The sequence below is a fragment of the Cornus florida genome, unplaced genomic scaffold, assembly GCF_030987335.1.
Source record: "Cornus florida cultivar Cherokee Brave unplaced genomic scaffold, ASM3098733v1 CherokeeBrave_3.0.0_Hap2_Chr04, whole genome shotgun sequence".
NCBI lineage: Eukaryota > Viridiplantae > Streptophyta > Magnoliopsida > Cornales > Cornaceae > Cornus > Cornus florida.
This window is the reverse complement of record NW_026775574.1, coordinates 15,180,295-15,252,383: the sequence shown is the minus strand read 5'-3', so window position 1 is coordinate 15,252,383 and position 72,089 is coordinate 15,180,295. Positions and strand designations below refer to the sequence as shown.

Sequence of the window (72,089 nt, the reverse complement as noted above, 5' to 3'; positions counted from 1 at the left end):
GCAACCGAACACACCGTTGGAAAGACAACGAAAAATTAGTTAAGTTAAAAAAAAAAAAAAAAAAAATTCACTTGAATCGGAGTCCGGACGAAGGAGAAAAGCCCAAAAGAAGAATTGACGTCGCGGCGGCCCGACAAGGGGCCATGACAGCCCCATGCGCACGCCCATGCACGCCGCGCGCGCGCTAAGTGCACCATGGCTGGCAGCAGCCCATAAAGCTGCTGTGTGGGTTTTTTTTTCAGAAAAATCCAGAACAGAGGCTGAATTTGGAGGCCTAGATGAATTTTTTTGCAAAAACACAAAGAAGAAACCCCCTTCAAAATCGAGTTTTCTACGTGACTCACCAGAAAAATCGAAAAAAGCTCACTGTGAAATGCCCAAAATGCCCTCCCAAGAAAACTGGTCCAGAGGGTCTAAAAAGCTGCTAAATTGAAAACTGAAAGCTGAACTTCGTAAGCGATTTCCGATACCAAGACGACATTTTCTGGAAAAACACAAAAAAGAAACCCCCCCTAAAATCATGTTTTCTATTCAACCATATTGAAAGAAGGAATTAAAACCACCGTAAAAAGTCTATAATGCCCCTAGATAAGAATATGCAAAAAAATACGAAATGAATTCACAAGAGGCTCAAAACACAAACGATAAGGTTTTGCCCGGAAATGACCATGCACGCAAACGTAACTTACCTATTTGGACGTGCTACAATGGTCCACGACTTAAAAATACCACCGATACAAAACCTGACCCCCCAACGGGAAAAAAGGCAAAAATGGAACTTGGAATGAAAACTCGGAATCCAAAAATACAAAACGGGATCAAATGACCGTTTGGCCCTTGGCCACACTTCAAACATGATTTATAAGACCCTATGAAAGAATGAAAACGGAATTCCCACACCCGATGCAACCATGGTGAAGCAATGACTTGCGATTTTTCAAGGTTTTTCATAATATTTCATGAAGTTAAAAAGTACATAGAATACAAGATAATGGTCATTGGCCTCCGGCCTCATCTCATACATATCAAATATATTGAAAGGAGTGTACTTAAGTACACATTACATACATGGAATCAAATATACATATTTTGACATATAAGTCTACAAAATGACATTTCATGCTAACATTTGCATGAAATGGAAACTTGAAAGCTACACGACATCCAAGGAATGCTAGGCGTCACGAACCAAGTCTTCGTACCTGAAATATGCCCCAGTATCATAGGGGTGAGTAACATAAAGCTACTCGTAGGAGATAAGCATGCATCGACCTAGCATTTTACAAATTTATCACCTTAAGGTGAAACATGTTAAAGGGGTTCATGCCACCTAACGTCTCTATCGAAATGAGACTCAGGGAGCATCCTAAGCTACCTTAGAGTGTTTCTAGCATAAATCACATCATCTATGCCATTTAAACAATATAGAAGCACGTTACACAAAGCAACAAGATATAGGTTCTTAAAGGTATTAACTTGCAATCTCGAATACAGAAACAACTAAAGTGATCATGTCACCTAACATCTATATTCTAAATAAGTCTAAGGAATCATCCTAGGCCATGCTGAACAATCAAAACGCAATTTACAATTTCAATGCAATCTAACCACATAAAAGCATATTATACAAGGCAACAAAATACAATTTCTTAAAGCTAGCAGCTTGAAATCTAAAGCACGAAAACAACAGAAGTGGGTCATGCCACCTAACGTCTAAGTTATAAATGAATCAATAGGATCAATCCTAAGCTTTGTTAGAACGTCAAAACACAATTTTCAATATCGATGCAATTTAACCAACATTATAACTTCCAATACAACGCATAAAGCACAATTTCGCAAAGTTAACATCATGTAACTTAAAATGGAACGACAAATAAGGAAGAACAAGTTACAACATCATCTAGTTATCGACTTGAAAATGAAATGCGAAGTCAAACAAAGTGGATACTCGGACGTCACGCCGGATCAGACCGACAACATAGTTACTTTAGGGTTACTGGCCCATGGGTAACCTCCCTATGTGCGCACTAGACTATATATAGAGGGACTATCCCCCATACCAGAACCACGTCCTCGCCATAGTCAAACAACGACATCCCCAAGTTTCCAAAATCAACAAGTTGTGCAACAACGCATATATCAACAGGAATATGCAAGATAATCAACTATCTACTAAGCACAACCAAATTTGGAAACCTATACAATACATGCTCTAAATCCACAACTAATATGATATGATGAATGTCGAATCTTCAGTGTGCGATTCGTTACACGCTATGTATGAAAGATGTTAAACACGAAGTGTGCAAATCATTACATAAGGCAACAATATATTCAATAAGGAAAACATATTCTCATGAATACAAACATAGCAACTATGTTATCCAATGTTGAAAACATAACCAAATGAATATACAACAAGTCTAAGTCCATGATTTGAATATAGAAACCACTTCTAAAACACAACTAGATCATGGGGCAAATTGATAGAATTTAAATAGATAAACACAATTAAATTCTCTAGATTTCCGATTCAATTTCAATTAACCTCAATTTAATACATGTTAAAGGGCATGGCAAGGTCATCACCTATATCCATTCTAAAACTCAATTAGGTTGTTAGAATAACAAGGTAGAACTTTAATTAAATCATGCTAATTTAAATCCCAAGGCTCTAAAACAACTTCAAATAATCCCAAATTAATATATACTAGTAAACAAGTCATGGCCAATACAAACATCAAGTTAAAACCTTAATTAAGCTAATGGGACCACAAAATAGATTTTAATTAATTCTTTTAATTAAAATCTGTAGATTTTCAAACTTAACCAAATGCTCTCAAATTAACCTATGTTGGAAAACATGCCAAGGACTAATGTAATATCACATTACAAGTTTATTTCATTCAATTTACGACCATGCGAATTAAACTTTCACTAAAGTTAAATATAAAACAAAAGTTGCAATTCTCATGCAATAAATCCCAATTTAATACATGTGAACAACCATACCAAAACTTAATTTTCTAGCATGCCACAATACAATTCCAAGTTGTATATCACCATGAGGATAAAATCTTAAACATGGAATTTAATTAAATGAAGGGTTTGAAAACCTAACCGAATATTCTAAATCAAATATATGTGAAGCTATATGGCATGTAAGTCAAGAATATCAAGTCGGAATTTAAATAGAGTGAATACTGCACTCGGGGAAAATTAATTAATCAAATTAATTAATAATTACTAATTTTCAAAACACCTCTAATCACTTTCAAATTCAACTATGTTGGAGAGCATGCTAAGGTCTAATTTAATATGCTAACATATATTGATTTCAAGCTAGTTAAGGCCATGTGAATTAATCTTTCACCTAAGATAAATATTAAATAAAATCTTTAATACTTATTTAAATGTTCCAATTTTAATTCACGACAATGAGCATATCGAGGGGCAATATAAAATCATGCTACATGTTTAAACCAAGTCATGAGCAACCGGGAAAATTAAATCCTGTACAAGAAAAATAAATAATAAAATCTCTAGATTTTATATTTAATCATGCAAACAAGTAGTATAAGCATCACAAGTATGCTATATAACAAGAATTTAAACCTAGAATATCCCCTACCTCAATTTGAGATGAAAATCTCAAATGCCATCAAAATGGAACGGCTTCGAATCCGACGAAACTACTAGGTTTTGTCGGGGACAACGCCGTGAACATAAACCCCCATGAAAGCCCCATCAAAATCATAACTTGATCTCAAAACCAAACTCAAGAAATGGTCAAAAATGAATTCTAATAAGGGGGAAAGGTAGAGCACGGCGAGGGGAATAACAAACGTTAAGGCCGAAGACTTTCCATCAAGGAAAAGTGAACCAAAAGAGGAGAGAGAAGATGGCAGCACCCCTTGGGCTGCCATGGGAGCTCCAGGTCGTGCATGAAGAGGGGAGAAGATGAAAAATGAAATATCTCACCCCCCTTTTATAGAAATCTCAAAAAGTGCCCCGAACGAGCCCGTCGGGTCCGAAAAAGTAAAATTTGAGTAGACGCGCTCAAATGGCAAAACTTTGTGAACAAAAAAGATTTAAAAAAATAAAATATGAATAACAGAAGAAACGGCATCAAAAACCGAGTCCCGAGCAGAAAGTTATGCCCAAAACAAGTTTGGCACAAACCAGAGCCAAAAACCCTGAAACTGGAAAACATTGACCAGGAGGAAATTCCAAGAGTACACAACTCGATGACATGTGAAAATGAATCCCGTACGAGGATCCAGGCTCAAAACAAGACATTTTGCAATAACTTTCATTAATTGCACAATGGCCCCTCTAAAAAGTGAAAACTGCACTTATAGCCCAGAATAAAAATATCTTCCAAAAATATTTTTAAAAAAACCCCTGAAATAAAATATCTTCAAAATATATTTATGAAAAACACCCCAAGAAATGAAAAAGATTCTAAAGAATTGTGCATCTATGCCCCTGTGAGCACCGGGAGCAACCAAAGTACTTTCTTGCAAAAGTAAAGATACGTATTTCGAGGAAACCACTCAAGATGAAGGCACATGAAGTCAAAAACCAACTCTGAGCATGAGAAGTGAGGTTGTGCCAAAAACTGACAAACGGAGATAAGACAGAATAGGGAAAAGGACGAAATAGTGCATAGTGTCGAAAAACGAAAAATGTGAAAATGACTCAGTCCTCAAAGGAAGTTGTCAATCCACGGAAAAGAGTCTCAGGAACCAATTCCGAGCACTCAAGATGACACTAAGCGACACGAAACAGAGCTCAGAAAAGAAAATTAAACGAAAAAAATTCATTCGTAAAATTTCAGGAAAAAGGAAAGGAAGGCAAATGACTGGGTCATTACATTTATATTAATAAAGACCTTTTTTCTCATAATTATTAATAAAGACCTTTTAAATACAAAAATTATAACATACCCATTTGAACAATATTTATTTAATCTACGATTGAAAATTTATACTACCCGTTGGTTAGTGGCGAGTAATATATGTTCATGTCCTACAATTGAATACCAAAATTGACTGCATTGACTCTAATATAGAATTGCATTTGGTTGAATGGGCCAAATAAACTAAAATACATTTCTTTTTTTTCTTTATTCTTTTTCTTTAGACAAATACATAAACCCACTTAGCAGGGGGAAAAAAATTTACTCTCACTTTCAACTATTTACTTAAAAAGATAAAATATATATATATATATATATATATATATGAGTAATATTATAACAACCTGTGGTAAATAAGAACACTTACTCGTGAAATATTTTTAAAATTTGTGTTTGTATGGGACTATATTTGTCTTTTTACTCCTTAATTTATTTTAGTTGACATGTAACTTCAAGTTCACTTTTGATCAATCATAACAACATGGGTGAATTTGGCATTGGGAATCAAAGATTGCAAATACACACTATCAAAGTTTGACAATATTAGTTGTTTGGCTCAAAGCATGCCCGGTAATTTCAAGTTCACTTCCGATCCATCATAATAATAATTATTTGGCTCACAATACTTGCAAAAAGTAAAATTCTCGTCAATTACTTAAATAAAAATCAATTACAACCCCTTGAATGTTAAACAGCCTTGGTCCTTGTTACATTATAGCATCATTAGCCCCAAAAGCATGCTCCATGAATACAACTTACAAAATCTACACTTAATGAACGCAAAAAAAGCCAACATTAAACTTAATGAGTTCTACTTATAGTAACAGCTGAGCTAGGTCGGCCATTGAATCAATCTTTTGGTGGATGGTTGAGATTCATCTCTATTTGCAAGTTGGCATTTGGTCGTGTGAGATGGGAAACTGCTGACCCTTGACGGGACCTTAAAACTGCTTAATAGAGAGAGAAGGGGCACAATTTTTAATAAAATCGAATAATATATTAGGTAAGTCGGATATACCTTGTCATTAGTATGCTCAACTAATTAGAATAAATCATTCAAATTAGTTGAAAAAAGTTTTTCTATTTTGGTGGACCCATTTCATGGAATTGTGTATTGAGTGAGCATGCCAATGACAGGGCTGTTGGGGATAATTAACTCCCTCCAACCCACTTAACGGTCGGCTGTTGTTGAGAGTTAAATCCCTCCTTCATCACACACAGCGGAAGTATCATCACATTACATTAACACAAGCATATATAGAGATAACAATCATACACATTCACGCACAACACAATATTTTACATGGTTCACCTAACTCTAGGGTTACGTCCATGGGAGAGAGAGATTTCACTATTATGAATCAAGGAAGAGAATATACAACCACATGTCAAAACCCCACTCACTCACTCATCATCTCTTTTGAGGCTACATGTATACACTCGGGAATTACATATATTCCCCCCTCTCCTCACAACACTTACCCTTAAACCCTTACATATTTTCTCTCTTCTCTCTCTCCCTAAACCCCTCATACCCATCTCTATTTATAGAGTCTTCCAAACTCAATTTCTTGTTGGACAAGTATTCCTCAAATCCAATTCCTTGTTGGACAAGGATCAACTTACCTACAAGGAGTTACCATATCCATCTTCAACTCTAAAATAGCATGTATAACTTCTTTCCCAAATCTTTAGCCTTTTTCCCCAAGTCTTCTGGATTCCAAAACCAATCAGGAAACTGTTTCTTGCAGCTTCCAAAATGAAAAAAGAAACTAATTTTATGCACACAAATTTTGAGCCACAAACCCAACAATCTCCACCTTGGCAACGATCTCTTCATAGCTCCACCTCAACTGAAGATTTCTTCACCTCAAATAAAGCACTATGATGAACTTGAGAAACACTCTAACAATCTCCACCTTTTCTCAAATTCATCATTCTTAATTTTTTCTATCCTATCTATCCATCCCGTTGGTGTTCAATTGCTCACGCATGGCAACCCACCAATCTTCAACTCATATTCATCAATTATTTTTCTGACTTAAAGCAACAAACCTCTCCTCTTCATATTCCCCTTTGCTCTTTATCAGGCTTAGAACCAACCCCTTCATTCATCACATCCCTTGCCCCATCTTGAGAACTAGCACTCACTTTGACTTGTCCTCAAAACTTGTTCCTCTTGGGCTTCACCTCTATCACCTTTGCCCCATCTTGAAAATGAGCATCCTCTAGCTTGTCACAAGACTTGTTCCTCATGGGCTTCACGCCATCACCTTCTTCATACCTTGTGTCATCATCAACTTTGATTGAATCTCCATAGCACCTCACTATCATCCTCTGCTCTGACAAACTTCGCAGCAATTTTCAGCAATTGATCTTCAGAACCAATCACGGGCTCTAACCAACCATCGGCTCTAATACCAATTGTTGGGGATAATTAACTCCCTCCAACCCACTCAACGATCGGCTGTTGTTAAGAGTTAAATCCCTCCTTCATCATATACAGCGGAAGCATCATTACATCACATTAATACAAGCATATATAGAGATAACAATCATACACATCCACGCACAACATAATATTTTACATGATTCACCCAACTCTAGGGTTACGTCCATGGGAGAGAGAGATTTCACTATTATGAATCAAGGAAGAGAATATACAACCACATGTCAAAACCCCACTCACTCACTCATCATCTCTTTTGAGGCTACATGTATACACTCGGGAATTACATATATTCCCCTATCCCCTCACAACACTCACCCTTAAACCCCTTACATCTTTTCTCTCTTCTCTCTCTCTCTCTAAACCCCTCATACCCATCTCTATTTATAGAGTCTTCCAAACTCAATTTCTTGTTGGACAAGTATTCCTCAAATCCAATTCTTTGTTGGACAAGGATCAACTTACCTACAAGGAGTTACCATATCCATCTTCAACTCTAAAATAGCAGGTATAACTTCTTTCCCAAATCTTTAGCCTTTTTCCCTAAGTCTTCTGGATTCCAAAACCAATCAGGAAACTGTTTCTTGCAGCTTCCAAAATGAAAAAGGAAACTAATTTTCTGCACACAAATTTTGAGCCACAAACCCAACAAGGGCATGTTTGGCTCACCAATACTAATGGGACAATTTGGGAGTCCTTTCCATGTGTAGGCATGTGAACAAGCATGATGGATCTACGAAAGGCTCATTGGAAACAGTCGCCCTATTGAAATCTTTCATTGTTCACTTGTAGACTCATGCATGACCAAGCAATTAAATTACTGATTTGGGTGCAAATAATCGCTATAGGCAAGATTGAATAATATTTAATCTATGTTTGAAAAGTATATAGCTAGTGGCAAGTAATTTATGTTCATGGCCAACTAATTAAAAAAGACTAACCAAATTAAATTGACTATATGGACTCTAATATAAAGCATTTGATTGAATGGGCTAAATTAAAAAACCTTTTTCTTTTGTTTTGTTTTGTGTTTTTTCTTTAGACAAATACACAAACCCACTTCACGAAAAAAAAAAAAAAAAGCCAGAGATCTGCACTATGTAATATACAAATTCTCAAACGTTGTCACACCAACCTCCTTGTGCCAACAATATGACAGACAAAATTTTGAGAAGTGAAGTAAATGTTTCTCATTGTCCACGAAAACCTAGGATATATGCCTCAAGCATATCCTCCATGATCTAACTAAATATCTCGATCAATTCCTCCGTCTAGGGATATGAAACAAAGCTGCTGCTCCAAAATCTTCAGAAAATTCCTTCGAAATAGCATTTTTCATCCACTATAATAGACATCCACATGCTATAACACCACTATTAATGCAATGTGGAATTAATATGAAGCTCTAAAATGAACATTACTCTAATTAATGTCCACTAGCGAACTTGTTCAATCCATCACTCTTTACGCATATGGAATTAAAATTCCAATTCAATGTCAATAATTCCTATCAACCATCCAATCCTGATTAGTCTTACTCCCATTTTGATCTAGGAAATGGCAAAAATCTCCAATAATATTCGATTATCAATTTTCCACCTTTCTAACAAGTGTTACTCTTAGAGACAGTTATCTACATGCTTCTACCCATACCTCTTCACTAAAACTGACATTTGATGTCTTGACGTAGCTTATAACTATTTGAATGCTCCGTAAAAAATTTATTAATTTGACATCTCAGTCACTCCGACATCATTCATAGAACCTGTAATGACCCGGTCATTTCCTTCCTTTCTTTTTTCCTCAGAATTTTACAGATGAATTTTTTTCGTTAAAATTTCTTTTCTTAATTCAGTTTCTCGTCATTTAGTGTCATCTCGAGTGCTCGAAAATGGTTTCTGAGACTCTTTCCTTTGGATTGATAAATTCCTTTAAGGACCGAGTCATTTCCACATTTTTTGTTTTTCGACACTATTCATTTTTCGTCCTTTTCCCTATTTTGTCTTTTCCCCTTTTGTCACTTTGTTGGCATAACCTCACTTTTTGTGTTCATAATTGGTTTTTGACTTCATGTATCTTCATTTTAAGTGGTTTCCACAAAATACGTATATTTACTTTTGTCAAAAAGCTCTCTGGTTGCTCCACGTGTCCATAGGGGTATGGATGCATAGTTCTTCAGAAATATTTTTGCTTATTGGGGTGTTTTTCATAAATATCTCTTTGAAGATATTTTATTTTAGGGGTTTTTAAGAAAATATTTTTGAAAGATATTTTCATTTTGGGTCTTTAGTGCAGTTAACCCTTTTTGGATGGACCACTGTGCAATTAACGAAAGTTATTACAAAAATGTCTCGTTTTGAGCCTGGATCCTCGTACGGGATTCATTTTCACTTTTCTTTGAGTCGTGTACTCTTAGAATTTTCTTTTGGTCATTTTTTCCCAGTTTTAGGGTTTCTGACCTTAGTTGCCGCCGAACTTGTTTAGGGCAAAACTTTTTGTTCGAGACTCAGTTTTTGACGTCGTTTCTTCCATTATTCATATTTTCTCATTTTGATTCTTTTTTATTCACCGAGTTTTGTCATTTGAGCGCGTCTGCTCAAATTCCACTTTTCCGGACCCGGGTGGGCCCTTTCGGGGCACTTTAGGGTTTTCCTATAAAAGGGGGGTGAGACATTTCATTTTTGACCTTCTCCTCTCTTCATGCATGACCAACAGCTGCCATGGCAGCCCAAGGGGGGCTGCCACCCTTCTTCTCTCAATTGAAACTTCCTCCCCTTGTTAAAAAGTCGTAGTGGCTTTACGTTTTGTGTTTATCGTGACTACGCGTATCTTTCTCCCTTATTAGAACCCGTTTTTGGCCATTTTTTGAGTTCGAGTTTGAGGTCAAGTTAGGATTTTGGTAGGTCCTCCTTGGAGTTTTATGTTCACGGCGTTGTCCCCGACAAAACCCCGAAGTATTGTAAGATTCGGAACCGTTTCATTTTGGTGGCTTTTGAGATTTTCATCTCAAATTGAGGTAGGGGATGTATTAGGTTTATAATAATATTGTATTGATTGTTATATAAGTATATACAACTTGTAGGCATGCCGTTGTTCAAGTTTTAAAATTTAATTTAATTATTTTCTATGTTTAAGATTTAATTCTCATGAAGGTGTGTACTTTAGAATTAAATTGTGGCATGCTAGTAAATTAAGCCTTGGTATGTATATCAACATATATTAAATTAGGAGCATTTGAATAAGAAACGCAAATTTAATTTAATATTTATCTTTTGTGAAAGATTAATTTATATAGTTGTAACAAGCATGAAATCAACTTGTAATGTGATATTAAAATAGGCATTGGTATGTTCTTCAACCTATGTAAAATTGAGGACATTTGGAGTTATTTGGAAATCTAGAGAAAATTAATTAATGAGTTTAATTAATTTTATTTTAAATGTTTTAATCCCTTGATTCGATATTTGATGTGATATATGTGAAAACTATGATATGTCCCTTAACATAAATTAATTTGAGATTATTTGGGATTGATTTGAAATCTAGAGAATTTAATTATTTTAGTTAATTAAATTCTATCTACTTGTTCCATGGATTTAACTATGTCTTTAAAATTGTTTCTATGTTTAAATCAAGGAATTGGACTTTGCATGATATTGGATATCATTGTCTTGCATGACTTGTTTAAATATATCTTGTGTAGGTATATAGCTTGTTAGAATATTATAATTGTTTACCTTGAAAACTAGTTACTAAATTGTAGCTTATTTAGTACTTGTGGCTTAGGATGGTAATTTGGTTCAATTGTTGTAAAATATTCTTACTTTGGGTATAAATTGCATATTGAGGACATGACATGTCATATGCTATATAGACTTGAATTCTATGACATGGTTTGTATGGATTCAACCTTACTTGTGCATAGAATATGGTAACTTGCATTTGATTTTGTATAAGTGTTACCCAAGTATTGACTCTAGAGAGGGGGGTGAATAGAGTCTATGGTAAAAAATGGCCAATTTTCAGTTTCGCAAATTCTACTTAACACCTTCTAACAATTAAGCAATAATCAAGATATGGACATAAGTAATTAATAGCATCAATGTAAAGGAGATAAGGAAAGAGAGATTGCAAACATTCACACGGTGATTTTAGCGAGGTTCGGAAACTCCTACTCCTCGGCTTAGGATCCCTCTTGAGACTTCCCAATCCACTATGGCTTCTCCTTACGGGTGGAGAGCAAACATTTACATGAATCAACTCCTTACTTCATCTTGCTAAGAGACAACCTCTCTTGGTCTTCCTTTGGGTCACACCAACCCTTACAAATATGAAGCTAGCTTGCTTCTTCTTTCTTGGGCCACACCAGCCCTTACAAATTCAAGATTAGATTTGTTGCATACAAGTATATCTCTCAAACATTGATATGCAAATCAAGGCTCATAACTTTTAGCTCACTCTAGAGTATATATATGAATAGATTGAAGCTTAATAATCTATGAATGATATGGGATGAGAGAATATGATATGAATGAAGAACAAAGGCTCTTTGGATGCTAGAAGATGTTTCTATATGGTAGCAACACTTAATCCCGAAGTCCCCAACTCTATTTATAGAGTTTTGATGAGCTAATTCAAAAATATAGCTGTTGTGCACGCGGTTCAAGGCAAAATAGCCGTTCAGATTCGAATTTGGGCAAGTTCAGTCGTCCGAAATAGAATTCTCTTGAGGTTCGGTCGACCGATTTGGTTCGAGGTTGATTACTAGCCATGTTTCGGTAGACCGATGAAAACTTCCATTTGTTTCAGTCGACCGATGAAAACTTCCATCTATTTCGGTCGATCGAAACTCCTTCCTCAAAAGCTTTAAAACATTCTGTGAAAATCGACTCTGCTGATTCATTTACTTCTTTAGTTTCAATCGTCTGAAACTCAAGTGTGTTCTTTAATTTGCTAGGTTCAGTACATTTAAGTAAATGTCTCTACTTTAATTTATATATCCATTTACTTTAAGTTTACAATGTAAATAAGGAAGTACCCCCCATTTGGATTCAATAAAAAATACTAGAAAATTAAAATCCAACTAAATCAAAATGTAGAAATTCAGTTTTAGTATAAATTTGGATTTCTGACAGTTTTGGTAAAAATGAATCCGCATGTAGACCAATGTAGACTTGGTCAAAAATTTTGATAAAATCAGTTTAGGCTAGTTGAAATATAAAGAGTTATTACCAGGAAAAATTATTTTGAAATAATCGTTATTTCAAAAATCCATTTTTCACACTTAGCCAAAAACACAGTTTTTCATGATGCGCATTCTAGGGTTCTAATATCCGATACCAACTCTTGGTAATGAAGGTTTCTCATGCCTTCATTGTTGACCAATATGAATTATATGATTGATGTGCATGGTCTTAGCATTTCTAGCACAAATGATGAGTTCTTTCAAAGCTTATGCAAGCTTGAACTAACTCACTCTTTAGCAATGACTTCATGTGCAATTATATATGAATGAAGTGCATAGTCTATTACTAATTGATATAGGAGCATATAAACGATGATATGATATGCATGGTCCTATAGAGATGAGCTTTAAATGGATTCATAAATACTTTGACATTGAATCCTAAACACTCACCATCCTATCTACCATTTTCTTCATGCTTTGTCCATAATCGTGTAGGCTTTTAGGTAGATTTGCTTTATTCCTTTCTTTGAGTTGCTTTCTTGCTCGTTGTAGTCCAAGCTATCTTTGGATGGACTTTGCATTTGCTTCTTTGCATCTTCATGTCTTCTTTGTATCCATTGTTTTCCAAAATGTGATCTTGAATAATGAAATACTTGGAATGATCTTTCATGCTTCATTGAGGTCATCATTTGAATGTGAATAATCTCTAACACTCAATGTAAACATTAGTCCTTAAACACCATTAATGGTTTGTTATCATCAAAACATCTAGATTGTCCTTGGATGAAGTCATTAAGGTCAACAATCTCCCCCTTTTTGATAATGACAAAACATTGATGTGTTCATAAGCAAGTAGAGTAGCATTTGAAAAATGCTCCCCCTATCAAAGTGCATTCAATGAACATAATGTTATAAAATAGCATGCTTGTACATCATTCATGACTTTTAGACCTAAACTTGCATTTAAGATCATTTTACTCTTCAAGAGGTTTCTACAAATCTCCCCCTGTCAACATGTTTCCATTAAAAGATATATATTATTCATTTGACATGTAAGCACAATGAGATAATGATATATATATATAATATCAAGCATTTGAATCACATCACACATATTTCTCCCCCTTTGTCATCTCAAAAAAGTGGGAGGCCTAGACAACTTCATTAAGCATTTATCATTAAGCATAGTAAAGTGATGGCATCAAGAATTTGCAATTTAGTGGTAATGACTAAAATATGCTTTGGAGTGCAACATATAAGCAATTATATCATAAGATACCAATTTCATTGATAGCATGAGTTCAAAGATCATTAAGGTTCATGATATATACAAAAGTATACATAAGACATAAACCAAAGAATGAAGCATAAACTCGAATAGGCAAAAGTATACATAGTAAAGCATAACAAAAATAAAAATGAAGCATGAATTAGAATGAGCCAAAAGGCAAAAACCTTTGTAGAGGCAAATCTAAGAAGTTAAGTGTGCTTCAATCCTAATATATTTTTCCCATTTGATATATTCAAGAATGAGGGAAAATTTCATCCAAATTATGAAAGCTTATGAGTGTGAGTATTATGACCAACAAGTCATTTTGTAGCATGCTTGCCAATTTCCAAAATAAGTCAATTAAGTATAACAAGTCATGCAATATTCCTTCATAAGAAATTATCAATAATCTCCCCCTATGAGTGTGCTTTCATTTGCATCATATATCATTTAATGCATACACCTCATTAAAAGCAATGATATATAAATGAAGTCTTTTATACCAAAAGATCCTCTTTTACAAGCATATGGTTGAATGATAAAAATCATATGTGGCATGTAAAGCATAAGGCATATGCAAGTAGTGTCACTACTCAAGTTATGTGTAATATATTTCCAATTATACAAAAGCATATTTTCTTGGACATGTATGATTAGAAAAATTGATACATGATTGTATATGTGAATGAACTCAATATTTCTCTTTACACATATTTTGTGACGACCCTGGTTTTTAGGCCAGCGTGTCCTGTGATGAACTGAAGGTTGACCCGATAATGGATCCGATAAGCGAAAGCGAACACAGAAAACAAGACTCTAAGAAGTCCAAGTGATCTTCCATGAAGTCGTGGAACTCAACAAGAACTGATGCGGAAGCAAAAGGTCAAAAATATGACAAATAAGCCCCCAGGGGCAAAATAGTCATTTTTTAAAAATGTGGATTCGGGTACCACCGAGCACACCGCTGGAAAGACAGCGAAAAATTAACAAATCTAGTCTCAAGAATCACTTGATTCAGAGTCCGGATGAAGAAGATATGAAACTCCAAAGTTTCATAAAAACTAACTTTCGGGTTTCAAAACAATGCGGCAAGGGTAATTGATAAGGGGTAAAATGATCTTTTTAGACAAAACTGGATTCAACTGAGCATACCAATAGATAGACTAGGAAAAATTAATGAATCTAGACTCAAGAATCACTTGATTCGGAGTCCGGATGAAGAAGATATGAAACGTCAAAGTTTCAAAAAAACCAACCTTTGAGTTTAAAATCAGTGCAGCAAGGATACTTTACAAAGGGTAAAATAGTCTTTACAGATAGAATTAGATGCAACCGTGAATACCGTTGGATAGACAAGTAAAAACTAATAAACTTAGACTCAAAAATCACTTGATTTGGAGTCGGGACGAAGAAGATATGAAACCTCAAAGTTTTAAAAAATTAGACTTATTTTCTGGGTAAGAAATCTGGGTAGGAATAGTGTTTTAACAGCAAGCACCAATTAAATTTTTTTCCAGAACCGAGGCTAAAAACGGACCCTTAAACGAGTTTTTCTAGAAAAACACAAAGAAGAAACCTCCCTTAAAATTACGTTTTCTACCCGACTATAGAAGAAACCAAAAAAAAATACTATGTAAAGTCCCTAAAATGCCCCTTGAACAGCCTAGGTCAAGATGGACCCAAAAAGCTGCTACAAGCATTTTTTTTCCAGAAACAGCCAGAACAGAGAGTAAAAACGGGCTATTAGATGAATTTTTCTGGAAAAACACAAAGAATAAACCCCCCTCAAAATTGAGTTTTCTACGTGACTTGTGAAAGAATTCAAAAAAAAAATGTAATGTAGAATGCCCAAAATGCCCCTCCATGAAATCTGGTCATGGAGGTCCAAAAAGCTGCTAAAAAAAAACAGAAAGCTGAACTTTGCGATCAATTTTCGGCACCAAAACGACATTTTCTGGAAAAACACAAAAAAGAAACCCCCCCTAAAATCACGTTTTCTATTTAACCATATTGAAAGAAGAAAATAAAACTGAATTAAATTCTAGAATGCCCCTAGATTAGAATATGCAACAAAAACGCAAAATGAATTCGTAGGAGGCTCAAAACACAAACGATAAGATTTTGCCCGGAAACGACTATGCACGCAAACATAACTTATCTATTTAGACGCGCTACAAAGATCCATGGCTTAAAAATATAGCCGATGCAAAATCCGACCCCCCAACGGGCAAAAAGGCAAAAATGGACTTGGAATGGAAAACATGGAATCCAAAAATGTAAAATGGAGTCAAATGACCGTTTGGCCCTTGGCCACACTTCATACAAAATTAATAAGACCCTATGAAAGAATGAAAATGGAATTCCCACACCTGATGCAACCATGGTGAAGCAATAACTTGCGATTTTTCAAGGTTTTCATAATATTTCATGAAGTGAAAAAGTTGTATAGAATACAATACACATGTCATTGGCCTCCGGCCTCATCTCATACAAGTCAAATACATTGAAAAGAGTGCACTTATGTACACATTACATACATGGAATCAAATATACATATTTTGACATATAAGTCTACAAAATGACATTTCATGCTAACATTTGCATGAAATGAAAACTTGAAAGCTACACGACATCCAAGGAATGCTAGGCTTCACGAACCAAGTGTTCGTACCTAAAATATGCCCCAGTATCATAGGGGTGAGTAACATAAAGCTACTCATAGGAGATGAGCATGCATCGACCTAGCATTTTACAACTTTATCACCTTAAGGTGAAGCATGTTAAAGGGGTTCATGCCACCTAACGTCTATGTCCAAGTGAGACTCGGGGAGCATCCTAAACTACCTTAGAGTCTAAGCAACAAGAATCATAATATACATACGTGTATGAAACGAATCATGGATGGGATAATCTAAAGAACACGACAAGAAGAATGTTTGAGCATAGATTAACATGAATTGCATTTTCAATACAATTGAACTAGGTCTAGAGTAATCCATATAACATGACAAAAGCATATTTGAATACAAGTTAACAAGAATCACATTATTCATGCAATTCAACAACAAAAGAGCATGTTATACAATGCAACAAGGTATAAGTTCTCAAAGCCATCAACTTAGAATCTAAAGCACAAAATAACAATGGTGGTTCATGCCACCTAACGTCTAAGTTCTAAATGAATCAATAGGATCAATCCTAAACTTTGTTAGAACGTCAAAACACAATTTTCAATATCAATGCAATTTAACCAACATTGGAACTTCCAATACAACGCATAAAGCACAATTTCGCAAAGTTAACATCATGTAACTTAAAATGGAATGACAAATAAGGAACAACAAGTTACAACATCATCTAGTTATCAACTTGAAAATGAAATGCGAAGTCAAACAAAGTGGATACTCGGATGTCACGCCGGATCAGACCGACAATATAGTTACTTTAGGGTTACTAGCCCATGGATAACCTCCCTATGTGCGCACTAGACTATATAGATGGACTATCCCCCGTACTAGAACCACGTCCTAGCCATAGTCAAACAACGACATCCCCAAGTTTCCAAAATCAATAAGTTGTGCAACAACGCATATATCAACAGGAATATGCAAGATAATCAACTATCTACCAAGCACAACCAAATTTGGAAACCTATACAATACATGCTCTAAGTCCATAACTAATATGATATGATGAATGTCGAATCTTCAGTGTGCAATTCGTTACACGCTATGCATGAATGATGTTAAATACGAAATGTGCAAATCATTACACATGGCAACAATATATTCAATAAGGAAAACATATTCCCATGAGTATAAACATAGCAACTATGTTATCCAATGCTCAAAACATAACCAAATGAATATACAACAAGTTCATGTCCAGGATTTTGATATAGAAACAACTTTCAAACACAATTAAATCCATGGCTCAATTCGATAGAATTTAATTAAATAAAAATAATTAAATTCCCTAGATTCTAATTCAATTCCAAATAACCTCAAATTAATACATATTAAAGAACATGGCATGGTTATCACCTATATCCTTTCTAAAACTCAATTAGGTTATTGGAACAACAAAGTAGAACTCTAATTAAATCATGCTAATTTAATTACCAAGGTTCTAAAGCAACTTCAAATGGTTCACAATTAATATATACTAGTAAACAAGTCATGGCCAATACAAATATCAAGTTAAAATCTTAATTAAGCTAATGGGACCATAAAATATATTTTAATTAATTCTTTTAATTAAAATCTCTAGATTTTCAAACTTAACCAAATGCTCTCAATTTAACATATCTTAGAGAACATGTCAAGGATTAATGTAATATCACATTACAAGCTTATTTCATGCAAGTTACACTTATGTAAATTAAACTTTCACTAAAGTTAAATATAAAATAAAGGTTTCAATTCTCATGCAATTAATCCCAATTTAATATATGTGAACAACCACACCAAAACTTAATTTTCTAGCATGCCACAATTCAATTCCAAGTTGTATATCACCATGAGGATTAAATCTTAAATAAGAAAATTAATTAAATGAAAGGTTTCAAAACCTCACCGAATATTCTAAATCAAATATATGTGAAGCTATATGGCATGTAGATCAAGAATATCAAGTCGGAATTCAAATAGAATGAATAGTGCACTCGAGGCAAATTAATTAATCAAATTAATTAATAATTACTAATTTTCAAAACACCTCCAATTACTTTCAAATTCAACTATGTTGGAGAGCATGCTAAGGCCTAATTTAATATGCTAACACATATTGATTTTAAGCTAGTTAAGGCCATATGATTTAATATTTTATTCAAGATAAATATTAAATAAAATCTTTAATACTTGTTCAAATTCTCTCAATTTAATATATGTCAATGACCATATTATAGAGCATTATATTACCATGCTACATGTTTAAAACAAGTTATAAGCAACCGAGAAAATCAAATCCAATACAAGAAAATTAAATAATAAAATCTCTAGATTTCATATTTAAGCATGCAATCAAGTTGTATAAGCATCAATAGCATATTATATGACAAGAATTAAATCTATAACACCTCCTACCTCAATTTGGGATGAAAATTCCAAATCCCCACCGAATTGAAACGGCTCCGAATCCGACGAAACTCCTAGGTTTTGTCGGGGACAACACGATCTATATGAATCTCCAAGAAGCCCCATGAAAATCCAAACTTGGCCTCAAACCCAAACTCAAAACTTGGCCAAAAATGGTTTCTAATAAGGGGTAATGGTAGAGCACGACGAAGCGAACAACAAATGCTAAGGCCGAAGGATTTCTACCAAGGAAATCAAGTGGAGGAGAAGAAAGAGTGAAGGCAGCCCCTTGGGCTCCCATGGCTTCTTGCCAAGAGGAGGAAGAAGGTCTGAAAATCTGATTTTAAAAATTAGGGCAACCTATTTATAGAAATCTCAAAAAGTGCCCCGAAAGGGCCCCGCCGAGTCCGGAAAAGTGGATTTTGAGAAAACGCACTCAAACGGCAAAACTCCGTGAACAAAAAAGATTTAAAATAAGAAAATATGAATAACGGAAGAAACGGCGTCAAAAACTGAGTCCCGAGAAGAAAGTTATGCCCCGAACAAGTTCGGCGGCAACCGGGTCCAGAAACTCTGAAACTGGAGAAAAACGACCAGAAGGAAATTCTATGAAATTATGAGTCAACGAAAAGTGAAAATGAATCCCGTATGAGGATCCAAGCTCCAGACGAGACATTTTGCAATAACTTTCGTTAATTGCACAATGGCCCCTTAACTGCAAAACCGCCACAGAATGAAAATATCTTCCAAAAGATATTTTCTCAGATACCCCTGAAATAAAATATCTTCAAAAGATATTTACAAAAAACACCCCAAGAAATGAAAAAGATTCTAAAGAATTGTGCATCCATGCCCCTGTGGACACCGGGAGCAACCAGAGTACTTTCTTGCAAAAGTAAATATACGTATTTCGAGGAAACCACTCAAGATGAAGGCACGTGAAGTTAAAAACCAACTCCGAGCATGAGAAGTGAGGTTGTGCCAAAAACTGACAAACGGAGATAAGACGAAATAGGGAAAATGACAGAATAGGGAAAAGACGAAATAACACATAGTGTCCGAAAAACGAAAAATGCGAAAATGACTCGGTTCTCAAATAAAGTTGTCAATTCACATGAAAGAGTCTCAAAAACCAATTCTGAGCACTCGAGATGACACTAAGCGACACGAAACAGAGCTCGGAAAAGAAAATTAAACGAAAAAAATTCATTCGTAAAATTTCAGGAAAAAGGAAAGGAAAGCAAATGACCGGGTCGTTACATATTTCTTTAAGGAATGAAGTCAAGTGATCTCATGAAGTGTATAGAATGAGGCCTTGATACCAAAATGTATTCTTTAAGAGATGTGGTGAGATTGACTATATGACTTTCCATGTATGTGAGCTTAATATCTTTTTTAGACTCATTCTTTAAGAAGTGATGAAGACATATCACATGAATTTCTAGAGTGCTCAAGATGGATACATCAAATAAATTAGCATTTGTGATATCATATTAGTCATCAAGTTAGAACAAAGTGTTCTTTAAGAATTATAATCCCAATATTAAAGTGTCAAATAAATATGTGAATTATGATTTTCATAACACTAATGAAGTTTTAAACCTTTGAAGAATTCAAGTTTACGCATCATGCTAATTTTAATTTATTTTGCATGCTAGAAGTAAACTTATTTGCACAAATCATAAATGTTGATTCAATGATAGCATATAAGTGCAATCAACATATTTTCATTAATGGTTTTGAAAACACATATATATAAATTTTGTCAAAAACCATCAATCTTGAGAAAATCACTAAACCTTTCAAGGAGAGCTCTAGGAGCTTGTTTATAAAGTGCATAAGGCAATTGATAATTTTAAACATCTAGTTCAAAATTTATACTTTTCAAGTCCAGGTGATTTTTCCTCAATAGACCTTTTAGATATGAAGTCAATAAGTCATGCATTTGATAAAAGTCATTTCATGCAAAAGCATGTAGCATTCTTATTACTTTAATTCAAAGTCACATGTGCTCAAAAACATTTATTGAAGGCATTTTCCTTGATTGAACTCTTGGGAACATATTCTAGCTTAATTACCAATAGTGACCCACAATGCATATCATGATGTAGATTTGAAAGCCCTTTAAGTACTGGTGCTCCACACACATCGGTCGACTGAAATGACTCCATCGGTCGGCTGGTTTACATTCCTGAAGTAATTTTGATTTACTTATTTCGGTCGGCTGGATTGGAGTTTCGGTCTGCCGAAATAGCTATTTTGGTTGTCCGAATCAAGTGTCGGTCGACCGGTTTATGTAGGAATGCAAAACCAGTAAATTTTCCTCATTGAAAATAGAAATTAACTTTCCATATTTGATCCAATTATCTTCCCGTTCAAATAGTTTCATTTTATGTGCTAGTGATGCCAAGAATGTAAGTGAATCATTTTAAGAACACAAAGGCACATAAATGACTTTTTAGATATAGCTATTTTAAAACAAATCCAAATGAAGCAGCTTTTGGATTTTCCTTGATAGCATGCAATTTCCAAATGCCTTTCATAAATTTAGTCTTCATTAAGAATAAATGCATGCTAGCATGTTCAAGTCACATAATCCAAGACATGCTACTTAATAGATTTGAATAACTTTAAATGAAGTAGCTTTAAGAATCAACTATCTCTTAACAAACTACTTTTATATAGATTATCAAAATCTATACCTTAGACATTTTAACTACAAGTAGCATTCATGTCAAAATCACCATCCATATTAATTATGCCATGACTAGATAATAATATAGTCCTCATCTCATAGCACAATTAAGTCACATTTAAGCCATTTAAATAAAAGCACATTTATGATAAGGAGGGGATATTTACCAAAGCAATCAATATCTCATTGTAGTGCATCCCTCATCTTATTCATGGCTTGATTTCTCTTTATGTGCTTTAGCCCTCCATATTTGTGAATCCACTTGTTCTTGAAAGAAGAGGTCTTTAACCTACAAAATATGCTCAAGTGGAATTCTTTGGCACCCAATACTTTTAGGGTCCTTGTGGGTTAGTACACATGGTTAAGGTTCCTCTTGGAAGCTCAATTTAATACAATGCACTGATGTAATATTGTCTTTATTTAATATGCTTCACGATAGATTATCAATTAATTTTTCTTTAGTATGATGATGCATTTTACAATTCAAATAATGAATGTCTAGGATTACATTAATGTCCAACAAACCCTAGCTTTTAATCTTTAAAGGGTAAGTTTGTAATTTAGCCTCAAAGACAACCCAAACTTCACTCCTCCAGTCTTTAATAGACAATATACACTTGCTCAGATGATTAGAGCAAATTAAAATGCAAGGTATAGCATTGTATATGCTCACAGTAGCAATATTAGGGTTAAAGCCCTTCTTCTCAGTTTCTACCAACCACAGCCTTGAGATAATTCAACTTCTCAACAACCTAAGCATGCTCAGATGATGGACATTCATAGTATAGCATAATTATAGCATATTAAGTTCAGTTTCAAAAGTGTAAACAAGAAAATCAATGCATACTAGAGGTTTGAGATATGAAAATCAATACCAGCTTCAATATGTGGTTTCAGACACTTTCTGCAGTTGTAAACCACCAAGATATTGTTGCTCAAACCTAGTTCTAGCTCCAAAAGTAACCACTGCAGCTTTAGACCTCCTCAACCTCCCTTTGCACTAGAAAATCAGCACCAAGGAACCTCCTTGATCTTTACTGTAACTGTACACTCTTCTAATAGTATTATGAGATATATTGAAGCTCAAATCATCTAGCAAACTCTTAGAAATACCTCCTTCATTTTAGCCCTTAAAGAAACCTCTCATAGTAGTATGCTTTTTTAGTTGTTCCTAATTGTAATGCTCCTTTGCTTTGAGAGATAAGAATTTAGAACATTTCTTATATGTTGAACAACCATTATCAAGAAGCCATTCTCCATGGATGATAAGGATTTCTTGAAGCAACCCTACAAGGTAAACTTAGAAAATCTTTGTTTGGTACCCAAATTTTCTTGGGTCCATAAGGGTTAGGTAATGGCACAAAAGTTTCTTTTGAAACCCAAATCTTCTTGATCTTTTTCTTCTTTCTAAATGGACAATTGTAAATTTTATGTCCCAACTTTCTACAATAATTGCATTTAGAGTAATGAAAAGAACTTTTGATAAATGAATCATTTGAGCACTTTCTCTTTTTCATTAAACATGCATCTTTGATATTAGGTTCATATCCTATCTTATTTTTAAAAGAGATAACTTTTTGCTCACCAAGCATAGAACCTAGGTTTTCCTTTCCTTTTGTGAATTTAGCTAAAGTGTCATTTTGATCATCAATGATTTTATTTAAAGAATCATTTTTAGGGACAATATCAATTGATGGTGACTCCTTAGATAATGCACACTTCTCTTCCTTTTTTAAAGACTCATTTTCATTTTTGACTTTTGAGAGCTCAATTGAGAGAGAAATGTTTTCTTTCATAAGAATGGCATTCTTAGAAATTTCTTTCACTAGCATCTTATATAGATCTTTAAAAGCATCATGTAATTCATTATGCTCATCAACTAACTCATTATAGGAAGCATTTAAATTAGATTAATCATGGTTAGAGTTTACCTCATCTTTGTCGGCCATGAGACAAAGAGCAATATCTTCATAATGATCAACCATATATTTGATGCCATTTGCTTCTTTGCTAGAAAATTGGAGAGTTTCACTCTTCCTTTGAATTGCTTCATTTTCTCCACTATGGGAAGATGAGTAAGTTCTAGCAAGATCATTTACATGGTTAGTAATGTTAGTAGAGCTAAAATTCATCTCATTATTTGAACCATTGTCATTTATGCTACAAGATTCATTTTCATTGATAAGCATGCATAAATTTGATTCCTCAACATTACAAGTACTACCATGGAATTTCTTAAGTGAGTTCAAAATTTCTTTTGCCGTTTTACAATATGCAATTCTATTGAACTCATTTTTATTCAATGCACAATAAAGAATATTTATGGCTTTAGCATTGCATTGAATTAATCTATGGTCATTTGCATCCCATTCTTTCTCTTTTTTAGGAACCATTGTCTTTTCTCTTTCTTTCATGGGAATGAATGGTCTATTAACTATGGCAAGCCAAATTCTATAGTCTATAGATTGAAGAAAGTCTATCATTATACTTTTCCAATAGCTATAGTTGGTTCCATCAAAAATTGGAGATCTATTAATACATTACCCTTCTAGGTGTGTGAATATGCCATTGTTGGCCATGATCGTACTCTAAGATGGTTAAGTCCTTTTAATTAGAGTTTGGCTCTGATACCAATTGTTGCCCAAGTATTAACTCTAGAGGGGAGTGAATAGAGTTTATGGCGAACAATGGCCAATTTTCAGTTTTGCAAATTCTACTTAACACCTTCTAACAATTAAGCAATAATCAATATATGGATATAAGCAATTAATAGCATAAATATAAAGGAGAAGGGAAGAGAGATTGCAAACATTCACACGGCGATTTTAGCAAGGTTCAGAAACTCCTATTCCTCGGCTCAAGACCCCTTTTGAGACTTCCAAATCCACTATGGCTTCTCCTTATAGGTGGAGAGCAAACCTTTACATGAAGCAACTCCTTGCTTCACCTTGCTAAGAGACAACATCTCTTAGTCTTCCTTTGGGTCACACCAACCCTTACAAATATGAAGCTAGCTTGTTTCTTCTTTCTTGGGCCACACCAGCCCTTACAAATTGAAGATCAGATTTGTTGCATATAAGTATATCTCTCAAAGATTGATATGTAAATCAAGGCTCACAACTTTCAGCTTACTCTAGAGTATATATATGAATAAATTGAAGCTCAATACTCTATGATTGATATGGGATGAGAGAATATGATATGAATGAAGAACAAAGGATCTTTAGATGCTAGAAGATGTTTTTATATGGTAGCAACACTTAATCCCGAAGTCCCCAACTTTATTTATAGAGTTTTGATGAGTTAATTCAAAAATATAGCTATTGTGCAAGCAGTTCAAGGTAAAATAGCCATTCAGAGTCGAATCTAGGCAGGTTCGGTCGTCCGAAATAGAACTCTCTTGAGGTTCGGTCGTCTGATTTAGTTCGAGGTTGATTACTAGCCATGTTTCGGTAGACCGATGTAAACTTCTATCTGTTTCGGTCGACCGAAACTCCTTCCTCAAAAGCTCTAAAATATTCTGTGAGAATCGGCTATGCTGATTTATTTACCTCTTTAGTTTTGGTCGTCTGAAACTCAAGTGTGTTCTTTAATTTGCTAGGTTCAGTAGACCGAACTAGAATGGCCCTGAGTTTCGGTAGGCCGAACTAGAACTGCTACTTCAGAAATTGTTCTAAGTTAACAAATGAAACAGTTACTCCATAGGACATCTGCACATACCTTATTTCCATTGAAAACATTTAAGTAAATGTCTCTACTTTAATTTATATGTCCATTTACTTTAACTTTACAATGTAAATAAGGAAGTACCCCCCATTTGGATTCAATAAAAAATACTAGAAAATTGAAATCTAACTAAATCAAAATGTAGAAATTCAGTTTTAGTACAAATTTGGATTTCTGACAGTTTTGGTAAAAAATGAATCCGCATGTAAACCAATGTAGACTTGGTCAAAAATTCTGATAAAATCAGTTTAGGCTAGTTGAAATATAAAAAGTTATTACCAGGAAAAATTATTTTGAAATAATCATTATTTCAAAAATCAATTATTCACACTTAGCCAAAAATACAGTTTTTCATGACGCGCATTCTGGGGTCCTAATGTCTGATACCAACTCATGGTAATGAAGGCTTCTCATGCTTTAATTGTTGACCAATATGAATTATATGATTGATGTGCATGGTCTTAGCATTTCTAGCACAAATGATGAGTTCTTTCAAAGCTTATGCAAGCTTGAACTAACTCACTCTTTAGCAATGACTTCATGTGCAATTATATATGAATGAAGTGCATAGTCTATTGCTAATTGATATAGGAGCATATGAATGATGATATGATATGCATGGTCCTATAGAGATAAGCTTCAAATGGATTCATAAATACTTTGACATTGAATCCTAAACACTCACCATCCTATCTACCCCTTTCTTCACGCTTTATCCATAATCGTGTAGGCTTTTAGGTAGATTTGCTTTATTCCTTTCTTTGAGTTGCTTTCTTACTCGTTGTAGTCCAAGCTATCTTTGAATGGACTTTGCATTTGCTTCTTTGCATCTTCATGTCTTCTTTGTATCCATTGTTTTCGTTGATGTGATCTTTAATAATGGAATACTTGGAATGATCTTTCGTGCTTCATTAAGGTCATCCTTTGAATGTGAATAATCTATAACACTCAATGTAAACATTAGTCCTTAAACACCATTAATGGTTTGTTATCATCAAAACCTCTAGATTGTCCTTGGATGAAGTCATTAAGGTCAACACTAGTTACTAAATTGTAGCTTATTTAGTACTTGTGGCTTAAGATGGTAATTTGGTTCAATTGTTGTAAAATATTCTTACTTTGGGTATAAATTGCATATTGAGGACATGACATGCCATATGCTATATAAACTTGAATTTTAGGACATGGTTTGTATGGATTCAACCTTACTTGTGCATAGAATGTGGTAACTTGCATTTGATTTTGTATAAGTTTTGAACTTATCAATTTTGGAAAGCTTGTAAGGACATAATTTATGTGTTGGCTAGGGTTTGGCTTTAGTACGTGGACAAGTGTCCTCTAAGTCATAAGTGCGCACTAGGTGGTACCTTGTCGGTCGTAATTACCCGAAAATATTTGTTTGGTCTAGCAACTGCATGTCGTAGTCTTTCCACTATTTGATTTCGCATTTAATTTCAAGTTGTTAATCATGGATTACTTGTAGCTTAAGAATTGATACTTGCTTTGGGTATTTGAATCTTGTTTAGTATACTTGAACTTGTATACTTGTTCCATGAGTTTAAATAGCATTTAGTATACTTGTGTTGTGTACTTGATATACGAGATTCCACATTAAATGTATACTTGTGTGAATATACTTAGACATTGCATAACTTGTCTTAATATGATTTAGTATACTTGGAAATGTATGTTTGTATGTTGTATATCGTGTTTTAGCATCATTTTGTATACCTGAGTATGTATACTTGTATGTCGTTGTTCGTTTCAATTGCATGAGTAGCTTAGGATGATCCCTGAGTCTCACTTATAACATAGACGTTAGGTAGCATAATCCTTGAATTACTTCATGTAAATGTAATAACCTTATAAAATGCTAGGTCGATGCATGCTCATTTCCTACGAGTAACTTTATGTTACTCACCCCGAAGTTACTGGGGATTTGTTTCAGGTATGAAGACTTGGTTCGTGATGCTCATCATTCCTTGGATGACCTGTAGCTTTCGAATTTCCATTTCATGCAAATGTTAGCATGAAATATCTTTTTGTAGCCTTATACGTCAAAACTTGTATTTTTTGATTCCATACATGTAATGTGTACATGAGTACACTCTTTATAATGTATTTGACATGTATAAGATAAGGCCATAAGCCAATGGTATCTAGTTTGTATCCTATGTAACTTTCAACTTCATGAATTGTTATGAAAATATTAAAAAATGACAAGTCTTTACTTCACTATGTTTGCATCGGGTATGGGAATTCTATTTTTATTCTTTCATAGGGTCTCATTAATCATGTATGAAGTGTGGCCAAGGACCAAACGATAATTTGAAATCATTTGTTAATTTTGGTTTTCAAATTTCTCATTTCTCGTTCATTTTCGCCTTTTTGGCCGTCGAGGGGTCGAATTTTGCATCGGCAGTATTTTTAAGCCGTGGACCATTGTAGCACATCCTATTAGATAAGTTATGTTTGCGAGCATGATCGTTTTCAAGTTTAGAGTCATATTTCACAAAATGAGTACTCTATGGATTTACTTTTGAGTTTTTAAGCCTCTACTGATCTAGAGGCATTTTGGCCATTTCACAGTATTTTTTTTTTTTCATTTTCTCTCGCGTTGCCGGGTAGAAAATTTGATTTCGGGAGGAGTTTATTTTTTGTATTTTTTCAGAAAAATTCGCTTGATAGCCCGTTTCTGCTATCAGATCAGGACAGTTACTATAGTAGCTGTTTGCCCTCTTGACCTCTTCTAATCTAGGGGCATTTTGGGGATTTCTTAGCGTGTTTTTTTGTTTCCTTCTATATAGTCAGGTAGAAAACTCGATTTTAGGGGGGGTTTCTTCTTTGTATTTTTCCAGAAAAATTCGTTTTGGCCTCCGTTTCAAGCCTCAGTTCTGGAAAATCTGCTTTGGACCCTTGCTGTCAGCATATACATGCCATTGGGCGCCACATGGGGCGCCAGTGGGCGCACGCATTGGGCTGCTATGGCTTCATCAGGCCGCCGCGATGTCTCAACTTCAAACCCTTGTTTCTCCCTCGTCCGGACTCCAAATCAAGCAAACTTTTTTTTAACTTGACTAATTTTTTGCTGTCTTTCCAACGGTGTGCTCGGTTGCATCCAGATCTTTCTGGATAATTACCAGTTTACCTTTTTAGCCTTAGGTGCTTGTTTTTCTTCATCTTGCCGTTTCTCCTTCGTCCGGACTCCGAATCATGCGATTCTTGAGTCCATCTTGATTAGTTTTTTGTTGTCTTTCCAGCGATGTACTCAGTGACACCCAAATCCATAATTTCAAAAATGACTATTTTGCCCTTGGAGGCTTAATTGTTATTTTTTTTTTATCTTAGCTTCCGCATTTGATTCTTTTAAGTTCCATGACCTCATAAAAGGTCATCAAAGTGTCTTAGAGGTGTGTTGTGCCTTGGGAGACCGTTGTTTTGTTTCTTGCTTCCGCATCTGAATCCGCTATCTGGTCAATCTTCTGTTCATCACAGGACGCACTGGCTTGAAAAACTAGGGCCGTCACAGAACCTATTAATCCTCCTCCAGTACCTTAAGCTCTATCTGAGTAAAGTAACACCTCCTCCAGGGTCAGCTCCGATATTCTAAGTTGACCTCCTTAATTACCTTGGTAATAGCAAGTGTCGTTATTACACATGCTATAAATTCAACAGATAACTCAATAACTAACAAAAAGATTTAATACCATATCGGTTGTTGAGAGCATCCACTTTCATATTTGCTTCCACCAGACGGAACTTGATGCAAAGCGTGAATCACCACTTCTATCCATCTAATTCGTCTCGTGATCCATTCTATTAGTATGAACTGGTGTCCTACCAATTCAAAATAAACAAGAATTAAGCTGACATAATTTATTAGTCAACCAATATTCCAACCAGAATCCTGACCCTTGTGTAAAATTAGCTATCCCTCAACTAAATCCATGAAAAATGTTCTCTCATTTCCACTTCAGTATAGGAAATGGCTACAAAGGATCTAATGATCTCTGATGATCAATCTTAACTATCTGGTAAATATTAAACTTGGAGACAGAAACAGTTATATCCCTTTTTGTGTTTATCCCCCAACCTTCTTCTTAATATCATAAAGCAGCGTATCTCCACCTGGATGAATAAAGAACTAAGAGTTGTGAATCTCAGTCCTTGCATCCTCCATCCAATTTATCCACAGAAAGTACCGTTAGTCTGGTACCACCAGATTTCGTCTAAAACCCATTATTGAAATTGGAGCATCTTCAAAAGCTTACTCTGCAACTAAATCCATGCACCGTTGATCTATAATAAACTTACCAATATTGAAAGTCAATTGGTAATTTTTATCCATCAAAAGTCAACTAGCTATAAGTTTTTCACACACACCATACACTTCTTCTTTATATAAGTGTTCGGTCTCACGTTCATGTCTTTGACACGCCCTGCTTCTTTAACGAAAGTAAGTGTCAATCAGATTTCTTGTCTAACTTCCTAAAAGAATATGGAATTTCTCCATCCTCCAAATAAGTCATCAATTTCCTAATAACAACTATTTATTGCGAATTGTGACCTTAAAAAAAAAAAAATCCATATTATTTATGCAAGTAAATAAGACTTAGTTTCCTTTTCCATGTGCAACACCGGCAACTCATCCTAATGACATACCCTCGTGAATAGATTCTTGATTAAGAATAGACTGATGAAGATTTTTTTCAGTATACTGTCCTTACTCAGCGTCATTCTATTAAGTACTTAAACCAATACTAAATCCTCCTTCCGACTTGGTAACAATTTCTGGAATTTTTCAAAAAGATGTTCTGCAAATTCCGACACCTCTGATAAACCATTGTTGTGTTACAGTAATCTTTATTTACCACAACCTCACGAATACTGAAACATTAACAACCACCATTATCATGGCATTGAAATCTAATACGTATCTAGACCTAGCGTAAAGTATATCAAACTAATCGTACTAGATTATTTAACTCGTAGTGGTGGTTTAACTATCCCATCCCAAATAACATACCATAATGACACATGTCCATGTCCAATAGATTAGCTAGAATTATGTATATCTACCAAATCCTATGACCACATGCTCATAATCTTAGCATAAATAACGTTATTACTCCATGGTATAGACACAGTAGTTGGCTGATCACATACCTGTGTCCTCAACTAAACCACATACCAAAATCCTGAATAGTTAATGAAACTAAAAAACGTATAGCAAAAACAATACCACAAAATATTCTCCAACTTAAGACATCATTCATTTTAGGCGAAATCTCCTCTGAAATCAAACTTACAAAATTGTTTCACACAATTTCCTTTTATAGTTTCATAGGTAATCCTCTAACCTCGAAACATAACTTTTAAAATATAGCTTAAAAACAACATTTATTTGTCTAAGCAAATGCCAAGGGCTTAACCCTCAGCCTTCTTATACGAGAAATGTAAACTACCTAACTTGACTTTATAAAGCAAATTAGAACGTCACAATATAATACCAATGCTCTTCTGAATATGATATAAAAACATATGTTTCGTTCTGATAAGAACTCCATTAAATCCCCAAACTCTTGAAGAGTATTTCTTATATATCTCTTCTAAAAACAATAAGAAAGTTTAACTATATACAGATTGATCAACACCAATCCTACTAGTATCATTTGCTATACTACTAGCAAATAAGATCAACATTGCGCGATCATTCATATTCAAGATTTAGTACCCTCTTTTTTCTTTTCTTTTTTGATACGCTAAAATCTCCTCCATTAAGATCCTCTTCGGGCTCTTCCTCTTCGTTTTTCTCCTTTATGAGAATAACGAAAATTATGTTGGTCCTAATATGCGGTGACCTATCACGTACACCTAAATCCTTCTAATATCGAAGCTTACAGAGTCATTCCACAGTTCCATGGCTCAAGCACAACAGAAAGAATAAAGAAATTCACTAAGGTAGCAAAGCTCGAGCTCTCTACCTGAAAGCTCGAGCCCAACCTCAGGGTGCTTGAGCCTTTGCCTAAGAGCTCGAGCACATTAGGCGTCGGAATGTGAAAAGGAAAACCAAGCTTCCAAGACCTCGTGCCAAGACTCAAGTGATCAAGCAGACTTTACCGATGACATCTATCGAACTTAAGCAAACCTTAATTAATCGAACACTTATATAGTTAGATGGACGTAAACATTTTAAGTATGATGCTTAATTTTTATATTGAGTTTGCTTGATCTTTTTCAAATGATTTAATAGGTCAAGTTTAAAATATTTTCAGAAGAAAAGATACGTATACACTATACATAATGTACAATTCAGTTATTATTATTATTATTATTATTATTATTATTATTATTATTATTATTATGTGTTTTTCCTCTTCCTCTATCCCTGTCCCATGCTTCCTAGCACAGGACACAGAATAGGACCACTTTGAAAGCCATAGTGCTGATACCTAAAGCGGTGAACCAATCAGCTTACCGCTTCCGACCATTTGATCCTCTGGTGACTTTAGGCCCTTTGGCCAAGAATATACAGGGGAGGACGGACATATCTTTAAGCAGCTAACATTATATATTATATTTTAATGTATACACTATGTATGAAACCATAATTTTCAGACTCCAAAAAAATCTTTCACAACAACTAAAAAAACTAAATTCATAAACAGATTAACGGGTCAGTGGTCTAGCAGTATCAGTCTCTTACCTCCCAAATGAAGGTTAGGGGTTCAAGTCTCAATAGAGATACGTGTGTGTGAATACTAATTATGAAAAAATAATAAAATAAAATAAATTCATAAACAGTGAAACACCTAAGAGATTCTCCTCAAATCCAACCGTTCCACTCGGCCAAATCAACCTTAGAATCTTTAAACTCATTTGCAACCGTGGTTTTTGTGTGTTAGAAACTCGGGTTACAAACTTAAGTTTACACGGCCCAGGAAGCCCAATCAGATTTATTGTAGTCTGGGCCAAGCCAGTATAGGTTGCCCAATCCGCCGTATATTTTACCTCTTAAATCAACAAAGCCTATCCTTAACCATAAGCTATAAATTAACGGTACAAATCTCAACTTCTAGAGTGAGAAAGAAGAGAGAGAATGGCGAGTCTCTTCACCCTCTCTTCATCTTCAACCTCAACCTCTGCTTTTCTATCCCCTGTAAAAACCATAAAACACTTCTCTTCCTTAAAACCCAAAACAACCCTCCATTTCAAAAGACCACTCTCTGTCAATTCAATTCTTCCACCTGAATCTGACCCACCTCCCCCGGCGGTCCAGATTTTCTGGCAGTGGCTTCGTGACGAAGGAGTTGTATCTGCCAAGTCTCCGGCGAAGCCCGGTACAGTCCCGGAAGGTCTGGGACTAGTTGCTCAGAGAGATATAGCTCGAAATGAGGTCGTTTTGGAGATACCCAAGAGGTTCTGGATAAACCCAGATACAGTCTCAGCTTCAGAGATTGGGAAAGTGTGTGGTGGGTTGAAACCTTGGATCTCTGTTGCTCTATTTCTCATCAGAGAGAAGTCGATAAACAACTCGCAGTGGCGAAATTACATTGACATTCTCCCAGAGCACACGGATTCAACCATATATTGGTGGGTTTGACTTGATTTGGTTGTTGGGTTCATGTTTTATTGATTCAAATGTGTCTTCCTCGTGTTTTATGAAGTTAATTCTCATATTATGCTTTTTTTTTTCTTTTTCTTTTTTTGAGTTCTTATAGTCTATAATGGGTTTATCAATCTGTTGTTGGCAAATTCTTTTATATATTGGTGGGTATGACTTGATTGTTTGGGGGTTTATGTTATAGTGATTCAAATGTATCTTTCGTGTTTGTATTAAGTTTATTCTCATATTATGCTACAGATTCTTGTGAATTTTTATAGTTTTTAATGGATTTACCTCCCTGTTGTTGGCAAATTCTGTTATATACTGACGTGCATTGCTTAGTTTGGTTTTTACTCTTGTGATTCCTTTTTTAATATCTGAATTTATGTTTTCAAATTTGCATGTTTATTGTTCATTCGTTTGTTGGTATTTTCTGTTTTCTATGGCCATTGAATTTTGGTGTTGATAAGTGTTATTTGATGCTCTTCCAGTGCAGGTCAGAAGAGGAACTTTCCGAGATTCAAGGTTAGAGTTCTTCCTCGCTTAAGGGTTGTCCTTTTGAAAATTGAGTAGAATTTTTGAGGAACTTGTTTCATACCATATATTCTTTTTTCATTTGTTGTTGATGTGGCATTATATGAACTTCGGTGTAAAAAAGTTTTGAAATTGAAATTCAATAAATGGAATTAGTCTTGGTCTTTTTCTGTATGAGCTACTTTGATTGGCTCATTGGACGGGCATTGATTTGTATAAATCTGGTGCTGGTGTTTAGTGGTATGATGTAAATGCATTCAATTGTTCATGGAAATTATTTTACATTATGTCTTTAGCATTATCGTTAACTATATACTACATTATCTAGTTGGGGTGGAGACTTTTTTGCATTAGGTGCTCATATTTTCATAATCTCAAACTCTGTTATTTGAAAAGTGCTCGAGAGAATCATGATTGCCGCTAGAAGCTCTCTTATAATTTATATTAGGGTTAAATTTGTTCATCTTACCAGGTGTTCTTTTAAAAGTGACATTGTAACCCATCAGCGATCCGCTCCAAAGTAAAGAAGTTGTGCAATATCAATATAAAGCAAAAGTATTCTACAATAATATGCTGTAACAAGAAATGCTTTATGTGAACTTTCTTTTGGGCTGATTAGAAAAAAGCATCTTGCTGAATTTCTGGTGTACCCTTGGGGAATTCAAAATACAATGAAGAGGCCACAAGAGAAGCATAGTTTTTGGCGGTTTATATACTTAGACTTTTTGTTGCCTATTTACTCACCGCCCTAGATGAAATTTTCATTGAATTGAGCTTATGCAGGAACCCAACTATTGAGCACAACATTGGGTGTGATAGAATATGTACAGAGTGAATTTCAGAAAGTGGAAGAGGAAGTCATACTCCCAAATAAGCAGCTTTTCCCTTTTCCTATAACATTGGAGGACTTCCTCTGGGCATTTGGGATACTGAGGTCAAGGGCATTTTCTCGCCTTCGTGGTCAAAATCTTGTTTTGATACCTCTTGCAGACTTGGTAAGATCATTTTTTCTCTCTTCATGATGGTTTTCAACAGCACTAACTCTGACTTGTTTTTAAAGTAATGAAAAATGTATAACAAAGGGTTCGAGTTCTCTAGTTATAGTGCCAGTATGTTTTTGAACTCACAGTGACTGAGTTGACAATATGTTGGCAAACATATCATAAATTACGATTTAGTGTCAAATTAATATCAGTTTTGATGCTATGCCTTTTAATTTCTATTTCTTAATTTTCTACAAAGTAACAAATAGATCTTCTGGATTTGCCTGGCATCAGTTCTCCAACACCCGGATTTTTAATTAGGCAATAGGGTTACCGGTCTATGATCTTGAAACCTGTTGTAACTATTCAGAATTAGCCCTCCATATACTGGATATGTTTACTATCAGAAGAAGAAAGAATATTGCAATGTTGTTGCATTTTCATGTGATTCTGAGTTTTACTGCCTTCAACTTGAAATTTTACTTTTCTGCAAACCTGACGTCAGATAAACCATAGCCAGAGCATAACAACCGAAGATTATGCTTGGGAGATTAAAGGAGCAGGTCTTTTCTCTAGGGATTTATTATTTTCTTTACGGAGCCCAGTTTCAGTCAAGGCTGGTGAGCAGGTAACATATCCTTTCTGATATTACTTATTTTATGAATCTAGTAATAGAACCAAAAAAGTAAATGCATACCTGCACTACAAATAAAGCTATTTATGGTGCGGAAATTTCGTGAATCATTGATATCCATAAATTTTGATATATGTGCTTCTTGCCTATTTGACATGGATGCTAACCTTTCCTGATGAAATTATTGAAGAGCTTATTGAAAACTGCCTAACCATGACTTTGTCTTTGGAACATTGGTGAAAAATGATTGTTTAAACACCTTGTATGTGATGAGCGAACGAATTTTCTTACAGGTTTTGATCCAATATGATTTGAATAAGAGCAATGCCGAGTTGGCTCTGGACTATGGATTCATAGAATCAAGGTCAGATCGCAACGCATATACCCTCACACTAAATATATCCGAGTTAGACCCATTTTTCGGTGACAAACTGGACATAGCTGAGTCAAATGGTCTGGGTGAAACTGCATACTTTGACATAATTTTGGGCCAGCCACTTCCTCGAGCAATGCTTCCGTATCTGCGGCTGGTAGCACTTGGGGGAACCGATGCTTTCCTCTTAGAAGCTCTTTTTAGAAACGTTGTTTGGGGCCACCTTGAAGTACCTGTTAGTCATGCCAATGAGGAGCTCATATGCAAAGTGGTACGAAGTGCCTGCAAATCTGCTCTTTCTGCTTATCATACAACCATAGAAGAGGTACATTTCTATCTGTCAAATATAAACCTTGTAAGACTTATTTCTAATATGATGTCTTAAATTTTTGTTATCCGTGTCACGCATGAGGCATACTGCATACATGTATTGATCCGTCAATTAAGGGGCCTCATCCACAATGTTTCTTATCACAAGGATATGAAGTTATGTCACAACAATTAGTTAGCAATTTGAGTAGGTTAAAGTGATGAAGCGCTGAATACAGATAAACTGATAGATATGATCATCCAATTGACTCAACTTAGGCTGGATATGAGATCGGTTGAGTACTTGAGTGGAATCCCGTATAATGTACCATTTATATACGTACCTTTTATTGTATAATGTTTTTTTTCCCACTTTGACATCCAATAGCTCTAAGTTGTTAGTAACTAATTGAAAATGTGGATTTCAGGATGAGAAGTTGAAGGAAGGAGGGAATCTTGATCCTAGACTTGAAATTGCAGTTGGGATAAGAGCTGGGGAGAAGAAGGTGTTGCAACAAATTGATGAGATTTTCAACGAGAGGGAGTTGGAATTGGATGAGTTGGAATATTATCAAGAAAGGCGGCTCAAGGACCTTGGTCTGGTTGGGGAACAAGGTGATATAATCTTCTGGGAGCCCAAGTAGGAATTTAGTGATTGTCTTACACGCAATTGCGAGTATGTACCCAAGTTTAAGGGCAACTTCATCAGCTGTTGGCAAAATGAAGATGATTTTTTCAGTGATTCTACAAGGTTTGGAGAAGATAGTTGATGTGATAAACGCAGTAATCATGTTACAAGTAGGTTCAAATTACAGTCTATCCGCGCAGCTTCTTTTCTGTTGCCAAGATTTTCCATTGCTAGTCTTGTTAGCTCCAGGAATTGTACCTGCACCTACACTTTTCCAGTAACTGTTGAGTGTCATGACCAGCAATAATTCCCTTGCATTATCCAAAAGATTTTTGAATTCTGTGACCTTAAATTGCTTGTAGGTTCTATTTGTTGAGGAAAAGGAAACGAGGCATTTATTGTTCCAGATCTTCAATTACTCAGATGCATTTTAAGGATGATACTTGAATGAGCTCAAAACATTTGCTGGAATAATAAGAGTACACACCACTTGTTTGTTTTTAGTTTAACCAGATGCATGTTGTATTCATCTGCATCCTGATTAGTTATCACCAAGCAGACTTTTGGATTCTGAAAAGTGTAGTAAAGTTATCTATTTGTTTATGTAGAATATACTCATCTCTAAACAAAATGAGAGAGAGCAGTCAGTATATTGCAAATGGGAGAGCTTTTAAAGATAATCAAATGCTGCAACATCATCAATGATAACTGTGGAATTATGTAACGGTACTGATCACACATGCGGCCAAGAAATGAAATACAAACAAAAGGAATGAACAAATTAGATGCCAAGAAGGGAATTTCCAAGAATTTACTTTTCTGCCGTTTTCTTACAATGCTCGTCAGGCATGAAAACACATCCTTAGATCCCCAAATGGGAACTCCATGCAACATATTCTTTCAGGTGTCTCTCTAATCCAAAGCTTGTTACGTGTGCTATACAGTCGCCAGTCATTCTAGACAACCATGATCAAGTGCCGCAGCTTGTTCACCACAATATCTCAACATGGGCGCATTCTTCACTGGACTGGACTTGAATTAGTAGGGTGTAGTAGGTCATCACAATCTGTTCTCTCACAGAGGCATTCTTGAGGATTCGCATAAAAATAGTCTTCTTCCTTGGGCTTGTCCATGACAACTTTACGACGACTTGGCTGTCCCATCCTACCCTTGTGGGCAAGCTGAACAGCAGCTGAAAACTCATCCCATGAGAGTGTCCTGTTTTGGTGCAAATCCAGCAACTCTACAAGCCTTTTCCGATCCAATCGGATTGTTTTTCTAAAACCAAGGTACCTGCACGAGATCTAATCAGGAATTCATCTTCAAGATCCATAAAAAAAACTGGCTAATTTTAGTTTTGAACGAAACAGAATATCCCCTTCTGAGGTTGGGTATGTACCTGCGATGACCTTCCACTAGTTTTGCCATGTTCCCGTCATAAGTGGGAACAAAAATGTTACTGGCAGTTGAAACCATAAAATCCAGGGCTGCCATTTGAGAGGAATGATTCTGGAACTGCCGCAAATCCTCTTGATCTAGCAGCATTTCCTTTCTCACCTGAGATTATAGTTGGGGCTAAAGTCTTTTAGAATCATATGCAAACTCAATTAAAAACAAGAAATCAATTATTTTTATGAGATCTAAAGTAACAACTAAAAGAGAATATGATGCATGACGAACGTGCTTAACCAACCGAAAAAAACAAAAAAACAAGTTCAGGAGTCAATCCAGCCATGACATGGGTTTCTGTGAGACATTCATCGGATTAACTCTCCAACCATACAAAAAATGCAAGAAGTTGAATGTGGCCATAAAAAGCATTCTCAACCTTCATTACATGTGCCCCAAGGACCTAAGTAGGATGGAGAGGCATCATCATAACCTGACTGAAATATTCTTCTTAATATGATCACCAAGTTTTGGGTGAACCTGAATGTTCCACGGCGTATTTACAGAATTTAAAAAGGTAAGACAAGTTGCAGGGAATTAGTAACTCACAATCCGTGGAAATGCACTTCTTAGCGCTGCAAGTCTTCGTTCACTGCCATAAATCTCACCAGATGCAATATAAATCTGTGTGTCCTTGTTGAAACCCAGAGCTTGCAGAACTAATGCTGCCTCCTCTGGAGTTAGAGGACATAACCCTTGTGATCTCCTCTCCTCAGACACTATCTCTTTTTCTCTCCACCAAGGGTATGCATACCTGAACAATGAAGCAATAAATAAACATTCTATATTATATAATATAATGTCTTAATTTATGTCACATTACTTTGATTATCAGATCTGTTAAGTAAAGGAGTTACAAGGAAAAAGAAAGTCGCTATTGCGGTGCGGGTGGGATGTTCCCTTGAGGATCTAAAATTTCCTTTTACCAGCCATATAGTTTCATAATGTTTCCACAAAGACGCTTTTTCAAAAATATTTAACTGCGCCGGCCAGTAAAAGGAAAAAAAAAAAAAATTGACATATATTACAAGGCCCTTGACAAGAAAATAATATATCACTTTGACACCCTCAACGAAAGTTTTTTGTTCTATAAATTAGGTAGAACTTTTTCTCGTTTATCCTGGGTTCGCCCAGAAAACTTGGTGTCCGGTTCAAAGGTGTGAGGTGTTAAAAAATAAAAAATAAATCTTTTGAAAATTTCTTTAGGACTAAATATACTACATTTGATCATTGTTTTACCATTACACACATGAATATGTCCTAGCAAACAGTTTAAATGGAGGAAGCAACCAAAGTGGCCATGATCTGAGCTGAATAAATGATATGAGCATACTGACAAGAAATGTTTCAACCTTGAAAGGGCATTGCCTAATACTAGTCCCGCCTATGCAGGGTGCTAGGAGGGAAAGATTGGAAGCAGGCCTAACAATGACCCCAAAAAATACATCAACCTCAAAAATGCTAGTACCTCAACTTTTTGAGCTCCTCCGCTTCTTCCTCAGTGCAGCCATGGGTACAACCTGAGAAAGCCAACATGTCCATCTCGTACCTTAGATGCAATGCCACCAATGGTCCTCTGCCTTGGAGAATTTGAACCAATTTGTATCCCAGAGCCTCAATCTGAGGAGTGAATTTCAGTGCCTGGAAATTAACACGGCACCTGAGTTTCTGAAGATCAAGAGGGATCCCATTGTTTGCGAAACGTGTATCTGTTCTATTGAAGTGTAAGACCTTGTACTTGCTGAAAAGTGGTAAAATCTGCATAATGGAATCAAAGCCATTATCAGTTCAGGGTGTTCAGAAGTTTAAAAATAAAAATTAAATAATGAGCAGAGTATAGATGTCAAAGCCATTGTAGTAGAACACTGGTTAACTGCCGCCATGGCAGCTAAGAGGAATTAGTGAGGTTAAGGGTTTAATTCTTATTGCCGATTAATAATAATAATTAAAAACTGCTGGGAGAATAGAAAAACTCATTCCTTCAGTATAGAATAAACCCTAGCCGTACTTTGACAGGAGTATACTACCAAATCACAGAACTCACACTGCATGAACAGATTTTTAAAAATTTAGCATTCAAGCAATAAAAAGAAATCTCCCCTACTACAACTTCAGGGTAAAATGATTCCTTATCGCCGTATTTATACCTAAAGAAAAAACAGACTTCTTAAATACTTAACTACAGCCTTGATTTGTCATTGGGTCAAATCTGGGCTTAAATCTATCAATTGATATTAATAAGAAAATAAATAAAATAAATCTATCAGAATTGATTCAAATTCTTGTCAACATATTGAAACTACCCAATTCTTTGAAGATTTTGGAACTTTTACGCTCAAAACTTTGTGTTATATTTCCTATTACAATGATTAAAAAATTTCTAATTTGTGCAAGTCATCTCGTCAATATCAATGCCGTTACCCTATATGGACAGGGTCAGCCACATGAATTCTCCTTTTTATCTTATTATTTCATTCCATATTAGTTTTGGTCGACCTCTTTGTCTCTTACCTTCTATACAAACCAATCTTCCTCTTCTCACCGGTGCATCTATCAATCTGCGCTGAATGTATCCATGTCACCCAAGTCTATTGTATCTTCTTTCTTACTAATAGGCATTACTCCTAACATCTCGCTTACACGTTGATTATTGACCTTATCTCTTCTAGTTACTCCTAGCATTCATCTCAACATCCACATTTTAACGACATTAATATGTTGCTCTTTTTTCTATTTTAACGCTCAAAACTCTGTTTCATATAAGAAAGCCGATCTAATAATCATCCAATAGACGTTTCCTTTTAACTAATTTGATATTCGTTTATTGCATAGAACACAACAAGCCTGCCTCCATTTTGTCCAACCTATTCCACTTTTACTACTTCTACTTATGTAAATGATAGATTTAAACCCTCTAAGATTGACAATGACAGGCAGTTTCCAAAAAGAAAGAAAAATGAAAATAAAGGGCAGAGGTAGTGATCTTTTTTCTACAGTCCCCATTGGTTAAATTGACCAATCCTTGCTCTCTATTGCTCAGAACTTCCACACACATTAATTGCATCATGCATGCATTATACATCAAACTACGACAGGAATGAATACTCACTGCAGCCCATAAAAAAAAAAAAAAAACAAAACAAAACAAAAAACTAGTAAGGAGGCACGGCCCCAGCCATTTTAATTTATGGAAACGAAAAAACAAGTATGATTGCATTTTGCAGTCCAAAGCATTCAATTAATGTAGAAATATTCTTAGCAACAGTTTTTTCATGGCCCCAACGATGAATTATATATATGCCCTGCTGGCAGCCTGGTGCCACCTAAAATCTCAGTCTCTACTTTTAAAGGCACGGAGATAGTACTGGCAAAGGCTTGTCAAGCCCCTGGAGAATCACCTAGCTGGTGACCTTCAAGGTTTATCAACAGGTAATCTATCAAGAAGGCTGCTTTCAAGACATCAAAGGTTATTGAAAAGGCGGATGGTTGCAGCTTTTCGTTTCTATAAATTTCCTAAAACATTCCCTTTTAATCCTTTCTAGCCTTTAATTGTTTTTTTTTCATTTAAACGGTATGCATAACGAAAAAACAACTCTTTTCTTGCTAATTTTGTGGTTCTGTATCTCACGACACCATCTACAACAAGACATTGTCACATCCAGCAACTGTGATCCATACTTCACTGTGAAATCAAGAAAGGAACAAGTGAAATCACAAAGTATAAACTTTCACCATGGCTTGGTACCATAGGCACTTTAAAAAAAAAGAAAACACACACACAGAGCGTTTACGACTAAGCAAATCATGCTCAAGCGGACTATCAAAAATCAATCATTACCAAATGAAGGTTGAGAGATACTTAGCTAGACTCAATTAGAATTGTGAACAATCAAGGTCGGCTTCTCAATGATAAGAGAGAAAATCATAAATACAAAAAAGGTGCTGCCCCTCAAAGTAGAGCAGGATGGATGGAGTCTAGGAAGCACAGACACTCCAAAATGGGCGAAGAATCCATGTCCGACGCGTGTCGGACACAGACACGTGTCGGACACGCCCCGACACATGTCGGACACGCCAAAAAATGTGTCTGGAATTTTTTTTTTTTTTTAAATTTTCATTCATGGACAAGGGCACGGACACGGCACGGACACTTCTGGAATTTTTTTTTTTTTTTTTTTTGAATGCTGATATGTTCTGTTTTTTCTTTTGTACTACCCTTTTGGTATTGTAAATGGTAAAAGTCCTAGGTCAAATGATGGATGGGAATAGATGATAGTACACTGACTTGTTTTTGTATCTTTTTTGGGGACTAGCCTTTAGGTTTTTGTGAATGTTAGGTGCTAACAGTAAAGTCCTGAATGTTAAACAGTCATGAATGTTAATAGTCCTTTCTGTCTATGCTTTTGTATTTGGAGTAAAGTTGCAATGATGATTAAATGATACTAGTTATTATTCTAATGTCTTGTTTTTTATTTGGTGTTATAACTCCGCAACATTGTTCTTTTATAGTTTATTAGTTATCAGTTATGATTTGTGTTTTTTTTTTCATTGTGAGGTTGATGAAAAATAGTAACACTCAATAATTTTTAAAGTACTACATCATATATATATATATATATATATATATATATATATATATATACACACTATTCGCCGTGTCCCCGCCGTGTCCGTGTCCTAATTTTTTTGGATTTGCCGTGTCGCCATGTCAGTGTCGTGTCGTATCCATATCCCGTATCTGTGTCCGTGCTTCTTAGGATGGAGTAGAAAAGTTCCTGTGTCATGCTGATTTAGGGAAACCTATGCTTTATGGACCCAATGTTTGGCATTATAAACATGTTAAAAAATAACTGCCAAGATGGGGATTTTAAGATGTATATTGCAATACAAGTAAAGATAGAATAAGAAATTGGCACATCGGAGATTGAAAACCAGGTGATGGAAAGGCATTTAAGATGAGGCTCATCAAGATAAATCTTGTCAAGAAGCTCATTCATGCTTTTTCACCAACTAAATAGTTGAGCTTAAGCTTTAGAATCACAACTCAAATATTACCAAATGAAGGTTGAGCAAGGCCGAGGCAGATACACTTATCCATAGGGGAAAAATAAATCATTTGAGGAAGGCAATGCCGTATACCAGAGCAAGATGGAATCAAGGATGAATTAAAGAAAGTTCCATTGCAGTGTCGTGTGATGTAGAAAATTTATCGAGATCAAGGAAATCATAACCTTCATGGCCTCAATATTGTGCACTTAAAACATGTTCAAGAAAGCCCGTTGGATGAAGATGGTAAGATAGATGGGTTGTGATAAAAATATAGAATAAGAAATGGATGCATTGGCACGAAGCTGGAGTTCGTATCAGTCAAAAACCAGGTGAGAGTTATTTGAGATGGTTCAGCCATGCAAAGCATGACTTGATGAGTGCACAAAGACAAACTGGTTATTTTATTCAAGTTGGAAACGTTCTAATGGACAAGAGGAAGGCAGGACTGTATAGACCAAGGCAGTGATATAAGCCAATATTGAAGGGACTATGACTCAATTAATGCCTGAATGGCATCCTCGATCTACTAGCTGACTAAAGGAAGATGGGTTGACTCGTGGCTGGTAAGGATGTTATGGTCCACTCCACAGTAGTGGGGAGCTGAAGAATTAGAGCAAGCAGCATAGCCCAACAAGAAAATAACAAAAAGAAACATATAAAATGAAAAAAAAAAAAAAAAAGGAACTTTGCAGCTAGTAATTAGACGACGATAGGGGATAGGTAGGAGTTTTAGATTCCAACACAGAAGTAAATGAGGGTATTTAACATGCTAAGGTAGGCTCAGGAGTAAACACTTAAGCACCCAGTGTAACAGGGAAGTTGACTGTGGTAAAGCTTGAGTTGGACACAACATTGATCGACATTCAAACCAAACCAAGATTGAGCAAACCAATATTGCTTCATTTCATTTGCAATCTTACAATAAGCATAATGGCAAATTAAAAAATAAAAAAGGAATACTTGTTAAAACATAAAAAATAAAAAAGGAACGGAGATAGTAAAATAGGCAAGAATAATAATCAACAATTCAACTAAGCCTTGTCCATTCGAGGACTGGTAGATAGGGAACTAAGCCTTGTCCCAACTACTTGGTGGTGGTTACATCATTTTCAATTAGAAACTATGTGATCATGAACAGCAAGCAATAACGACATGTTAATAGTATACAAATGTGTTTGAATCAATAGACGCTTTTTTTAGCTTGCATAACCATCTGGATAGTCATCTGAGAGTCACTGATTTCCATGATAAAGATTTTATTTTCTTAGTCTCAAATAAATAGGAAGTATACGGACCTGTTGCAAGTAGTATTTCTCATTTGACCAGCTAACAGGAGGCATCTCTAGTAGCCGGTATTCATATCTCCTGGTAAACTTCTTTGGCAATCTTTTGACAATTCGAACTTCATCTCTTAGTGAATCAATAAAGTGTCTCACGTCAAAAATGTCCTCAAAGTTGCTGCAAATAGCAAATCAGAAGTTGAATTTTTTGTAACATGCAAAAGGAAATGAAAGGTCTTAACTTTTCCAAACAATAAAATACCTAGGATCAGCCCAGAAAGATGTCTTATCAAGCTCTGGAACAACCAGAGTAAGATTCAAAAGCCGAGCAACAGTCACCATGTCACAGATCTGAATGCCAAATTATCTGGCTAAATTAGTTGAGATAAATGTAACGGAACCAATCAACAAAAGCATAACGACAGGTACAAACCGCAGCACGCATTTGATTCAAACCCCCATTGCAGGTCACTCTAAGAAAGCCGTTACTTTTGTAGCTTCCTGCAGAATATTAGGTATTATGGTCTTATTTTGCAATAAAAAAAAAAGCTTCCAAATATCTCTCAACATAGAACAGGTACTTCCAAGATTAACTATATTAAAATTCTAATTGCAAAAGAAACATATTCCCTACATCTTCATTTATTATACAACACTGAGTGAACAATTATTTTCATTTTCTCTTTTTGACCGTTAATCACAAGAATAATTATGAATGCAGGCAGCATTGCACGTGAATAATGAAATGAAACACTTATCTATACACAGCACTACAGCAGAACTGTGAATGAACTATTAACAGATGTATACATGGTTGACCAACTCATATGTCCATTTTGATGGTCAAAACACAATTTTATAAGAGACTTGATGATCCAAAGTATGCAGTCAATTATTTTTATCTGAATGGGGATACAAAGAGAGCTGAATATTTATATTTGACTTTCTGTGTAATTCCTTTATTACAAGTCTTCCCCAATTCACCTATAAATAGAGGTGGTTATTGTAAACAAAATCAAGAGAGAATGTAATGAAAGAAAATGTAGCCCTCTGGGCTCTTTGTGTCGTGGATGTAAAGCCGTAGTGGCTGAAACACGTTATATTCTATGTTTTTCATGTTTTAATTTCTCTCTTCAACTTTTAAATTTCTTTAACATGGTATCAGAGTAGGTTTATCGTACCCTGCTCTTTTTTTTTTCTTTTTCTTTTTTAATAAGTAATACCCTACTCTATACTTTACTCGTCTCGGATCTCTGGATCAACTCGTCTCGTCTCAGATCTTCGGGTCAATTTGTCTTGGATCTCCGGATCAACTCATCTCAGATTTATTGATCTCAGACTCTCAACAACATACTTAATTTCAAGTTGGACGCTTGAGTTAAATCTCCGTGTACCAACTTGAGGGGGGGTGTTGGAGAATAATTATAGGAGTGATTTTAAGCCCTTAAATCACTCCTTGACAAAATGTTAATGTTGCTATACTTGGACAACAAGCTGTTGCCATATTTATATTTGACTTTCTGTTAATTCCTTTATTACAAGTCTTCCCCAATTCATCTATAAATAGAGGTGGTTATTGTAAACAAAATCAAGAGAGAATATAATGAAAGTGATGTAGCCTTGGGGCTTTGTGCGTTGTGGATGTAGGCTGTAGTGGCCGAACCACGTCATACCCTTGTGTTGTTCATGTTTAAGTTCTCGCTTCAATTTTTATATCTTTCAACAATTGCACAAGAAGTTTCATGGTTTGAACAAAATGTTGATTTTAGAGCAGAAAGCTTTGTTTAAAATGCAAAGAAAACAGAATAAAGAAGGCAAAAACTCTGAAGATTATAAGCAGGTGGTACACTCATTAAGGAACTGCATGTTAAGACTTAGTCACCAAGAGCAAAAAGAAAATCAGAAAGAAACATCGAACGTCAGAGTAACAAATGAGTAAAGAAGATTCAATGATTTTAACCTAAACGCTTTTCTCATCATGATTCAGAGCACCATAATCAATTAATCCCATCAAACTGCAGATGAAAATATAACAGACTTATATTACCAGAGCATCCTAAAAGGGAACCATTCTAGCAAATAATTTTCTTTAGCAAGAACATAATTATTATAAAAAAAAAAAAAAAATTCAATTGATCACAGGGAGTCGCTGTCTTATTATCTGATAGAAGTTCAATCTCTCATTAAAATTTTATATCCCAGTTGTAACAAAATATAACAAAAAACCTAAGTTCTGTATTTGCTGTGTACTGTTTTCCTGTTTTGCCTATGTGGCCCAAATATGTTATTTTATAAAATAAAATTTAAAAAAATAAAAATAAATAAAAAAAACAAGTGAGTTTCAACACTGTACTTGAGTTTTCAGTTAATCATAATTAGTATGAAATGCATGAGGTAGCTCAGAAACTAGACACCAATTCTATACAATTATTGCAATGTTCTAAAAATTTATGGAAAAACAAATTAGCATATTCCATACTATTGTATAACTTATCCTTCAGAATATTAAGCAGGCATTTGGGTCGTGTGAGATTTCAAGAAAGTATAAAGCCAACATCTGGCATTAATGTATACTTCTATATCTTATTTTGAATTCCCAGCTGAAAAAACTTGCATATTGTTAACTTATCAAAAAAAAAAAAAACTTGCATATTGTTGAGTTAGTAATAGATAAGGCAGATCATTCACAAAGAGGTACAGAACTAGGAGGCATAATTACCAATAACCCAGCAACTGGCTGGGGAGGGCAACTGGCTGCAGAGGAGATAGTGTTTTAATTAGAAATCTTTGCCTTTATGTATATGCATTAATTTTCTCATAGAAGTTGTTCAGCAAGTAATGTGGCAACTTCCTAAACCATTTCTTACATTCCAACAATTTCTCGGTATTTAACTAGTTATTATGAATTTAATAAAAATACGAAATATTAATTAGCCAGTGTATACCTACACACTGATTGCTAGCACAGTACCACTGCAGCACTGCCGTTAACACAACATAGTTCCCTCAGCCATAACATAACAGAATCACAACTACAATGCATCTACTTGAGGAATAATGTACTTCAGCAGTTTTTTCTGATTGGAAATTTAACCTGCTAAGGTTCTAGTTATCAAACACCAATATTGGGTGACATAATCTATTTTATTTTTCTATTGTATTTTTCATCCAATTATTAAACTAGTAGTAGCAGGCTAGTACATGCAACAACTTCTCAACAAAAAATAAACATCAACACAACTCTTTCACATTTGTATAATAGTCATACATATGAGGGTACCCAAGATCTCATAATTACTAACTGAGAAACATTAACTAAAACATAAAGAGCACTTTATATATACTTTTGAATGCATAATTAAAAACAAAATTGCTAAGCTTAATAATAGCATGATTTACCTACTTCTTAAATGCTTTATTTGTGTTCCAAGTTCTCAGCAAATATCATCATAATGACAAAAATATATTATTAAAACTATATATATCCATGTAAACTACTCTTAAACTATACCATCACATCCAAGCATAAAACTTCCATGCATTTTCAAAAACTTGCATAATATCTAGTCAAGAAGGACTCACTTGCTGGAAGAAGCGGAGGCGCCGGGACGGCCTCTTCGACATGGACCGATAACTTGGTGATCCCGGTGAACCGGTTAGACAACCCAGTTAACAAGCGTGGATGCCACAGCTCACCGACGGCCACGAGCTGAACCAAACAGGTCCATAGCAAAATGCTGGAACAAACTCGAATGAACCACACCTGCAAGCGAGTCCTCTGTATCACCGGCGTCGTAAACTTATCATACCTCGACTGTACAACCTCGGATCTAACCTCCATTTCTCTTCTTTACACCTCATCGCCTCTTCATTCCCAAACACCAATCACCACCAATTTAAACCCAAATTTCAAAATCCACAACAAATAAAACCTAATGAATTCGATCAAATGCGGAATAAATAAACCCTAGATCGATCATAATCGGTGAAAAATCGAAATTGGTTGTGGATAACTCCGGCAAATTGATTCAAAAATTTGAGCTTTTTTCAGAGATCAGCAAGTGAAAACCCTAGAGAGATAAATGTTTATGAGGGGAGGGAGAGGATAAGAGGTGGGAATTCACGAGGGAGGAGGAGAAGAATGTAAATGAAGTTCACCCACCCAAACACAACCGTCAAATGCTTTTTCAAATTTTTCTTTCCTGCTAGTATTTTCCTGGAAAAAGTTTCTATTTTCTCTCTATTTCTTGCTTTCTTGTTCTTGTAGTATGAAGGAAAGAAATAAGGGTGTGTTTGGATCTCCGACAGCAATGAAATAACCAAAAACGCATAAAAACTATAGAAAAATGTTGTTATGTCCGATTGATCCTATGATTGGGGTTGTTTTTGTACTCTTCATAATAGGCATGAATAAGAATAACATTTGTCGTTTATATATGTAATATGTTTATCCTTTTAGAGAGTAATTAAAGGAAAAAGTGTACTTAGGGATTTGTTAACCTCTTTGACTTGATGCTAATTTATAGCTACTATAGATTTAAAGAGGAGTGCTCCTTCCATATTCGCTCTCATTATTGGTCTCAATTCTTATAAGAAAAATGGTTCTTACAGTGAATTGTTAAATTTATTTATTTTAATTAATTTATATTTACAATAAATAAGAAAATGGCCTCTTCAATTTGTATTGTGTATGAATAAGGAATAAGAAATTTTTAATTAGGTAATTCACTGCCAATAAATCAATATGCCTCCTACCTTTATGGGAATTAAAAATATAATTTTTTAAGACAAAATTATTCTTTTAACCTTTTCTTATCTCTTAGATAGCCAAAAAAAAAAAAACATAGAGAGTATATTATTTCCTTTTTCTGGATTGCCAAAACAATTAAGAATGAATTATTTTATTTCCTATAATATGGATTTACAGTTGAGAGAATCAAAAGATTTGTTTGATTAGCAAAAGATTTGTTTGATTAGCTATCAAAGAATATATATATATATACACACACACACACACATACATGTAGAAGGGAAAAAATAAAAAAAAATTATTATGCTATATGCATGTGTGTGCAATCAATTGAGAGAGATGAAAGGGTTAAAGGACAATTTTGTCTCAAAATTTTATATTTTTAATTCTCAGGGCATGAGACAGGATTAAAGGGCAATTTTATCTCCAAAATTTATATTTTTGATTCTCATAAGGGCAGGAGACATCTCATAAATTAGGAATTGTAACCAATAAAAAGCCCAATTGTGTAAGGAAACCTGCCCGCCCCAAGTCCATAACACTCCTCAAATTAAAAATAGAAAGTGATGATAAGAAAGTTTGAGTAGATTTATGTTTTTCATTTTTGGATCACATGAAATACCACGTTCTTGCATTAAACAATTGCACTGAATTGAATAACTAAATAATTTTTAATTGGTATTTATATCAAATAAAAGTAAGTGGAGGGTTCCACTTCCTTATTTATTACATAATTAACCAATTAAAAGAATATGACTAAAATTTCAGTGCAACTATTCCGTGCAAGAATCATTTTACTAAATTAAATTATGAGGTGTTCTGAAAAGCCCCGACACAATTATCGTTATAAAAAAAAAAAAATTAAAAGTAATAAAATAAAAATAAAAATAATGTAACATAACTCAATTTAGTGAGGATATAAATGCCATTTGAATGTTGTCGGATCTGGAGTAAAGGCTCATTCATCCTTCCCATTTGATTAGCGAAAGTAACAATTTTCTATATTTAGGATTAATAAAACAAAAGAATAGTGAAATAGATGGTAATACAACTAGTTGAATGGAAATACATTGGACAAAATAAAATTGAGGTCCATTGATTACAAAAATAAAATCTTATGAGACTTGTAATAGATTTACAAGGCAATGATGATATCGATGATGACAAACTACTTTCCCTCTTCCTTCCTTCTCTCTGCCAAACAATAGGTTAATCTTATATTAGTTTCCCTTGTCTATCTAGAAATACCACCTTCAATTGCAGGAATTCCCACATAAGATAGCCAAAATGAAAATAATAAATTTACTCCGACTACAAAAATCTATTAGTAGATTACATCCCAAGTAGCATAGACATGGACACCGAATACGGATATGTTGATACTACAAATTCTCAAAAAATGTAAGACACGACTATTGCGTGAATATAATTATATATAGATGTGAATATTTATTTATTTATTTACATCTATTCGGTAATAATACTATAAAATTTTAATTTATTTTTAATTTCTATACTAAAAGTCATTCTAAATTATATCATTATTGTAATGATTTATATATCATCCCTTTAGATTGTGTTCCTATTATTTTTAAAGTAATGATGCTATGTCCGATCATTTTGGCCAATTATTAGTCCGACTCTTGTGTGCAAAGCTACATCACTGCCACGTTATTTTATACTTTCTCTCCCTCCTCTCTCATCTATATCTCTTCGTTCTTCCATTCTTTCCTCTTGTATCTATTTCAGCGCAAAATCAAAGGAAAAGCATAATATTAAAATTTCTTCTCCGTATAGTTCATTTATATCCTCCTTTTTTAATCGATTTCTTCATTTCTCTCTCTATTCGATTCTAGCTCGATCTCTCTTGCATGCAACCATTAAAATTTAGCGAGGATATAAATGCTATTTGAATGTTGTTGTATCTGGAGTGAAGGCTCATTCATCCTTCCCATTTGATTAGCGAAAGTAACCATTTTCTATATTTAGGATTAATAAATTAAACAAAAGAATAGTGAAATGGGTGGTAAAACAATAGTTGAATATACATTGGACAAAATAAAATTGAGGTCCATTGATTACAAAAATAAAATCTTATGAGAATTGTAATAGATTTACAAGGCAATGATGATATCGATGATGACAAATTACTTTCCCTCTTCTTTCTTTCTCTCGTGCCAAACAATAGGTTAATCTTATATTAGTTTCCCTTCTCTATCGAGAAATATTACCTTCAATTGCAATTGCAGGAGTTCCCACATAAGATAGCCAAAATGAAAATAATAAATTTACTTAGACTACAAAAATTCGTTAGTAGATTACATCCCAGGTAGCATTGACATGGACACCGGAAACGGATATGTTGATGAGGCAAATGTCGGCGCAAAATTAAAGGAAAAGAATAACATTAAAATTTCTTCTCTGAACAGTTCATTTATATCCTCCTTTTTTAATCAATTTCTTTATCTCTCTCTCTCTATTCGATTCTAGCTCGATCTCTCTTGCAAAACAGCAACCATAGTCTTGCAAGAGACAAAGCCAGATTCGAAGAGAGAGAGAGAGAGAGATGAAAAAATCGATCAAAAGAGGAGGATATAAACAAACCATCAGGAGAAGGAATTTTAATGTTAAAGAAGCAGAAGAGATCAATGAGAGAAAAGAGAGGCAAAGCGAAGAGGCAGGGAGAGAAAATCAAGGAGAGAGAAAATCGAAGAGAGCAGTATTGAATAGCGTGCAATTGACTTAGCTTTGTTACATGATTGAACAGAGTATCATTACTCTTATTTTTTAAATTACTACTTGTATTTGAAACGTCATAAATGATTGGCTTAATGTCTGAAAAATGTAGGCGAAGTGTTTAAACTAAGTGTCCAAAATAATAAATAAAAAATTATTTTATTTATAAATATGTATATGAAGTACCGAACACGCATTCAACGAATATTTAAGAAGTGTCAGCACAATACGAGTACCGCTGTTTGTAAAAATGTCCTGTATAGGTTATATCATATTTGTCGGCCCGACGAGGATAGCCTATCCTTACTCATTACAAAAGGCTTCCCTTTCACGGAAAGCTTGCCTTATTTTTCACTTTTTTATTTTTCTTTGGCTGGAGCATCAATCAAAGCAATGGAGTAGCACTACCATAATGATATGGTGGAATATTTACGAACGTAACACTGCAAAGATATATGTCATGAATCATAATATGAGAGCACTCAAAGCAATCAATGACTTCTATATTCTTGCTGCCCACTTCTCCTTTCCCATGCCTTTTGTTCCTAGGGTTTTTATCTTTTCATTTATTTATTTATTTATTCAATTGTTCATCAAAACTTTAAGAAATATATATATATTCTTCTTTGTTGTTGGTTGTACGTTGTTTCAGCATGAAGTTATATATATATATGAATTCAAATTTTATAATAGGTATGATGGCAAGGCATATTATTGTTTTGTTAACTATATCAATTTTTTTTTTCTTTGTTGGTTGTTGTTGCAGCATGAAGTTATATATATATGGATTTAAATTTCATAATAGGTAAAATATCAAGGCATGTTATTGTTTTATTAACTATATCAATTTCTTTTTTTTTATTAATATTTTTAAATGAAATGCTCAGAAATGGAAGTGGCTTACCCAGGACTTCAATATATTTATAATACTAACCACAATAACCAACAACAAAAAATAATAATAACCTTCATTTTGTTAGGAGAAGGTGTTTGCTCAAGGTCTTGATTCATTTTACACGTGCCAGATAATCAATAAATATTAATTTGGTAAACCGTGAACAAATTTTGGATATAGCCAAATTTTTATTGGCAAATCCACACTGGGACTTATTGTAAGTGGGTTTAAGCCGAAACACTTATCGGATTGCGTATTAAAGCAGGCTTGTGAATCTCAAACAATTTGTTTAGGCAGCAATACACAAAGATTTAAGGTCATTTCTTCCAATTATTCTCAATTTTTAAGTTCATAACATTCGTAGTAACTTCGTCGACGTTACCTACCAAATAAAACCCCCCCTCTAATTTTTTTTTGACCCCCCAATTAAACATTCCTAGCTCTGCTCCTGTCTGTTCAGGAAGACCAGCCATCTAATTCGATCTCCGAAGACGTTTAAAGCTTTAGAGTCCAAAAAATGCTAGTCTAATAATTATTTATTTGATGAATTAGATAAGGTCAAAATTTAGACTTTATCTAATGCATTGAACGAATATAAGTCTCTCTATTATCATTCTCCGTTAGACTAGGTATAAAAGTCGATCATTATATATATATGTATGTGTATATATATATATATATATATATATAGGGGAGGGGGATAATTGAACAAATAGATGAGAGATCTGATGAGGGACTGAAGCCGATTCATTTATAACGTAATTACATCGATCATCCAACTTGATACATTCATACATGCAATCAAGCATGCAGGTTTGAGTGGGAAGAGAGTGCAGTGGTTTCAACCTTAAAAGGGGGCTGTGGTACACTTAATCAAATGATCTGTGGGCACCATTAATGTTTTATGAACCATGGCATAAATTGCAGCCAGGTACAGTGGTCAATCATACAGACAGAGCCAGCCTGGGACTTCTTAGTACTAATATCATTTAGTGAACACGTAGCATTTTTATTAAAAAAGAAAAAAATGAATAAAAAAGCCTCTTGGGCCAAAAGTCCAATCTAAGGGTATGTTTGGATTGACTTTTTAAATGCTGTTTTTGACTTTTAGAACTCAAAAACTATTAAAAATGGTATTTGACTAATTTTTTAAAAGAGCTTTTGGATTTTAAAAGTCTTATTTGTCAACAACTCAACATGAATGCAATGGGGGTGTGAGGTACCTACTAATTTTCCTAATAGAATTTCAAAATAAAAAATATAAATTTCAAAAAGTCCTGCCAATAAATAAAAATGTACTACTTAGTCTATGTGACTATCTATCACATATGTGTCAAATATAATGAGACCCATTTTAAAATAGAAGGTAATTAAGTATTTGGAAAGTTATAGTTTCCTTTCTAGGTTTCATTTTAATCTAATATATTTGTTGGTATATTTAGTGCCCAAAGAACATATTAACTATTTAGGTAATTACATTATTTTTGGTATCTTTAGCGATGGAAATTACAAGTAGAATTGGTATGACAATTTAATCGGACAGAGTATTATTACCCTTAGTTTTAATCATTATATCAATTAGATTTGATCATTATAGCAATTAACAAATGCCTATCAAAGTAATAAATGGATAGTAATAATCAAAAACACAATTTAAAGTATCTCAATAGTTCTCAGAGATATGCAATTTGAAATATAAAACAAATAGACATATAATAGATTGAGATAAACCTAAAAAATGGATTATAACTTTCCAAATAATCAATTACTTTATATTTTAAAATGGGTTCCATTATATTTGATACATGGGTAGTCACATAGACTACGTGAAGTATAAGTTTTTATATGTCTGGTCAAATAGTAGGACTCTTTATACATACATCTCTGTAAAGACTTTTGAGATACTTCATATTGCATCTTTTATGTATAAAAGATTGTACATTTGATTGTTAATATTTATTTATTACTTTGATAGACATTTGTTAATTGTTATAATAATTAAAGCTAATGATTTATATGACACCCAAAAAACAAAAAAACAAGAAGATAATTTTTTTAAAAAAAAAAAAAAAATTACAAAGCATGGAATTTTTTTTTTTTTTTTGTTTTAGATTTTGTATAAATCAAATTATTATATTGAATCCCCTTCCTTCCCGTGTGCTTCAGCTGATGAGTTAGTGGGAAGCTGTGGCCTTCCTGTGTGACCATTTAGGATACTGTTGCTCATCGTGCAGCGAAGCTCTCTGTGGATTATGAAGACCAGATCTTCAATGGCTTGCCGGCCTCGTTGGGAGGGGGTGCTCTTTGATTTGCTTCGTTGCTTCTATGCTGATGTTGTGGTGGTGCTGGTTGTTTTGGTTTTAAAAAAAAAAAAAAAAAAAAAAAAAAAAAAAAAAAAAAACTAAAAAGATAAAAAGAAAACTTGCCATGAAAACGGAAAAGAAAATGATACCGTTATGAAAAACTAAAAAAATAAAGAAAGAGGCTTTAAAAAATAAAAAGACAAGGAAAAAGACGTATTTTATAAAAATAAATAAAAGTAGCAATAATACATATTTAAGTTGAAATTTTAGAATAATTACCTCATATTTTTATATATGTCGATCTTAAGTCGGGTATTAAAGTCGTCAATAATATAATTTTTCATTTTAAACAGACTAAACTTACATCTACCTTTCCTAAAATTTGTCCTATTAAAATATCTTTTCAATATAATTCATGATATTCACGACCAAGAAGTAATGTGCTGAATCAAGATTTCATATGATGTAAATTGCTACTGTAGTGATGATGTAATATTTAAACACATTTATATTTATTTTTTAGCATATTTATATTTATTTATTTCGGTTAGATTTAACAACACATTAAATCTCACTTAAATAAATAAATTTAAAAGCGTTGAGAAGCTCTGCAACACCGAAAATTACAATAGAGGATCCGGGCTCATGATAAAACAAGACTGGGCCTTTGACTTTTGGGCTTAGGACTCAGCTTGAGTTTGGGCCTTCGAATAAAACACGGCAACCATGACCCGCAGGTGAGTCTGGTGAGACCTCGGCCTCCCTACGACTCCGGTGTCTGATTCTCAGATCACAGATCTCTCGAGAAGAACGGAGTGTCTAGATCTCCTCCGCCAAAATATAGCTTTCTCAAACCCTAATAGTATATTCGCCGAACACACAATGATCCAAAGAACACACACCACAGTCTCTATTCTTTTTCTTCTTCTGATCCTAGGGTTTCTATCGATCGTTGCCCAGTCACTCCGATTCGACCTCGAATTGGGTCACACCAAATGCATCTACGAAGACATCAAAACCAATTCCATGACCGTCGGAAAATACAGCGTTGTCAATCCCAGTGAAGACCATCCCATGCCCGACGATCACAAAGTCACCGTCAGGGTAATCTATTTCGAACATGAGCAGAAAAAACCTAGCTTTATTTTGTCACATTTTCTCAGTAACCAAAAGGGTGTCTTATATATATATATATTTGTGTAGGTATCTTCGACTGATGGGAATATTCATCACGCAGCGGACGATGTGGAGTCGGGACAGTTTGCATTTCAGGCGGTGGAGGCTGGGGACTACTCGGCTTGCTTTTGGGCTGGGAATCACAATCTTCAGGCGAAGATCACCGTTGAATTTGATTGGAGGAGTGGTATGGCTGCCAAGGACTGGTCCAATGTTGCCAAGAAGGGTTCCGTTGAGGTAAGCCTTTTCTGTGTGTGTGTGTGGTGCTATGTGAGATTGACAGATTGTATACTTTGATGACATTGTGCTTGCTGATGTATACTTGAATGCTGCTGGTGCAAAAGGGTTTTAAAGTTTGTTTTTTTGTTGTGGGTTGCATTATGGATTTGTTATGTGGGGTTTGGTAGAAAACGAATATTGGGTTTTCAGAATAGGGTGGAAAAAATGAAGTCCCTTCTTTTTTGTTTTTGTTTTTAATTATAAAGTAGGCAATTGAACATTATGTACAAAAAGTATACACCATCATTCAAAAGTCACTTGCAGTTTACTCCTGTTGAGGGAGAATAAAGAATCCAAATGATATGAGAGAGAGAGGGAAGGAGGGAGAAGGCATAAATATTTTCCCTTGTCTCAAGCTTACAGACAATACAAAGATTTGGTTAAAATTAGATGTCAGACATAGTTGGAAAAGTTAAACAAGAACTTCCAAGAGAGCACCTTTGCTTTGTCCTGTTTTTTTTGTTTGTCCTGTTTTTTTAATTTACCCAATCACTTAGAGGTCCTCCAAGTTTCCAGCAAAAGTCAAACAAGAACTTCCAAGAGAGCACCTTGGCTTTGTCCTTCTTTTTTTTTTTTATGATTATTTATTTACCCAATTACTTAGAGACCATGCAAGGTTTGGATTCCGAAAATTGTTCATCTTTTCTTTCGCTCTTCACTTAACTATTCTTTCCTCCACTATGCTGAACGTATTAGGAACCTGGGGCTGGGGATGCCCTGCACAAAGTTTTAAGGAAACTCCCAATGCTAATTTGTTAACACCTGCCATATGTCTTTCGATTTTAAATTTCAATTTCCTTTTTCACCAAAAATACTCCTATGACCACTTAACTGCTTTAGTTAGAGACATTGTATGGAGTCCTTTCTAGCCATAGTTGTAATATCTGAAGCGTATTTATCTCATTTGTGCACTCTTGGATTACTCTATGTAATTGTTTTTCCTCAACTAGACAAGCTAATATCATGCTTTTGGCCCATAATAATCAGTTTTTCCTGCTCACATGTGATGTTTTTTTTGGTTTGGAACTTTGGTCAAAGTCTACGACAGGGTACCTAGATATCTAATATGGAGGATTTTAGAAAGAAAAAAGAAAAAGAAAAGAAAGAGAGAGAGTTACAAAGGGATACATTGACACAATAAAGGACACTTACAATGGTTGTTTGACTTTAGTTAGAACACTTGTAGGAGAAACAAGTGAATTCCCAATTATTGTAGGCTTACATCAAGGTCAGTATTAAGCCCATACCTTTTTGCCGGTGATATTGTTTTTGTTGGTGAGACTAAAGGAGTTAATAGCAAATTGGAGGTTTGGAGAGAAGCTCTAGAACTAAAAGGGTTTAAGATAAGTAGAAATAAAACTGAATATATGGAATGTAACTTTAGTAAATTTAGAAATACAAATGAGGATGTAGTGGGGAATATAAAGGTACAAGAAATGAACATTTTCGCTATTCAACCTAATTATTTCATAATGAAAGAGAAATTGGAGATAGCGATAATCATAGGATCAGGGGCAGCCTGGCAGGATTGGTTAAATGGAGGGTGCATCTAGTATATTGTGTGACTGAAAAGGAGTTCTATCGAACAACTATTAGACCAACCATACTTTATGGCAACAGAATGTTGGGTAGCTAGGAAACAACATATACATAAAGTGAGTGTGACGGAAATGCGGATGTTGAGATGGATGCATGGTAAGACTAGAAAGGATAGAATATTAGAATTACAAATGATCACATTCAGGAGATGGATGGATTACAAATTGGAAATAAAATGAGAAAATTAATTAAGATGGTTTGGACATGTGCAAAGAAGACCATTAAGTGTGTCTGTTAAGAAAAGTGATGTAGTACATATTGAGGGTAATGCTAGGGGAAGAGGAAGACCAAATGGGTAGAGTTAATAAGGAAGGATATGATATAATGATACCATGTGAATTGACTAAGTCTATGGCCTTAAATAGAGCGGAATGAAAACATAGTATTCAAGTAGCCAACTCCAAGTAGTTGGGAGAAAGGCTTGGTTGTTGTTGTCGTCACATGTAATCCTCTAGATGTCAACTGTCCTCTTTGAATTCATACTGATGGAATTTATCTGATGGTTGTGTATCACAAGTCAAATATGAAAGGAGATTCAATTCCATACTTGAAAAAGATCTGCCCTTAAGACTGCTATATTTGTCTCCTACTGTTTTGAAGGGAGATGTATTTGTCTTAAAAAAAATTGAACCGTGGAGAAAATTTATGGCATTCATCGGTTTAGAATCAAATAGAAGTGGATATTATACTCCACGCTATCCACTTTCTCTTTGATTTCAAAACAGCATTTTTCTAAGTTAAATTTAGTGATGGTCCCGATTTACATGTGGGATATCATTGTATGAATCTTGGCTCTTTGTGTTAACTTCATTTGATTTTTGAATCATCCAATAATTCACTATTTCACCTATATCATTATCTAAATTTCGGAAGGAGATGTATTTGTCTTAAAAATTTTGAACTATGGAGAAAATTTATGGCATTCATCGGTTAAGAATCAAATAGAAGTGGATATTATACTCCACATAATCCACTCTCTTTTGTTCTAAACAGCATTTTTCTAAGTTAAATTTACTGATGGTCCTGATGTACACGTGGGATATCATTGTATGAATCTTGGCTCTTTGTTAACTTAATTTGATTTTTGAATCATCCAGTAATTCACTAATTCACCTGTATCCTTATCTAAAATTTGAAATTTTAATTATTTGGTTTTGAATTGTTATCATCATTATATTATCAAATTGTGAGACACTATTAAATTTAGATTCCATATATAATATGTGGTATATATATTTTGTTGTACTAAATTATATCTTTCTTACTCTAATAATTTTTTTTTCCATGATTCTAATTGAGCTTCCTTATAACTATTCAATTACACTATGTCATCAGCAATGAACAGACACCATGGAATATCTCCTTATAAATTTTTCCTTATTTCATCTAGTAATTTTTTTTTTTTTTTTGAATAAATATATGGCTTAACCTCAGTCTTTGGTGCATTCCTACCTTTTATAGGGAGACCACTAAACTCTCTACATATAGTAAAAATCTAGTCTTTGTGTTATTTAACATGTCTTAAATCACTCTTATAAGTTGCATAGGAATCTGTTTTATTTGTAAAGTTAAACAAATAATATTCCTCGATACTTCTTCAGGTATTTGATTGTTGTAGTGTTGTACACAAATTAGATGTTTGAAAATGACAGATTTACTGATCCAGAAGTACAATGGTTTGTCATATTTTGGTTGTCAGGCCATGCAATTGGAGCTAAATAAAATGGAAGAAATGGTTACATCCATTCATGAGGAGATGTTTTATCTCCGTGAAAGGCAAGTGAACTTAAATTCTCTTGAACAGTTTATGATATATATATATATATATATATATCTGAGGAGCACTGTTAGTTTATCACAAGAAGGTTTATGCATACTTTTAATGCTTGTTGCAGGGAAGAAGAAATGCAGGAACTCAATAGAGCAACGAACTCCAGAATGGCTTGGTTGACTTTTCTTTCACTTGTCATTTGCTTATCAGTGGGAGGTTTACAATTATGGCATTTGAAGGCCTTCTTCGAAAAGAAGAAGATCATATAATTTCATCGTATTATAATTTTCATTATTTGTACTCTTGTACAATTTTTGTCAGTTTTCATCAATAACCTCTGGCTCGAAAAGTAATTCTGATAATGTTGTCAGTTCTTTGTTACAACCATATCCATTAGAATTAACTTGGAGCTCAAGATGGATAGGTTTTCTTGCTAAAAAAGATGCACTAGTGCCTTAACAGCACATGATATTTCAAATAGTTGGAAGTGATTCTGTCTTTTAAATGGTTAATGTTAGATTTAGTCGTTTCTGGACAGAACAATCTGAATTTCGCCCACCGAGTTTCCTTCACCGGTTTTACACCTAACTCTCAGGCAATTCTCAGGCTATGCTTGGTAGGGTGGGTTTGAAGGGGAATGATAACTTTAGTTATGGGGGGAAAGGGAAGGGAATGATAATTTTAATTTGGTATTGTGTTTGGTTGGTTAATGAGAGAAAAGAAAGGAAAGGACAATAATCACGCTTGGGAAAAGAAGGGAAAGAAAAGAGAGGGAATTGTTTGAATAAATTTTCTTGTGGGAATTGGCCCACAAGAAAAGAAAAAAAAAGTTCAGCCTCTACAAATCAATCAGCTGCCACCTCCATCTGTAAATCTCCTTCTCAACTCTACACTTGCCCTCTCAATTCAGCCTCCGCCTCCATCTGTAAATCCCGCCCCCCCCCCCCCCCCCCCCCCAACTGGAAACTACAAAATCAAAACCCATATCAGTATATCATTTCAGATTGTTCAAAAAATCAAAATATCATTTCAGATTGTTCAAAAAATCAAAACCCATATCTTTTGGTTTCCATTGCCTGCTCTTCCAGTTCGGGTTCGCCGTTGTCTCTCAACTCTCCAAGCTTGCCCCCCTCTCTAGCTGCAACTTCTAACTTGTATATATGTATGGGTTTTGTCTTAATTTTGTTTCTAAATCAACTAATCAGGGTCTGTAATTCTTGTTTTGCAAACTAAATCCTAAAATCAAGTGTAATCTTGAATTTGTGTAAGGGTAACTTTGGCATTAGAGCTAATACATCAACCCTAGCCATCCCTTTCCTTCCATTTTCTCTAATTTTTGGGAGGTTAAGAAAAGCACTATTCATGCCTTGAGTTATCCTTCCAAAACCATCCATCACCTTCCCTTTCCTTCTTACCATTTATGCCAAACACACCTTTTTAATCCCCCTCCATCACTTTCCCTTCCCTTTCCTCCCTAGTTGGACAAGGCTTTTTATACATGGTTGAAAATCCATTTCTAGCCTCACTTCTGTTTAGAGACTGTAATTTTCAATATATATATATATTATTTTAGTTGGTGCCAGAGGGCCACCAGAACAAAGCAGACAATCTCACATTTCTAGGATTTTTTTAGCCCTGACGGTGGCCCTAGAGACAGTACTTTAGGGTCAGTTTGGTAAAGTGAAAATTGAAGGAAAGGGAAGGGAAGGTGATGGAGGGGGATTAAAAATTTGTGTTTGGTTAAAATTGTTGGAAGGAAAGGGAAGGGAAGGGAAGGGTTTGGAGGGTTAACTTGTGCCTTCAACAGTAAATTTCTTAACCTCCCAAAAATGGGAGGAAATGAAGGGAAAGGGAAGAAGAGGCTTGGTGTGTGATTTCATATGCCAATCTTGCCCTTGATTAATTGATTTAGCAGTTGCACAGAGAGAGGAGGGCAAGCTTGAGAGTTGAGAATGACGAAGCTTGCTTGCGAACGGCGAACGCCGAACCCGAATTGGAACAGCGGGCGATGGAAACTGATATGGGTTTTGATTTTTTGAACAATCTGAAATTGGGTTTTGATTTTTGAACAATCTGAAATGATGCCGATATGGGTTTTGAAGTTTTGATTCTTGCAGACAAATATATAAACTGAAATATATGGGTTTTGAACTTTTGATTCTTGTAGTAGTTTGTAGTTGCAAAGAGAGAGAGAGAGAGAGAGAGAGAGAGAGAAGTTTGGTGTTGAGAACGAGAATTGAGAGGTGGAGTTTAGAACGAGAAGAGAGAGTTGATTTGCCCTAAAAAAAATGGAGGCTGAAATGATTTGCACTAAAAATTTTTTTCCTACGAGACAAATATATATATATATATATATATATAATTTTATATTTTAAAATATAAAAGGGCATAATAGTAAATTTATTAAAATAATTCTCCTTCCTATCCATCCATTTCTTTCCCCAAATATGATTATTATCCTTCCATTTCTTTTCCTTCATTCATCAATCAAACACAATACCAAATTAAATTTATCCTTCCCTTCCCTTTCCTTTCCTTCATAATTGATGTTATCCTTCCCCTTCAAACCCACCCTACCGTCCATGACCTTAAAGATCAAAATGTACTTGGTTTTAATAATAAATAGAGGAGACAAAAACCTATTTTGAGAAATAACCCTTCCCAAGTTTAACGAATTTTATTAGGGATGGCAATTTGTATTGGCTGGTCGTGTTTGTGTTGTTTCAGAGTATTGAGTATGACACAAATATGTGTCGTTTCAGAGTATCAAGTATGACACAAACAGGACACGATTATTACACAGGTAATGCGCAACCCATTTAATAAATAGATCATGACTTAAAACGACAAGACACATTTAAGTCATTTTTAACACAAATATGACACGCTTATTCAACACCTTTAGCTAAACAGACCACGTTTAAGCCAAATCCAAACCCACATATTTCGTGTCGTGTTCGGATTGTATTAGTGTGTTGTGTCAAATATTGCCACCCTTGTCTGACTTCTATGAGTTCAGTCAAGGAAAAAGCAACGGTTAACACAAAATTCAAAGTGTTCTCACTAAATACTTGAAATAAAATCCTACCTTCATCAAAGTTTTGGGGCTCTTTGTAACCAGCAAGGGCCAATCCGTGTTTAGCTTGTCATTGCCTTTCATTTTGTTATGAGAAAGCAAACCCTATTATACAAGGAAAAAAAACAAAAAAAAAAAACAAAAAGAAGGAAAGGGAAAAAGAAAATGGAATACCTAAAGTTTTGACTAATGCAATGTTATTTGAAAGAATTTCACATTCAGATGCAGTAAAACTTGTAACAATTAGAAAACAGCACAACATGCCATAGAAATCTGGAATTCCTGAACGGTTAACATACTGCAAGCTCAACACTTGGTATTTACATAAAAGATAATACGAGCCAAAACGCTGTCTAACTGGTTAAGACTTAAGCAGATAAGATAGTATCACTGTTCACGTGGCGAATGAGTTCAATAGAGGAGAACATTGCATTTACAGGTTTATTAGTTTTAACTTGGAACCACCAAAAATTTAAATGATGGAGAAAGGAGAGACGAAACTTGGTCAAAGGATGAATGGTTTAAATTGTTGAATTGGAAGAGACTCCGTGAGAATTGGAGTGCAGAAACAGGAGAACAAGTGAACATCACCTCTCAAGTTCGGTTTAAGAATCAGAATGTGGAAGTGAAATACCAGTTATAGGAGTAACTCTAGTAAAACTCGCCCAGTTGAGTCTACTCATGATCCCATCTGCACAATCAGGTAAGGGGTACAGGGGGAAACAGAACGAAAAAATATACCATCCCAATCTGGTTGTGTTCGTGTTCGATTTGTCATGCAGTAAAGATGTTCCAAGAGTGATCTGATGGCAAAATTTCCTTGATCTTTTCAAGCTTCCTAAGAATCTCCAAGAAAGAAGGTCTTTTGTTCATGTCCGCGTCCCAGCACTGCTCTGTTAATCTGAATGGTCAATATAATATAAATTAGCATCCCAAAATTCAGGCATCTATATTTTTCGAGTAACGTAATATTTGTAGTGGCACCTAAAGTTTGAAGTTTACACTGGCATCCCAGTTCAAGTTTCTGGGGTATCCATGTGGTACTTTTTTGATCATGTGGATGGGAGTACGGGTGGTGATTAAAGTTGCATTACCATTAAATATTGTGCTTACAGACCTAGGAGTCATACTCTGAAAACCATTAGAGCAAGTCTTAGGGCAAACACTAATAAATGGTGTGCTAAAATCGACTTGGTTCCATAAGAGAGAGGCAGTTAGTGTTAAACAAGGTGTTTCAAGAACTGCTCAGCCAAATTTGTCTCTCCCCCTCCCCTATGTGTGTGTGTGTGTCCAGTGTCTCTTGAAAATGAAAAATGATCTTTTTTGCATTCAGATAAACATACAAGACTATATTCTAGCAGACTGCATCATTAAATGGACAATTGAGACAACAGTTTCTGAAATTTTAAGTTAATCTGCTTCTCCATTCAGTTAATTTTTTAGGGGACTAGTAGTGGGAGAGGCAGAATTTGGATATTGCAATATTGGGAACTGAGATGTGGTTGAGTTCGAGCTCAACTTTCCTTCCGTAAATTTATACTCATCAGTTCCTAAATTATATAATATACCGAAGTCACTGAGATGTAATTCAGTTAGTGTGCTCATCAACTTCCCTTTTCATTAGTTTACCCTCATCGGCTCCTAAGCTAAATAGTATACTCAAGGCGATTAAGTGCAACCAGTAATAGAACCTCTACCCTCCGCATGTGTCGAGTGCAAATATTATTTGCCAATTAAACTTTATTGGAGTCGGTTACGGGGCCACGCATATGGTATGATAGTGCAAACTTAAAATGGTTGGTAGACAAAGAATCCAGAATTAACTTACTCCCTCAATTCAGGAATGTAACCTTTTGCCCGAAAGGATGGCCTGTGTCCTTCTGCTACATATTTGGCCGCTTCATAAGGTTCATAGTTCGACAATGGTGGATCACCTTCAAGCATCTGCATAAGTTGAGAACATAATCAACCAGATCTTTGTTTGAATTCCTTTGCTTCTTTAATCATTCATATGGAAACAAAAATTACCTCATACAGTATCATTGCAAAAGAGAAAACGTCGACCTTCTTATCATATTTCCGGTGCTTGAAAACCTCAGGAGCCATATAGCGATCTTTTGTTTATTATAGGAAATGAAAAGAAGAAATAAGAACTTCATAATAAGTTCTTTTATATTTCAAAAATAAAAAATCGAATGGATATACTAACAACTTCCAGTCTCGCCAGTCATTTTGTACACATCATGAGAATTTTGAACCTTGATGAGCTTGCTTAGTCCAAAGTCTCCAACTTTTAAGTGGTCTGCGCTGGAGTTGACAAGAAGAACATTCCTGAAAAAATCACCACATTCAGCTCGGGAACATAGAACAACTACCCTTCCCACAGGAGAAAGAAAGCAAGGGGGGATGGACAGAGAGAGAGAGAGTGTGTGTAATTTCAGCAGGCTCAAGTCAACATGCTGCAGTAGTAGTTATTAAAGTAACATGCTAATATGTCCAGTCAGATCCAACACAATAATCAACTTACCTTGGCTTTAGGTCTCGGTGAATTATGACATTTGGCTCGTTGTGAAGATATGTCATGCCTCTGGCCACATGGGATTTACAAACTCGGGTTAGCATGGAATTCAATTCAATAAGGCTGCATTTGGCAACTCAGAAAATCAAAAAATCAGAAAATAGTTCTAGACTAAAGCTTTTCTCATGTTTAATTTTCCGGTGAAATTGAACAGCATTGTGAGATATTGGGACATATAGCCTCCTCAAATTCTAGGGTGATTAAATCAAAAGATAAAGAAAGTTGTTCTTCACCGATAAAAATTGGAAAGTTTCACTAATCTGCAGAAATGGGAGATTAGTGGAAGAATCTGAAAAGATTTCCTGCATCTACTTTCTATTTTCCAAGAATGACATAAATAATCCTTTTATTTATCCATCTCTCTCATACTTCTCTCCACCCATTGTTGCACCCCTGACTGGGATTTGGTATCGTAAGTAAGCAATTATCCGTCTTCATGTAAAAGATTGAACACAAAAAATATTTTTCATTGTGTCAAAGCAAATGGATATATGATATTTAACCATTTTTTAGAACTAAGCTCAATGCTCATCCAACAATTTGAACATCCAAACAAAAATTAAACTGCAAAAGCTTTAAATGCTACAATACAGGAGAAATAACAACACGAGTCATGCTAAATTGGTCATTTCTTGATTCACAACTAAACTGATTCCAGCCTAAATTGGTTCAAAGCACCAGATTCTCGAGGTATAAAACTTGAGGACTACAAAAAGATTAAGATGAAACGACCTTTTAGTAACTGAATGATTACACTACCCTTAAAATAGTTTTTCATAGTATCTAGGAGTAGCTTAAATACAATCTTCCTAGTCATGAAACAATGTTATAACTCTATAAATATATATATATAAAACAAATAACTGACTAGAATTAGCAGGTAGGAGGGTTTGGCATATTCTATTGAAAGCATTAGAGAGACTACTTTGAATTTTTAAGTACCTGGCAATGTCTAATGCAAAGTTGATAGCCGTCGACGGATTAAGTGCACCCTTTTCCTTGAGATGCTTATGAAGATCACCCTGTAATATGTAAGTGAAATGCTACCATTTAGCAAGGTAACTTCCTTCTATGACAAAAAAAAGTTAACCACCCAGAAACGTAAAACACAAATTATGCAATCCTTTACCCCCCGTAAATACTCCGTGATTAACATTAAGGGATTCCTCTCAGTGACAGCTCCAAGGAATTGGACAATATTAGGGTGGCGGAGCTTCACCAGCAAATTCACCTCATGCCTGAAGTCCTGACTGAAACAGAGAAGCAATACATAAGTACACTCTTCTCTCTCTCTCTCTCTCTTTTTCTTCTTAAGGAATTTCATTAGAAATAGAAAAGCAAACTGAACTTATAGCATGGACAACCTCTTTAAATCATTATATTGTCCATGGGACCAAATTTACTTGATATATACTAGATGATAATTCCAAAATTCAATTGGAATCCTATCATCTCTTCTGAAACAATGCATTGTGCATAAATGAAAGCGTCCAAGGCAATTTTTAAATAATTAGAAAGCGACCTCTCATGCTTTAGATTTTGTTCTACTCCCACATACAATCACCAGAGATCAGTGGATAAAAAAGATTTAGTAATTAATTCAGATGAAAAGAACAAATTATAATCCAGAACCATGATTTACACAGTTGTAGCTTAACAATTGAGTAAATCAAAATTTCATAATCAACTTTTTATAAGAAAATGTGGAATAGAAATGGATTTTACATCACCAATTTATCATTTGAAAGAGTTGGAAGAATCCGTTTGACAGCTACAGGTGTTCCACGCCAACATGCTCTTAAAATCTCACCAAAAGACCCCTATCAGCATCAGCTATCATCAGTAACAGTAGATCTTGCAGTATGACTGCCAAATAACAAACAGTATTTAGAAAAACTAGAGTTGCAATTTGTTTGACATAAGATAACATCAAAGGCCAGTCAACTTAATAGATCATCTCATGAAGATAATAGTCAACCGTGTCCTTACTGAGTTTTCACTTAATAAGTTTAGAGGATTGTAATCCCTACAGAATTATTTATGATTTAATTATATATTTTTTAGGATTAAGCTATATCCTTTGCTTGGAGACAAAGCAGTTTCTATTGCTGGGAATCAAGCAATGTATAGATTTGGCAGATCTCTCATTGTAATAACTATATTTACTTTAAGAATAGATAAGTAAAGGGGAGTTTTGAATTTGTTATTTCTTACATCAATAATGCTACTCAAACCAAAATACAAAGCTGACTAAACAACATGAAAGAAAAATAACCAAAAATTACATTCACTGATGTCATCCCATTAATATCTACTGATCACTTTTCTTTGGTTTGTTTATTCGGTTTAATTTTTCATTTTGAAAAGCATTTTTTCCAGTAAATATTGAAAGGCATTTTCCTGCTTATGTTCTTGTGTGTTTTTTAGGTGATTATTTTTCCTTTCGCAATCATGCAAGGCTCGGCTGGATTGATATAATCCTGATTAAGGTAGAAATCTAGCAAATATCGGTCTTCTTTAAGTGCCAAGACACTTTATTTCTACTGCATCATTTTTTATAGCAGACACGCCAATTCCTAGCCACCTGGACTGCATCAATTCCACATGCTACTGACTTTTAGAGAGGGTGTTCATTACTTTTAGTTCTTTTGATATTTCTTAGATGGCTGACTAGTGGCTTGATCGTTTAACTTTGTCTTTGTTTTTCTTCCTTCTCCAATTTGTGTAATTGACAGAAAGGTAGCATAAACACATGTCATGGGTTCCAAATTCAAAATTCAATTAGCTTATCAGCGAAAAACTTGATCATTTTATCAGTGATTTTTAGGCAAGCAAAATAACACCTTTCCAATAGTACTTTGGTTTGAAAAATCCAGCTCGGAAGGATCAATCTCCCAGTCACACTTGTTTGGTACAGGGGGCAGAACAGGCTTTGGTTCATAATGACTTCCACTTTGGCCCTGCAGCATAAGCACCAATACTCATAGTACACAGAAGCAAAAAATTCTAGAAGGCACATTGACATCTGCATGATTTAACTCAGTGTATCTAGCATCAACATCTAAAAACCAAAAAAGAACAATGGATTGGTAAGAAATGGTATGCATGCACCCTCATATGCATGCAAAATGAGTGATCATGTCAGTGATAGAAGTTTGATTAACTTATGCATGAATTTAGGTCTTGTGGCCAACTTCCAAGGGATAACCTAATTTCAATTTTTTTTTTTTTTTTTGCGTCAAAAGTGTTAGACACACTTACCTCAAAAGCTTAACTTATTACAGAGGTAGATAGACAGTCAGACAGTATGCAAGTAGACAGATTGAAAGACGTGAACCCTTTCACACAGTCACACGTGGAGAGGCACACCGAACAAAATGTGGACCATATATCCTAAGATCAAAGCTCTGGTACTATAGTGGACAACTACTTGCCCCAAAAGCTTACAGGATTAGATAATGGGACAAAACATAAATCAAGATCTTAAAACCGAGTTATCCAGAAAAAGAAAAAGTAAATAATTTTAGTGCATATAGTTATCTTTATCTTATCTTATCTTGTACATAAAATGAACATAAAATTGCAGATTCGAAAGTGAAGCACCACTCATATGGTATTTTGGATTATGTTAACTTAAAAGATCAACTAATGGCAACATAGGAGTTGTCAACTAGACAAAGAGTCAACCACAAATGGAGAAATATGCGTAACTACGACTTCAAACTAATATTTCAAAGTTCAGCACAGAAAAGAGACATATATAACTGTTGTTATCTAAGTCACATAGAGCAGGAGCACAAAAGCGGTAAAATCTAAGTCACACAGAGTGGTAGCAAGAGAGGAAGCGTGCCCGGAGCGTGAGAGTGGGAGTGCGTGGAGCGTGAGAGTGGCACCCGTTTAGAAGAATTGTGTGACTTTGGTTGTTATCAAAGGTGACCCTACCACATATCAGACCGAACCTCCAGTTAATAGAATTATTTTTAATAAAATAAAAAATAAGATAAAATAAAGATGTATGAGGGTGGAGATAGCTGAACCCTCAGCCTGCATCATGCTTTGAAACATGTATTGTAATTTTCAATAATATAAATTTTTAGAAGCAGGATTCATCAGCTGGTTTGACTCAGAATTGACCCAGTTGAACTATGACCTAGCCATTGAGAGGGATTGATTATCAGTCTGTCTGATAAAAGAAACCACTGCGATGATACATAATGATCAAATTGACTGGTTGAAAAAATAATGAGGAAACCAAGTTCCAAGTAATATATTGCAAGCAATAGACATTGCGAAGTATGAAACCAAATTAACTAAACTTCAATATTGCAAAGAAAGAAATAGGGGGAAGAAAGAAAAAAGAAAAATATAAGACAAATAGCTGGTAAACATCAAACTTACATAAGAAAGGCCGCCATAAGACTTCAACAACTCGATAACACTATACTTTTTAGCTCCTTCTGCATCAGCTAAAGGCTGTCATAAGAAGTTTCCAAGTTTAGATAACAACCTAGCTGAGTGTAATTCAGTTGACCAAGCCAGATAAAGACTGTATAATGAACAAAGAGCAGGCACATAGAAAAAATATATATGTGATGAAGGATAACAGATGAAAAAAGAAAAAAGATTAAGCATTGCATCCACAGATTTAGCTTTGCCATTTTTTGAAACATTATTCATATAACATAGCAGTAAAATGGCAACAAAGGCACATGACAAAGATAACTAACAAGCAAGACTAACTTCTCCAAGCATGCATGCGTCCTAACGGATTCAACACTAATATTCAGAAATTTATCACTTGTGAAAGCTCTCTCTAAAGCAAATGTATCATGCAAACTATCAAGATGATGCAAAAGAAAAAACAACAATATATATATATATATATATATATATATATCATTTTAAGCTGTCCAGCTGAAAATATACTGTGACGTAAGCTTATAAGGTGTCCACAATCAAAGAGAAGCTTGGCACCATTTTTGTGATGATCAGATGGAAACACTTCTTCCAAATTACAAACTCTTTTTAATTATATTCCTTACTTCTCTTTTACCTGAATTTGCATAGTTGCCACGCAATTCTTGGTTCGGCTTCTGCCTTCTACTCGAGCCAAGAAAAACAAGAAGCAGTGGTTCTTGAACCAGACATCAGAGTGTTCACTTCATATCCAGTATTACATTTATTCATGAGCCAATTTACAACAATTCTATAACACTAAGCACAACCAATAGCATTAAATGTGAATAGACAGATAATGAATGAGAATCTCAATTCAATTCAATTCAATTCCATAATAATTTCAGGAGGATACAACACCAGAAATTCTACATTAATCAAAAGTATCTCAGAATTAACAATCAAAACCATCTCTAATGAAGAACAATAAATCAAAATTGGCTCCGAGATAGAAAGTGTTACAGAAATTGATTATTGATTATACATTACCGTGTTCTTCCACCGATCTAGGGCGTTGACATCGGCTCCGAACTCGATCAAGCACTGCGCGACCTCGTTCCAACCGTGCAGCGAAGCCACATGAAGCGGAGTCCGACTATCGTAATCCCTAGCGTGGACCAGAGAGCGGTCCTCCTCCAACAGCTTCTGCACTGCGGCGGCGTCGTTTTGATGAGAATGCCACAGTATCAGAGACGTCCTGCTCACCCTAGCCTTCTCCTTCTTCTTGTCCGCCGACGCCGACGAATCTCCGGCGCCGGCCGAATGCCCAGAGCTCCCTTCGCTACCACTCATTGCAATGAACCCAACTGCTTTGTAGATTCTTCAGTATATGAGATTCAGAGGATCACAGTCATTCATTGCATAAACTGTCAATATTGCTTACACCTAACGTGTAGGTATATATATGTATTGCTTTCTTTACAATGAATGCAGAGGAAGGTTGTGAGTTTTACTTTTTCAACGTAATAAGAATTTTGATTCTCTCTCTTCCTACTGGATTCGGATCGGATCGATGGAATCATATTATCGAATTATCGAATGATGTTGAGCAAATAAATTATGAAATTTGTAACGGATTCGCGTACTGTTCTAATTCATATTCTATTTAGCTCAAATCGGGATTAATAGGATTCTAATTTGGATTAAAATCATATTTATAGACATATATAATTAAGAAATTGAGAATTGCAAATTGAGAATTGCTAATATACACAATGCTATGTAATATAACTATATAATTAAATAAATATAATGATAAATAATTAATATAAATTTAGTAATATATAATTAATATATATAACATTGATAAAAACACCACTAGTATATATATTAAGAGATTTATTAACATGTGAATGAGAACACCTCACTATTATATATATAACACTATATATAACATGTGAATGAGAACACCTCACTATTATATATATAACACTATATATATTGAATTTTTTTGTTACCTCTAATACAGATCTAATAGGAGTATTGATATATATATGTAAAATTATTTATAAATAATTATATATATATATATATATATATATATATATATAAAATTTTAATCGGATCGGATCAGCATAATCCATATCCGATTTGTTAAGTTAACGGATTATCGGATTCGGATTGTAATCGGGTTTTCAAATTTTTTGTTCAATCCATATCCAACTAATCGAATTGGATTCAGATCGGATCCGAATCAGGATTCGCTCCATTAACAGGTCTACTTCCTACTATTTGGCTGACTTTTACAATTTTCCTTCTCCAATCATTGCTTTTAGGGTATGTTTGTTTGTAGAAGTTC

General features: G+C 34.7%; 4 protein-coding genes across 6 annotated transcripts; 2 read left to right on the top strand and 2 right to left on the bottom strand.

The window, feature by feature from the left end:
- The first annotated feature begins 32,371 nt into the window (after positions 1-32,371).
- On the top strand, positions 32,372-36,903 carry LOC132302838 (ribulose-1,5 bisphosphate carboxylase/oxygenase large subunit N-methyltransferase, chloroplastic-like). The gene is made up of 6 exons (XM_059799821.1): positions 32,372-32,920; positions 33,430-33,458; positions 34,251-34,462; positions 34,956-35,078; positions 35,378-35,782; positions 36,195-36,903. The coding sequence occupies exons 1-6, from the start codon at positions 32,427-32,429 to the stop codon at positions 36,408-36,410; spliced, it is 1,479 nt and encodes a 492-aa protein (XP_059655804.1). The 5' UTR covers positions 32,372-32,426; the 3' UTR covers positions 36,411-36,903.
- Positions 36,904-37,062: 159 nt separating this feature from the next.
- Positions 37,063-48,545, bottom strand: LOC132302836 (rhamnogalacturonan I rhamnosyltransferase 1). Of its 2 annotated transcripts, none has more exons than XM_059799819.1 (8): positions 47,755-48,543; positions 44,606-44,673; positions 44,435-44,523; positions 44,188-44,350; positions 39,312-39,601; positions 38,393-38,597; positions 37,794-37,951; positions 37,063-37,687 (listed from the first exon to the last, which is right to left on the bottom strand). In XM_059799819.1, exons 1-8 carry the CDS (start codon positions 48,011-48,013, stop codon positions 37,414-37,416), a joined length of 1,506 nt encoding a protein of 501 aa, XP_059655802.1. In that variant the 5' UTR covers positions 48,014-48,543; the 3' UTR covers positions 37,063-37,413. The 2 variants fall into 2 exon arrangements, with proteins under 2 accessions (XP_059655802.1, XP_059655803.1); XM_059799820.1 differs by having other exon boundaries at positions 37,499-37,698; positions 47,755-48,545.
- Positions 48,546-55,583: 7,038 nt separating this feature from the next.
- On the top strand, positions 55,584-60,193 carry LOC132302835 (transmembrane emp24 domain-containing protein p24delta9-like). Its single transcript, XM_059799818.1, has 4 exons — positions 55,584-55,960; positions 56,060-56,269; positions 59,610-59,686; positions 59,806-60,193. Exons 1-4 carry the CDS (start codon positions 55,739-55,741, stop codon positions 59,948-59,950), a joined length of 654 nt encoding a protein of 217 aa, XP_059655801.1. The 5' UTR covers positions 55,584-55,738; the 3' UTR covers positions 59,951-60,193.
- Positions 60,194-62,980: 2,787 nt separating this feature from the next.
- Positions 62,981-71,272, bottom strand: LOC132302834 (serine/threonine-protein kinase VIK-like). 2 transcript variants are annotated; one of them, XM_059799817.1, is made up of 12 exons: positions 70,781-70,871; positions 70,389-70,549; positions 69,734-69,808; positions 68,179-68,295; positions 67,061-67,155; positions 66,465-66,585; positions 66,278-66,357; positions 65,285-65,344; positions 64,967-65,088; positions 64,786-64,871; positions 64,586-64,701; positions 62,981-63,658 (listed from the first exon to the last, which is right to left on the bottom strand). In XM_059799817.1, exons 2-12 carry the CDS (start codon positions 70,398-70,400, stop codon positions 63,532-63,534), a joined length of 1,011 nt encoding a protein of 336 aa, XP_059655800.1. In that variant the 5' UTR covers positions 70,401-70,549; positions 70,781-70,871; the 3' UTR covers positions 62,981-63,531. The 2 variants fall into 2 exon arrangements, with proteins under 2 accessions (XP_059655800.1, XP_059655799.1); XM_059799816.1 differs by lacking the exon at positions 70,389-70,549 and having other exon boundaries at positions 70,781-71,272.
- Positions 71,273-72,089: the final 817 nt, after the last annotated feature.

Coding starts and splice junctions, on each gene's coding strand:
- LOC132302838 (XM_059799821.1), top strand. CDS start 32,427: ATGGCGAGTCTCTTCACCCTCTCTTCATCTTCAACCTCAACCTCTGCT. Junction 33,459..34,250: donor GGAACTTTCCGAGATTCAAG/GTTAGAGTTCTT, acceptor GAGCTTATGCAG/GAACCCAACTATTGAGCACA. Junction 34,463..34,955: donor TGATACCTCTTGCAGACTTG/GTAAGATCATTT, acceptor ACCTGACGTCAG/ATAAACCATAGCCAGAGCAT.
- LOC132302836 (XM_059799819.1), bottom strand. CDS start 48,013: ATGGAGGTTAGATCCGAGGTTGTACAGTCGAGGTATGATAAGTTTACG. Junction 44,674..47,754: donor GCCTCCGCTTCTTCCAGCAA/GTGAGTCCTTCT, acceptor AATATTCTGCAG/GAAGCTACAAAAGTAACGGC. Junction 44,351..44,434: donor TCTTTCTGGGCTGATCCTAG/GTATTTTATTGT, acceptor TGCTATTTGCAG/CAACTTTGAGGACATTTTTG.
- LOC132302835 (XM_059799818.1), top strand. CDS start 55,739: ATGATCCAAAGAACACACACCACAGTCTCTATTCTTTTTCTTCTTCTG. Junction 55,961..56,059: donor ATCACAAAGTCACCGTCAGG/GTAATCTATTTC, acceptor ATATTTGTGTAG/GTATCTTCGACTGATGGGAA. Junction 59,687..59,805: donor ATGTTTTATCTCCGTGAAAG/GCAAGTGAACTT, acceptor TGCTTGTTGCAG/GGAAGAAGAAATGCAGGAAC.
- LOC132302834 (XM_059799816.1), bottom strand. CDS start 71,083: ATGAGTGGTAGCGAAGGGAGCTCTGGGCATTCGGCCGGCGCCGGAGAT. Junction 69,809..70,780: donor TAGATCGGTGGAAGAACACG/GTAATGTATAAT, acceptor TTCTTATGACAG/CCTTTAGCTGATGCAGAAGG. Junction 63,659..64,585: donor TACATTCCTGAATTGAGGGA/GTAAGTTAATTC, acceptor TTGACCATTCAG/ATTAACAGAGCAGTGCTGGG.